We start from the raw sequence: 72,089 nt of genomic DNA, 5'->3' as shown, positions 1-72,089 counted from the left end.
AATAATTTATAAATATATACAAGAAAACAAAAATAGTAATAACATATAAAAAATTTTAGGGAAAAACAACGAAGTAGCGGTCGGCTGTGCGAATAGTCCCAACGCAGCACAACGTCCAGATTTCCGGCGTGGGGCGTCGCGGGGGGTGGGTCATCAGTAGCAAACTGTTGTGCGAATAGTTCCAAGGCAGCAGAACGATGGCACCAAGGTGATGTCCAGTAAGTTGCCGCACTGGTTTTGGTATCCTACAATGCTGCTCCGAATAACGGCGTTGGGCGACCCGGGGGAGGCGGCGTGAACGGGCCTCTCCAGGTGGAGTGTCATCTGTTGTAGTGGGGCGCCCCTCTACCGTTTCAGTTGCCATTCCGTCCGTTTTTGGTCCACTGTGTCAAAAGCCGCAATTCAGCTGAGTTGCGCCCACTCTTGCGGTGCAGTGATAGGCGGCTGTCACAGGACTCTCAAAATGGCGGCAGGCTCTTTCCTTTTTGGGCCTGGTCCACTGAAATGGCCCTGGGACACCTTGGAAATCGGACGCTTGTCTGCTAGGTCTTGGACCCCATTCTCGAAAGCGTCCCCTCTGCCTTGAGGATTTATCAAAAGTTTTGGGGGCCCCCGACTCCTGTAGGCTTCTGGTGGGGAGCGGCTGCCATGATTGCTCGCGGAATGACCACGACGGAGCTACGAGATGGTGGTGCTCTCATGCTGACGCCAGCTTCAGTCTGAAACATCCAGAAACAAGGTGGGGCTTTCATCGTTTGGGAAAAAAAAAAGAAGTTTTCATCCAATGAAAAGTGTTGTTTTTAGGTCATATGATCAAGCCTTCCATCATTAGGAAACCAAAAGTAAAATGAACCAATGAAAAGTTTTATAAACAAGTCACATGACCTGTTATGCGGCATAGGGTATAAAATGCGGAGAAAATACGTTGGCACGTGAGGCGGCGTCAGTAGCGGACCGATGTGCGAATAGGCCGAAGGCAACACAACGCGCCAAGATCCGGATGGCACCGAGGTGGTGTCCAGCAAGTTGCAGCACTGGTGTGGCCATCCTACAATGCTGAAAGTCGGCGTGGGGCGCCCCGTTGGCCTGTGAGATGGCGGCAGTAGCGGACCGATGTGCGAATAGGCCGAAGGCAGCACAACGCGCCAAGATCCGGATGGCACCGAGGTGGTGTCTAGTAAGTTGCCGCACTGGTGTGGCCATCCTACAATGTTGAAAGTCGGCGTGGGGCGCCCCGTTGGCCTGTGAGATGGCGTCAGTAGCGGACCGATGTGCGAATGGGGCCAAAGGCAGCGCAACAATATTTTCTGAATAGAAGACACCACAAGGCGCTGAGATGCCAAGATTCGGATGGCACAGAGGTGGTGTCTAGCAAGTTGTGGCACTGGTGTGGCCATCCTACAATGGTAAAAGTCGGCGTGGGGCGCCCTGTTGGCCTGTGAGATGGTGTCAGTTGCGGACTGATGTGCGAATGGGGCCAAAGGCAGCGCAACAATATTTTCTGACTAGAAGACACCACAAGGCGCTGAGATGCCAAGATCCGGATGGCACCGAGGTGGTGTCTAGCAAGTTGTGGCACTGGTGTGGCCATCCTACAATGGTAAAAGTCGGCGTGGGGTGCCCTGTTGGCCTGTGAGATGGTGTCAGTAGCGGACTGATGTGCGAATGGGGCCAAAGGCAGCGCAACAATATTTTCTGACTGACACCACAAGGCGCTGAGATGCCAAGATCCGGATGGCACCGAGGTGATGTCTAAGTTGCGGACCGATGTGCGAATGGGGTCAAAGGCAGCGCAACAATATTTTCTGTATGGAAGATACCACTAGGCGTTGAGATGCCAAGATCCGGATGGCACCGAGGTGATGTCTAGAAAGTTGCTGTACTGGTGTGGTCATCCTACAATGCTGAAACTCGGCGTGGGGCGCCCTATTAGCCTGTGAGATGGCGTCAGTAGCGGACCGATGTGTGAATGGGGCAAAGGTACCGCAAGAATATTTTCTGAATAGAAGACACCACAAGGCGCTGAGATGCCAAGATCCGGATGGCACCGAGGTGGTGTCTAGTAAGGTGCACTGGTGTGGTCATCCTACAATGCTGAAACTCGGCGTGGGGCGCCCGATTAGTCTGTGAGATGGCGTCAGTAGCGGACCGATGTGCGAATAGGCCGAAGGCAGCACAACGCGCCAAGATCCGGATGTCACCGTGGTGGTTTCATAGTTGAGAGGCACTTCATCTGCAGTGGGGCGCCGAGATCCGGATGGCACCGAGGGGATGTCTAGCAAGTTGCTGTACTGGTGTGGTCATCCTACAATGCTGAAACTCGGCGTGGGGCGCCCCATTAGCCTGTGAGATGGCGTCAGTAGCGGACCGATGTGTGAATGGGGCAAAGGTAGCGCAAGAATATTTTCTGAAGAGGAGACACTACAAGGCGCTGAGATTCGGTTACCACCGAGGTGATGTCTAGCAAGTTGCCGCACTGGTGTGGCCATCCTACAATACTGCTCCGAATAACGGCGTGGGGTGCCCGAAGGGGGGGGGGGAGGCGGCGTGAACGGGCCTTCCCAGGTGGAGGCTCGTCTGCTGTAGTGGGGCGCCCCTTTACCGTTTCAGTTGCCATTCAGCTGAGTTTCGGCTGCTCTTGATGCTACAGCGACAGGCGGCTGCAACAGGACTCTCAAAATGGCGGCCTGTTCTTTGGATTTGGGCCTGGTCCACTAAAATGGCCCTGGGACACCTTAGAACTCGGACGCTCGATTTTTTTTTCCTTTCCTGTACATGCAAAAAAAGGTAAATGTCCGGTACGTTACACGCTTCATCTGCCACGATGAACTCTCCAGAGGAACCGAAAAAAAATATAGTTATGGTAACTATACCATGCATCGTCATATGGAGAGGTGGCACCAATTAATTATAGTGCTGCATAAAAGAGAGATTTGGAGGAGAACCCCTGACCTGCTAGTACATTCATCAAAGAAGTGGCACTGACAGCATCAGAGGCAAGGGAAACGGTCCCAAATATTTAGAAGAACTTTGGAAAGATTAAAATGACATGTTTAGATTGTGGCAAATTAATTTCATGTGGACAGATGAGTGTTACTCTAATAAATACAGCATATGAACATCATCATAGTCGATGGTTGGTAGAGACATTTTGACTATATCCTGGACCTGCCCGTCCTCGCCCAAAATGGCGCCGGAATAAATGGGACTCGTAACTCCTTGTTGTGTACTGGTTGCAGAACCTTGAAATCACGAGATACGTATGCAGTTTTGAAGCACATGGCGGGCGGGGACGAGAATTGATTGAATATTTCGACATCCCTATTGATATTAAGTTCTGATGTGTTATTGATTACTGTACTATTGAAAGTTCGAATTAACGTCACCCATGGTACTTGCCCGCAAATGTATATCTAGATAATTTTATTGTAACTGGCCCTGTCGTATTTTAATTATAAAATGTACGTCCACCGATTCCGTAACTGTTAGACACCTTAGTTCTTGCAACCTAATGGCCCGCCCGTTACGTTCCTCTACAGTGTAAATGTCTACTCATCATATACGATTACAGTTTGCTCCGTGGCCGGCCCACGTGGTTATAGGCTCGTATTTGTATAATGAAATTTTCACAATAAAGGTTTTTAAAAGAAAACATGGTAGTAGTATATACATTGGTAAAGTTTTTAATAATAGTCACTGTTTTAGAATCATTAAAAGGCAAGTGAAATAAAGCAGACCAATTACATGAAGGGTAAAAGGTATAATACGAAGGAACGCAGTAAAGATAAATGGTCAAGGGCTGTTGTGTTTTCTACTCCTGCAACATAAAGTGATCGATAAGAATCTCATATTCAGGCGTATCGGCGACTAAGACAGCAGGTCGACCCTCTTTTGCTCAACGGCTCCGTCATGGGACGAAGAAACGCTCTTTTTCTCGAAAAAAGAATATATTTTACTTGCAGGACAGTTGTAAATTTTCCGGGAAAGTACATTAGCCTGGAACATTATAACATATATTTAAGAAAAAATAATGTTCGGAAGTAATAAAAAGCGTAATTTTTAGGTCATATGACCAAGCCTTTCATCATTAGAATAAGAAAAGTAAAATGAACCAATGAAAAGTTTTATTAACAAGTCACATGACTTGTTATGCTTATGTTACGCGCTGCGCGCCCCGGATGACTTCCGGATGCGCTAACGCGGCGCGTCATATGACGCATTACGCGACAACGCAGGTCCAGAATATAGTCAAAATGTCTCCACCAACCAGCGGTCGGAGCACAACCCCTTTCAGCAGGCTAAATAGTTCTGTTAAATGACAACAGAAGGGACAGGCAACAAGAACCATCAGTCAAAGAGGGGAGGGCTAGTTCTTCTCTACCGGGTTACATTGGGGCGCTACCGGAACTGATCGAATTGGTAGTCTACAGTGTTTCTGGATGTTTCAGACTGAAGCTGGGGTTAGCATGAGAGCAGCACCATTTCGTAGCTCCGTCGTGGCCATTCCGCAACCAATCATGGCAGCCGCTCTTTATCGTTATTTTGGGCGGGGTGGGTGGCGGAGCCGAGCTGTTTTGCAGCCATCATTGTGTGGAGTTCAGTTCATCTCACTAGTTTTGTATTTGTCATGAGGGGTTGTTCCTAATGTTTCTATTTTAGCGAGGTCAAAAAGAGATCCCATTAGTGGCCTACTGATTTTGCTCGATTCCTTTTCTTTTTTTTTTTTACACGATTTTTCGTTATCTGCAAAGACTAAACAGAGTATTGCGACTCTGTGTTTGTTTGTAAATAGAGAATGAACCAAAGAGAACCAATTCTAAAACAGTAAATACTTGGATAACAATCAATCAAATGGAGAGAGAAGCAGGCACGACGTATTACAACGGGGGCAAAGGCCTGCGTTAACTACTCTTCACTATGTGCAAAGAGAGAGTACTCCTAATAGAAATGAGGGGGGGGCACCATTCAAAGCAGATCAGTGTGCATAAACACGAAAATGTTTTCACTTACCACGTACTTGACATTCGACAGCTTATGATATTTGCTATTAAAAAACCATTGAAATTCACTGAAAAAACCATAGGTTATAGACCATATATAGTTAGGAATTAGCATTTACAAAACCTTGAAAATTCACTGAAAAAACCATAGGTTATAGACCATATATAGTTAGGAATTAGCATTTACAAAACTTTATTTTACTCACACAAAACCATTGAAATTCCATATATAGTTAGTTGCACTAACTATATATCGCGCACCCGCAATCCACTGCTGATGATGTCACATATTACATCATTCATGACATGGTCAGTGACATCACTGATGACATCACTGATGACATCTCAAATGACATCACTGATGACATCATCCAGTGACTGTGTGTTTCTGTAAAGTTTAAATATGTTTTACATATTGAAGAATGAGTAGATGTAGAAGTGTCTGGATGAAGGATTTAGTAGGTGCGTGACTGACTGTATGAGTGAGTGATTAAATGTGTCTTACTGAGTGCATGGGTTAGTGACTAAACTGTCTTAATTTGTGCATCATTATGTCTGTTGTTCTGTAAACGGCTGCATGTGTTGCTCAGTAGCAATATGAGTAACTATATGGGTTATTGATTGATTGTCCAAGTATTTGTATGGGAGACTGAGTGTGTGTGTGGCTGGCTGAGAGATGTGTGACTCTGTGCAGATCAATGTGTTCTTGTATCAATGATTGTATAAGAGAGTAAGAATGTGTTAGTATATGTTTGAAAATGTAAGGTACTCTATGTTTAACTGTATAGATTAGAAAATGGAAGTGTGATTGATTCTTTACAGGACTGACTAGGTGTGTGAGTAACTCCATGGATGAGTGGCAGAGTGTGAGTGTCTGTATAGGTGCATGAGTGCATATGATAGTGTTGTAAAGATGAGTGATTGTATGTATGAATGATTGTATGGGTGAATGAGAGAATGTGTGTGTAGACGTAGGAATCAGTGAGTGCGTATGTAGTAACTAGTATTGGTGTGTCAATGGTTTAAAAAATTATATTCTGTATTTAACACTGGGTGTAACAGAGGTTATATTAAAGTGTGAGGAGATGCATTGTATTGTCACATGAATGATATCATCAGTGATGTGACCATTGATGTCAAATGAGATGTCATCAGTGATGTCATTTGAGATGTCATCAGTGATGTCATCAGTGATGTCATTTGAGATGTTATCAGTGATGTCATTTGAGATGTCATCAGTGATGTCATCAGTGATGTCATTTGAGATGTCATCAGTGATGTCATCAGTGATGTCATTTGAGATGTCATCAGTGATGTCATCAGTGATGTCACTGACCATGTCATGAATGATGTAATATGTGACATCATCAGCAGTGGATTGCGGGTGCGCGATATATAGTTAGTGCAACTAACTATATATGGAATTTCAATGGTTTTGTGTGAGTAAAATAAGGTTTTGTAAATGCTAATTCCTAACTATATATGGTCTATAACCTATGGTTTTTTCAGTGAATATATATATATATATATATATCCAAACCACTCCAGTTTTGTTGCGAATAAATCACACTGGTGCCGCGGCCTCTGTTCATACATGCTTTTTATTTAATTAAGCAACGGGTGCCCAACGCGTTTCGCTGTTTCAGTCACAGCTTGTTCACGGGTAGACATTTACCGATACAATGTTGCATTTAAAGTGAAAGAGACTAGTTCCGCCTACAATCAATAGAAACAGTAAAAAGACTCCAAAGTTAGTTTAAAGCAATTTTCGACAGTAAAATTCCATGATTTTCAACTTAAATGCAAGTATGATAAAACATTTAAACATTATACTAAACCAGTGCAAACGATATGAGTGGAAAATGTAAAGCCCAAGTGGGCAGAGTTTCACTATGCAAAGTTAGGTCTGCTTAAAAATAAACAATGAAAAATAAATTGATTGAGGTCTTGCCCCAGTGGGCATAATACCAAACAGACGTGACTTGCATCATATTACAATTTATATTACCATTTGCCATCTGTTTTCTAAGTTAAATGTACTTGAAAAATAAATAAAGTCCCGCTCAAGTGAGCATAGATATATCATTTTCCGGATCTTCATATCTGTCATATAATTCTTTCTGCAATGGAAACAACATGTAATATCTAATTTAGTGCCGAGGAACACTTTCACGGTGAATTAAAAACAATCAGTTAAAAACATCATCAAAAGTGTAAATAGACGCAAAGGTACAGACACAAAAAGATAATAATTAAATTCCTATCTCAAATGAATTGCCATTTCTTCGTCAAAGTTTAACCCTGTGGGGATCATGGTGTTAAACCTTATAATCATCTTGGACTCTAATTTCCTCAGCTCAATAGTGCGATTACCCCCTCTCTCCCTTTGGGGCACTGAATCTAATACACAGAATTTGAGGAGATTTGGATTTTGGTTATGTGCTTCATGGAAATGGCGAGCGAAAGGGTATTGCCTGTCGTTGTTGGAAATTGCTCTAAGATGTTCAAGAACTCGTAATTTTACTTTCTTTGTAGTGCTCCCTATATAATAGAGGTCACAGGGGCATCTCAACGCATACACAGCGAACTCAGTGTCACAGGAAAAATGTCTAACAATTTTAAAAGCTGGCTTGTCTTTCCTCAGTTTTACAGTTTTACAATTTTGACTGTATTTGCATGCCTTGCATCTCATGCATGTAAAGAAGCCTTCAACAGGGTTCTTCTTTTTCTTTTCCTTTATTGAGCTGTTAGTAAGACTGTCTTTCAATGACTTACAATGTTTGAAAGTGACAGATGGGTATAATCCTACATGTTACTTGAGGTCCTCATCTGCTCTCAGTACTTCCCAAAATTTATTTAAGCTTTTTCGGATCTCCCAAGCCTGGTTGTGGTAAGTTGTTATAAACCTAAGTTTTTTATCTGTTTCTTTACTTTCTTTAGGTTTATTCAAAAGCTCATCTCTGTTGAGTTTCTTAACCTTTTCAACTGACGCCAAAATGGTGCCTTCTCTGTACCCTCTATCTCTAAATCTGTTGCACATTATTTCCTCTTCTTTGTTGTAGTCCTCATCGGAGCTACAGTTGCGTTTTGCACGCAATAGTTCTCCAAACGGGATACTGGCAACCAGATTTCTGCGGTGACAACTTTGTGAGAGTAACAGACTATTGCCGGCCGTCTTTTTTCTCTGTAGTCTGCTGTGTAAAGTATTTTTCTCAATAAAGATTTCGAGATCCAAGAATTTTTTTTTCTTTACTGCTCTCGCTAGTGAACTGACGATTGTAGCTATTCACATTAAGTATTTGGAGGAATTCATCTGCTTTCATTTGATCTCCTTTCCAAATACAGAATATGTCATCTATGTACCTAGCCCAGAGGACGACATGGTCTTGGTACAGTATGATGTTCCGGACCACCTGCTCCTCCCACCAGCCGAGGTAAAGACCTGCAAAGCTGGGGGCAAAGCAGGTCCCCTTTGCCGTCCCCTGGGTTTGCCTGTACAGAATTTTATCAAAGATGATGAAGTTATTTTTCAAACAAATTGAAATCATATCCAGTACCATCTCTGTGTGGACCAAATATGACAATGATCTTTGCTTTAAGAAATGTCTGCAAGCATCCACTCCAGCATTCTGCACACATCCATACTGAGGAGCAGATAATCTTCTTGCCACTTTATCCCCTTGATTATGTTTAAAAAATCTCCTGTGTCTTTTATGTAGCCCGGTAGGCTCTGCACATATGGCTGTAGAAAATAATGTACATATTTTGATACATTTCCAATGTGCTACCCCTGGATGACACTATCGGTCTACCGGCATTTTTGTGAATTTTGGGTAGGAGGTATAGCGCAGGAATGTATGGGTCCTTACAATATAAATACATGTATTCACTATGCTCCAATAATTCCTGCTCCCTCCATTGTTTGAGTTTGTCAAAAATCATTCTATTTGACTCATCATACTCTGCTTTACTTGTCACACTATACTTAGTAACATCATTCAATTGTTTTAGGCCTTCTTCTTTATACATAGGTAGTGGCCAAACCACCACATTGCCCCCCTTGTCTGCTTTTTTAATTACAAGGTCTCTGTGTTCCTCCAATGTTGTAATGGCATCCCTTTGTGCTTTATTCAAATTCTGTCTACTTCTGTACTTCATAGAATCCAACTTTTTAAGTTCTTGTATCATTCCTCTTTCAAATCAGTTTATGACATCACAATTTACTGGTGGTAAAAATATTGATTTGGGCTTAAAGCCACTGCCACTCGTCATTCCAATGTCAATGTCAGTATTTATCAGATTGAGGAAGGGATCATCAATAACTTCACCTTGATTACCAAGTTCTTGTACAGTTTGAAGCATTTCGATATCATGCGCGTCAAGATTGGTTGGAACATGAGAGACCTTGTTAGATCTATTCTTGTGTGTTGCGAACCATTTCTTAAGTTTTAATTTTCTAGTGAAATGAAAAAGGTCAATTCTAGATTCAGTGTAATTAAAATTGGCTGATGGACAGAAGGACAATCCTCTAGAAAGAACATCAAGCTCAGTATCAGATAGTAAATAATTCGAGAGATTTACCACTGTTAACGTGTCGTTCTTCATTTCTTTGCCGTTTTTCCCCTTGTTTGCATTCCCATTGGGGTTTCTCCTGTACTGGGGGTGGATTGACCTCGTCCTCTGCCTCCTCTGCCTCCTCACCCACGACTTGGTCTTGGGCTTTCGCTTCCGGCCTGGATATTTTGAGCTCTCCCCTTTGCCATTAGCGTGATCTCCTTTAAAAATCTTTCTTTTACCCCTCCTGTGTCCTTGGGGTCAAAAGATCCACTTGTGTTGGCTGGCACATTGCTGACACCTTCTTGCCCCTCTGTCGTTTCTTCAGTTAGAACAGTGACTGCTGCCACCGGTGAACCGCTCGAGTTCCCCTTTCTCAGGTGGTCAAATTTCTTACTGAATGTCAATATCTGACCATTCCTATAGTCTGCTTCATCCCGTTCAAATTTTGTCAACTTTTTTTGCTTGATTTATTCATTTTGTGGAGCTCCAGCTCCAGCTCTTCAGCACTGCAGAGGTCTTTCAACTTCCCCATTATTGCTTCAATTTCTTCATTGAGCTTATCGCACTCTTTCTCCGCGTATTTTATTAAGATTCTTAACATATATATATATGGAAAAAGCCACTAAGGAAGTTCAATAAAACACTCAATTTATTTGCAGCATGCTGGTGGCTAACAAAACCAGCAAACCACTTCAAAATCGTTCAAATCGCCAGACGCATTTCGGGAGTCACCAGATCCCTTCTTCCGTGGCGTGTTGTGTGAAAGAATGGACTCGCTGCAGTCTCAGTTAAATGCAAAACACCTGCCCCTGAAGGGGCGTGGCCACAGGCACGGCTTACTGGGTATTGTAGTGCAAAGGTAACTCATCCGAAGTGGGTGTGTGATCCATCAAATAAAACACAGTTCCAATCCCATGTGGGAAGAGGTGGGAACCGGCAGTCTGCCACTATGCTTTAGTGCTGGAAACAGTGTTGGAGTAAGCGCAACCCTGGAAAAGCGCTCATTCACCTTCCATCCTTGCCGTCATGACACCTGTTGGTGCCGGCTGGGACCCGTGATTCAACGGTGAGCCTTTTCTGCGACCGGGAGCGGCCTCCTTAAATCCAACACGACCAGGAACCCATTTGGAATAAGCCACTAAGGAAGTTCAATAAAACACTTGATTTATTTGCAGCATGCTGGTGGCTGACAAAACCAGGAAACCACTTCAAAATTTTTCAAATTGCGAGACGCGTTTCGGGAGTCACCAAATCCTTTCTTCTGTGGCGTGTTGTGTGAAGGAATGGACTCGCTGCAGTCTCAGTTAAATGCAAAACACCTTTTTACACCTCTCTGCAATGGTGCTTACTGGAGGTACCTAGTGGGTAAATTGCCCGTAGGGACCCTCAGGATTCAAGGGGACTTATTCTCCCAACTTAAAACGGCCACAGTGCATGTTTACACTGTGGGTAAGGGAGGAGACGAGGCCTGCGGAGACGTGTGCAAATACGCCCTGTGGCACGTTTTACGTTGGGGAAATAATTCCCAGGTGCTGCAAGTAAGCGCCACTGTGCTGCGTGGCAGAGATTTGGTCTAGGCTGTGCAACTTTTTACACCTCTATGCAACGCAGCTATGTGGCGTTTACTGGAGGTACCTAGTGGGCTAGTTGGACCCTAGGTGCCTTCACGAGTCAAGGGGACCTATTCTCCCAAATTAAAACGCCCACAGGGCGTGTTTACACAGTGGGGAAGGGAGGTGACGGGGCCTGAGGTGACATGTGAAAACACGCCCTGTGGCACGTTTTAAGTTGGGGATATAATTCCCCTTAAATCCTGAGGGACCCTGGGGGCTAACTAGCCCACCAGGTGGTTCAGTAAGCGCCACTGTGCTGCATTGCAGAGAGGTGGTCCAGGCCGTGCCACTTTTTACACCTCTCTGCAACGCAGCTATGTGGTGCTTACTGGAGGTAACCAGTGGGCTAGATTGATCCTAGGGACCTTCAGGATTCAAGGGGTCCTAATATCCCAAATTAAAACGGCCACAGGGAGTGTTTACACAGTGGGGAAGGGAGGGGACGGGGCCTGAGGTGACGTGTGCAAGCACGTTCTGCGGCACGTTTTAAGTTGGGGAAATAATTCCCCTTGAATCCTGAGGAAACCTTGGGGCCAACTAGCCCACCAGGTGCTTCCAGTAAGTGCCACTGCTCTGCGTTGCAGAGAGGTGGAGTAGGCCCTGCCCCTTTTTACACCTCTATGCAACGCAGCTCTGTGGCACCTACTGGAGGTACCTAGTGGGCTAGTTGGACCCTCAAGATTCAAGGTGACTTAATCGCCCACCTTAAAATGGCCACAAAGCGTGTTTGCACAGTGGTGAAGGGAGGGGACGAGGCCTGAGGTGATGTGTGCAAACACGCCCTGTGGCACATTTTAAGAGGTCGTTTTAATCCCCCTGCCCTATTATATACTAGGGGCTTACAGAGGAGGTTATGCTAATCACAGGGGGACCCCCAACGCATAGTGTTCCCTAGTGTGTGTAGGTATTTTCACTGTATTCTAAGTGTCTTTTAACATAGCACTGTCTCTTGGACTGGTTGCTCAGACTCCGTTACCACCAGTATCAGTCTGAAAAAAGTTGAGGGTACAGGATGATTTTGCAACAAGGCTTCTTTCTGCTCTTCTGTTTGTTCTTTCTGCACGTATTCTTTCTTCCTATACTTTTCTTCTTTTATTTGTCATTGAGGACTTCTGTTGCTTCTTTCTGCATTTCTTTTTTTTCTTATGGTGCGTTTTCTCTTCTTTCTTCACATGTCCTATCTCTGTAGGCATATTTAGAAATTATCATTTAAGAAACCTTTGAAATTCACTGAAAAATCCATAGGTTTCAGGCATGCTATAGTTAGGAATTAGCATTTATAGTTAGCTGGACATTTCACTCGTACAAAACCATTGGAATTCTCCTGTCATAGTTTTTGTGTCAGGGATGCAGCTGGGTGGTGATGGAAAGAGCAGGGTTTGACATAGTCTGGACCGGGACTCCCACCTGTGGAGCAACCTGTAGAGCCTGTTGGACAGTTTTGGTTCCCTGCGGCGAAGTCAGAACAGGGGCACTAACGGTAAACTCATACTGCTCCCAGGACTTACTGCTGTAGTGCCTGACATCCCAAACGCCTCCATTACTGATGGCTGGCGCATAGTGCACTAACCAGCATTAGCTGTCCGCAATCTTGTGCTACCAGCCACACCAACATCCAGCATTTTGCTGTCCTCACCTTTCTTTTTGTTTCAGTGTCCGAGACCAGTCCGCCCGTGTGCTCTTTCAGGTGTTCATTCTTTTCTTTGGCCTTTTTCAGGTCTCTCAGGTCTTTCGGATCTTTAACGTCCTTGGTGTTCTTGTCTTCTTTCGTGCCCCCCTGCTCCTTCAAGATTTTTGCTGCTTTAGGGGCCATTTTTGTTACAATCCAGGATCGCAGAGGCAAAGTAATCTGTAGCTCGATCCATAAAGACAGCGGAAGACAAGCGTGTTGCGAAGACTCCCGTAAACGCTGCAGCGGTAGAACAGGTAATGCATATGATCTGTTAACACAGTTCAGCTCCTCGGGTTTTCATTAGAGCCAGAGTCAGCGGGGTGAAAACAATTTGAGAGCAAAACGGGTGAAGCATATCTTTTAAATTTGATCCTTCATCTCCAGCAGGGCACCCGCGAGGGAGAGGAAGGTCAGCACTGCCCTTCCGCGGCGTCAATCAGCGGCCATCTTCCCCCATTGCTGATGACATCTCAAATGACATCACTGATGACATCACTGATGACATCATCCATGTGACAATCTGATACACCTCATTATACACTAGTATAACCTTTCATCACTCACTGTAAAATACAGAGTAGCATATTTGAAACCATTGACACACCAATACCAATTACTACATACCCACTCACTGATTCCTAAGTCTACACACACAACTACCCATTCAACACCAGAATCATTTATACATGCAGTTACTAATTTATAGAACAATATCAAATGCACTTATACACATATATAGACATTGACACATCAGCAGTCATCTTAGTCGGTTATGCAGTCATCCTACTCACTCATGAAAAAAATTGATCACACTTACATTTACTCACACAATTATAGACCCAACACCTCATTTATTCAGACACATAGTAGCTCATAGTTAATATGTTAAAAAATCACCATTACAATTAAACACTCATTCATATAGTTACTCTCACAATCACTGACTCTTACATACACGTATTTATATACACCATCTCTCACATACAATGCCTTTTATTTTTTTACTTTGTTGAAGATGTACAACTAAAACATATATTCGCTCACCAACACACAAATAAATACACTCAATCACCCAAACAACTGTTTCCACATGCACTCTTAAACCTATACACCTAGTCAATCAACCATTCACACATCTATGCATAGAGTTACACACACCCCATCCAACCATACACAAACTCAGTGCCCCATACAAATACTCACCCAACTAACAGAGACGGTGATGCACACATTCACATAATTTAGTTACTAATCCATGTATTAAGTGAGACACTTTTAATTACTAACTTAAACAGACAGTCAGACAGCTGCTAAATCATCCATCCAGACAGTTATATATCCACCCAATCTTCAATACAGATTGGTATATATATATATATTCACTGAAAAAACCATAGGTTATAGACCATATATAGTTAGGAATTAGCATTTAAAAAACCTTATTTTACTCACACAAAACCATTGAAATTCCATATATAGTTAGTTGCACTAACTATATATCGCGCACCCGCAATCCACTGCTGATGATGTCACATATTACATCATTCATGACATGGTCAGTGACATCACTGATGACATCACTGATGACATCTCAAATGACATCACTGATGACATCACTGATGACATCATCCATTGACTGTGTGTTTCTGTAAAGTTTAAATATGTTTTACATATTGAAGAATGAGTAGATGTATAAGTGTTTGGATGAAGGATTTAGGTGCGTGACTGACTGTATGAGTGAGTGATTAAATGTGTCTCACTGAGTGCATGGGTTAGTGACTAAACTGTCTTAATTTGTGCATCATTATGTCTGTTGTTCTGTAAACTGCTGCATGTGTTGATCAGTAGCTATATGATTAACTATATGGGTTATTGATTGATTGTCCAAGTATTTGTATGGGAGACTGAGTGTGTGTGTGGCTGGCTGGGAGGTGTGTGACTCTGTGCAGATCAATGTGTACTTGTATCAATGATTGTATAAGAAAGTAAGTATGTGTTAGTATATGTTTGAAAATGTAAGGTGCTCTATGTTTAACTGTATAGACAAGAAAATGGAAGTGTGATTGATTCTTTACAGGACTGACTAGGTGTGTGAGTAACTCCATGGATGAGTGGCAGAGTGTGAGTGTCTGTATAGGTGTATGAGTGCATATGATAGATGATAGTGTTGTAAAGATGAGTGATTGTATGTATGAATGATTGTATGGGTGAATGAGTGAATGTGTGTGTAGACGTAGGAATCAGTGAGTACGTATGTAGTAACTAGTATTGGTGTGTCAATGGTTTCAAAAATTATACTCTGTATTTAACACTGGGTGAAACAGAGGTTATATTAAAATGTGAGGAGATGCATTGTATTGTCACATGAATGATATCATCAGTGATGTGGTCATTGATGTCAAATGAGATGTCATCAGTGATGTCATCAGTGATGTCATTTGAGATGTCATCAGTGATGTCATCAGTGATGTCACTGACCATGTCATGAATGATGTAATATGTGACATCATCAGCAGTGGATTGCGGGTGCGCGATATATAGTTAGTGCAACTAACTATATATGGAATTTCAATGGTTTTGTGTGAGTAAAATAAGGTTTTTTAAATGCTAATTCCTAACTATATATGGTCTATAACCTATGGTTTTTTCAGTGAATTTCAATGGTTTTTTAATAGCAAATATCATAAGCTGTCGAATGTCAAGTACGTGGTAAGTAAAAACATTTTCGTGTTTATGCACACTGATCTGCTTTGAATGCTGCCCCCCACCCCTCATTTCTATTAGGAGTACTCTCTCTTTGCAGATAGTGAAGGGTAGTTAACGCAGGCCTTTGCCCCCGTTGTAATCCGTCGTGCCTGCTTCTCTCTCCATTTGATTGATTGTTCTCTTTGGTTCATTCTCTAATTACAAACAAGCACAGAGTCGCAATACTCCGTTTAGTCTTTGCAGATAGCGAAAAATCGTGTAAAAAAACAAAAGGAATCGAGCAAAATCAGTAGGCCACTAATGGGATCTCTTTTTGACCTCCCTAAAATAGAAACATTAGGAACAACCTGTTGATAATACCAATGTGTATGTACATAAGCGGCGTTCATTTGTGTTCACAGTACCCCTTCTTGATTGTTTGAATCGAGCATTGAATTGTTCGAAGTTGGTTCTCTTAAGAATCTTCTCTGCCTGCAAACGAGGAAGAATAGGAATATTCTCTCTCCCTTTGCAGATAGTGAAGGGTAGGTAACGCAAACCTTTAACACGTCGTGCCTATTTCGTTCCTCATTGATTGATTGTTTCCCCAAACATTGACTGTTTGGGAATTGGTTCTTTTTGGAGGTATTCCCTGTTTGCAAATATACGTAGGAAAATCTTTGCAAATAGTGAAAGGGTACGTAATGCGGACCTTTCTCCCCCGTTGTAATCTGTCATGCCTATCTACTCCCCACTGATTGATGCACCTGTTTCACCCGGACCATTTACTAGAGATACGTCATCTGGCCCGACCAGAGAGCACCCCTAGTGAAAAGGACATATGCAATAATAACGAAGTGATCACTGTATCCTGTTAACAGAAACTTTAGCATGAAACAACCTGGAAAGAAAAGAATAGGAAAACGAAAATCAGTAGGCCACTGATGAACATGAACTTTTATTAAACAACGAACAAAGAAACAATAACATAACGTAATGATAAAACCTATTAATGTCCTAGAAACAAGAAAACGTTAGAAATATGCCAGTGGTGAGAGACCAGAAAAACAGTAAGAGAAACCAAATCACCCCTCGCTGTCCCACCGCCTGCCACGCCAAAAAAATCGATAGACTAGGGAAAATGCAAGTCAGTAGAACATCCGCCCCCACTCTGGAAACTTCCAAGGTGGGGCAGGGTTGCGGCTACGCCCAGCCAGGAGCAGCCCATATAAGGCGGGTCCTGCTGCCACGCCTCGGCCAGGAGATCCTAACGTAGGGTGTAGCCAGAGGAGAGGCCGAGGCCAGCGGGACCCGGCCAGGGGATTGCCTTTACAACGCTGAAGAGTTGCAGGGGGGGGAATGTCTCCTCGACCCTCCCCTCTCTCTCCCAGTCTGGCCGCGGTGGCCCTTGAGAGTTTCAGGTAATCCCGCCACATTCTCTTCCGGTCCGGCCACCAACGGTCGGGGGGCCGAGGCCGACGGGATCCGGCTGCAGCCGATAAACCAAGGAACCCGTTCATGGGGCCAGAGCCAGGGGCGTCCGGCCGACATCCACCGGAAGCCCGGCCCGAAGACGGATGGGACACTTCTTCTGTCTTGAATAATGGCTGCGACAACACTGGGGGGGGATGTCTTGCACATGCCTCCGACCCCCCCCCCCCCTCGTCCTCATCGCCTGGTCCGGCCATAACAAATCTCAAGCGAGACGCCGTGGGGTGCACTGGGAGGGAGAGACGATGCGAACAGGCCTCTCCCGCCTCCCCAGTGGAGGCTTCCCACCTGCACCCTCAGCGCTCCAAGCGCCCGGAAAAGGGTTCTTCCACTGTGGCGATGCTGCAACGTCTCGCCCGGCAGGGTGGAGCCCGTCCGCTCATTTGACCCCGCGATCGCCAGTAGCTACCGAACTCTCAAAATGGCGGTCGACCTGGCAAGAGCGGGCCCAGCATAAAGAAATGGCCCGGTCACTGGTTGACTCCACCACCGTAGTCCTCCACGACCTTGAAGATTCTACAGGAGCCGCGGGAGTCTCCGACCCCCGCAGACACCCCCGATGGGGAATGACTGCCATGATCGCCCGTGGAATGACGAAACTGTATCCGCGGGCCGTCGGCGCTCCCATGCTGGCGCCAGCCTCACTTTGAATTACTAGAATCCTGCAGACCTCAGTTCCGGTGAAAGCACAGTGTGACCCGGTAGGAAAAATTGTTGCACCCCCTCCCCTTTTTGACTGATAGTTCAAACCACCGATCCTTTCCTTTGCCCTTTTACCAGAACTTTGGACTGCCTCCCCCTCTTTTACATTTTCTAGAGAAAACAAAACATTAACCACTACATTAGCATAGCAGTTGACACCAGAACTGTTTTCAAATTGAAAACCAACAACATCTTCAACAGAATCCTTTTTGTTTCTGCTGTGACCCTGCTACAGCACACGCATTGTCCCCAGCAGTAATTCTGCAATGCCGGTAACAATAGCTTTGGTGCCTACTGGACTCACTCACCCCCGCGGCGCCCCACGCCGTTATTTGCTGGGCGGCAACTTACTAGACATCACTTTCGTGCCATCTAGATTTCAGCACGTTCTGCTGCCTTGGAACTATTCGCACAACAGACTGCTACTGACGACCCACCCCCAGGCAACATCTTCTGAATTTTCATAATTTGAAAGAACTAGTAACATGTCCTCATCAGGAATTCAAAAGAAATTGCCACGGTCTCTTCGTTGTTTAAATGTTTTTACTGTTTTTGTTTTGTTGTATATATTTATATGTTATTAAAGTTTTATATTCCTACTACTTTGTTGGAGTGCTATATATTTTTAATGTGACACATAATTGTAAAAACTTTGATGTACAAAGAGTCATTCCTGGAATCTTCCGCTTCAGGCTCGATCCCCTCCCCAATCACAATACAGGATGGTTTTCAGATAGTAGGAACACGTGTGGTGTGACGGATCTCATCGGGTGTGGGCCTTGATCTACTATAACTCCTTTGAAGAGGGGTGATTCTTTACAGCTGGAGCCATAAACTACATCTGCAGGGCTAGCTGATAGCCTGGACAATCGGACACAGAGGAAGAGGAGTGTCAGAGGGTGCGGTAGTGAATAGGGCGAAAGGGAGGTGTCGGGCGGGCACAGAGTGTGATTCTCAGGGAAGAGCAGCGCAGATGGGGGGAGGTTTATTGCCCATGCATAAGACAGAGAGCGGGGGTGACCAGTGCCTGGGGAAGATGCTTGCGAGGGTGGGGAGCCATGCTACGAATTGACAGCGTGCAGAGAGTGGGTCTGGTCAAGGCATCTAAAATGGCTGCCGTGCACGACAAAAGTGTGGCATTTCAAAAAAGGCAAGATGGCGCAAACAATGTTTTTCAACACTTCCTCATTTCCTTCGAATCGAACGTTAACAGACGTTGGTGCATATTACCAAAGTTAAGCGATATTTATCGCTAACGATGCTTACCAACGAATTTTTTACCGCTAAGCATCGTCAGAAATTATCGAAGATAAACCTTGCTATTATCAAGGTTTATCGCAAATGCGATAAAAAACGGCCGCAATGCATGAATATCGCTAAAAAGTCAGCGATATTCATGCATTACCGAGCTAATGCTCTTAGCCATGTTATCCACCTCCCATTGGATAACATGGCTAAGAACTGCTCAGGGCAGGTGTTACTTTTTGGAGATATTCGCGCTTAGCGCGAATATCTCCAAAAGTTGGTAATAGGAGATAGATATCTTGCATGTTGTAATGCAAATTATTGTGGTATATGGAACTCATACCATAATCTCTCAGGAAAGCAGAAACTGATCCTTTTGGGACCGCCTGAAAAGGCCTAGGGGGTGAGGGGTACTCTACTTTGCCCCCTTTTCACGTTCCGAACTATTTTATTTTACTCTCTTCTGTAATTACACCAAATAGCAGCGATAAGATGCATCGGAGACACACAGTGAGAGAAAGGAGGCCGGAGATGAAGAAGAGATGTCAAATACACATTGGAGATAATATAGTGGCAGAAGGGAAGTAAATATGAGTAAATGTAAATGTAGGTGTACTTATATAGCGCAAACCTGTCACCCAAAGGGCATCCTGGCGCTTGCTTAGGGAACCCGTCCTGGTATTCCCCTGTGAGATACCCCGGCAGGGTGTCCACAAGGTGAAAGCCAGGCATCCCGCCGCGAGGGGCCGTAGTGGAGATTAAGCAAGCTATTGCCCAGAGTTGCAGAGTGTGACCCCGTGATTCGAGTAGGCACCGGAGCGAGAATTGTCAGGTCCGTGGAATTTTTGAGCCCGAGACCCGCCGAGGCAGGGAATCGAACCCTGGTCCACGGTCGATCTCAGCTTCCGGGTCTGCCGCCTCTAACCACTGAGCCACGCTTCTCCACGACATGGTGACATGGTGGTAAACTTACCATGTAACATAAAAATGTTGCACTCTATACTATAAGTCTCATTTTATACTACAATCACTTCGCTACAACCTCATAAATTAAAAATAAAAATGAATAATGTCTCAAACAATTTTTGATTTCTAAATATAAATTTATTCTTCAGAATTTTCTAAATTTGAAAGAACTAGTAACATGTCCTCATCAGCAATTTCCTCATGAAAAGTCTGCAATGATGATTCTTGTAACTCTATGGTCTCCAAACATTCGATAAATTCGCCATCAACAGATTGATCAAAAAAATCATTCAAGTCATCTCCTCCTTGTGACAATATTTCATTATTGGTGCTGTCAATTTCAATCAATGTAGTGGAATCATTCAAGTCATCTCCTCCTTGTGACAATATTTCATTATTGGTGCTGTCAATTTCAATCAATGTAGTGGAATCATTCAAGTCATCTCCTCGTGACAATATTTCATTATTGGTGCTCTCAATTTCAATCAATGTAGTGGAATCATTCAAGTCATCTCCTCCTTGTGACAATATTTCATTATTGGTGCTGTCCATTTCAATCAATCTAATGGAATCATACAAGTCATCTCCTCCTTGTGACAATATTTCATTATTGGTGCTCTCAATTTCAATCAATGTAGTGGACAATTCAAAAGAAATTGCCACGGTCTCTTCTTTGTGAGCCATTTTATTTTGAAATTGCTTGCTGTAAATTGCAGAAAAAAATAATCACTTTCATTTATCGTTTTTAGTAATACATAATATAAAACTAACTTTATCAAGTATTTAGTATAACAGAAGGACTGCAAATAAATAACAGAAAACATTTTTCAAATTATCTTCAAGTGTACAACATAGTTCCCCTTACAAATTAACAACTCACCTTTTTAAAAGTAGGAGAAGTGTTAGTACTGTGTAAATCAAACACCAGAAATTCACCACCAAAAATTCCTCACAAATGTACCTCAGACAGTAGTATCACAAAATGGCTGTGGTTTCCTCTCATTTGACATATATACATAACCAATTAACTTTCATCACACACAAATACAAAACCAAAGTAACATTTTAATTGGTTCTAAATTTCAACACTTTCAAATGTGTTTTCCCCATGCAATTTTCCATAGGACATTTACATACGTCTACAACCTGAATGGCTGAACGGAATTACACCAAACTTGGCAAAATGATACATCAAACCTAAGAGGTCAGGAAGGATCTACTATGCCCCCTTATGGTCATTTCCCCCTTCGCTTTGGCCTCCTCTTGTCTCTCGATTCTACCGAGAGACAAGATGGCGGCCGCTACGGACTGTTTGGAATGTTGACAGACGCCGGAGAACCAATCAGCTTCGCAAAGCTCCGTAACGCGAAAAGTACGCGAAGCGGAGCGCTGTTACAGATATATATCTTTTTTTGAACGTTAATTTCTCAAAATCCACTGGAGCCAAATATTGAGACCTAGCAAAGCCACATCGGGCTACCAGTCCCTAATATTTTGCCAAGTTTCGTGCAAATCCATTCAGCCGTTCGAGTATTGACATTTAGATACGTCTACAGCCTGAATGGCTGAACGGAATTACACCAAACTTGGCAAAATGGTACATCAAACCTAAGAGGTCAGGGAGGATCTACTATGCCCCCTTATGGTCATTTGCCCCTTCGCTTTCGCCTCCTCTTGTCTCTCGATCCTACCGAGAGACAAGATGGCGGCCGCTACGGACTGTTTGGAATGTTGACAGACGCCGGAGAACCAATCAGCTTCGCTTCACAAAGCTCCGTTGCGCGAAAAGTACGCGAACTGGAGCGCTGCCCGGTCCGCTGTTACAGATATATATCTTTTTTTAAACGTTAATTTCTCAAAATCCACTGGAGCACATATATTGAGACCTACAAAAGGCACATCGGGCTACCAGTCCCTACAATTTTGCCAAGTTTCGTGCAAATCCATTCAGCCGTTCGGGCTAAAAGTGAGGCCAACCGCCCTATGGAAAACTCAATGATAAAAACACGTTTTGGGACCCCCCTTTTTTCTCGGCCCCCCCTTGACGAACCCCCCCCAAATTTTCAAGGGCTGCTCAGAAACAAAATGTGCCATTTTCCTGAAAATTTCAGCCAATTCCGTCCACAAACGCCAAAGTTATTAGACATAGAATTTTCAAAAATCCCATAGAGAAAAAATCCTAACTATATATACCTACTGGCGACCGCCAGTAGGTAATATATATATATATATAATACATATTTAAATTTCAAACTAAACCACATTCACTGGATGATGTCATCAGTGATGTCATCAGTGATGTCATTTGAGATGTCATCAGTGATGTCATCAGTGATGTCACTGACCATGTCATGAATGATGTAATATGTGACATCATCAGCAGTGCATTGCAGGCGCTCGAGTTATAGTTAGCAGAACTAACGATAACGGCAGAATTTCTATGGTTTTGTACGAGTGAAATGTTCAGCTAACTATAACACCCCTGAAACCTATGTTTTTTTCTGTGAATTTTATGGTTTTTTAAATGCTTATTTCTAACTATAACGTCTCTGAAACCTATGGTTTTTTCAGTGAATTTCAAAGGTTTTTCAAATGCTAATTTTTAAGTGTAATAGTAGTTATACCTATTTTTTGTACTGATTTTCGACAGTTTTTAACTGTTTATTTATAAATATTTTATTCATTAAATAACATTATATATTTTTCAGAAAATTGTAAAAAATAATTACAAAAAATTCAAACTGAAATATTGATAAATGTTTTTCTTTGCTATTTTTCATTTTAATATATTTATATTATTTATTCTTTTAAGTTTTTTTTCTTCCAATTTTTTTTCAGATTCGCCCACCCAAAGCGTACACATCATGGTGGGTGCGAGGATTCTAGCCGCCATTTTAGAAAAGTCATGACGGATCCGCGTACAGTGTGCGACGGCTGCGTGTTTTTCAGTTACATCATATACATTTAATATTACGTGATGAGTGTGAGTGGTATGCGACCAGTCCGCGACTCCTGCTCCCATGCATTTGCGACACATGCGCATTACGGTATACAACGCTTGCGCGGTGGCGGGTCCCGCGTGACGTCATATACGTGTTGGGGCGTGCTGGGTGCGCGACTCCCGCAAAAACATTTTATGTTCTAAAATGATATGTATGTGTCTTTAATATACATATTAGGGCAAGAGATTATCTAAGATATTCATAAAAATAATATATTTGTACTTATAAAAAACGTATATTATTTTTTTATATATTTTTGCAAAGTCGCGTCGGGTGCGTGCATCGTGAGCGCAGAGTGCGCGGGTCCCATGTGACCTAAAAAAAAAAGGATTTCTTTGGTTCATAACATTTCCCACTGTAACTATTGAAGCACCCCACCCATTTTAATCATTCTTGTTGGAGCATCTTTAGAGAGACATCTCTTTTTCTACAAGAACCATTTTGCTGGTTTCTTTTGTGTTTTTCAAAAAATATCAAACAAAATGGCATCTGGACAGCAGCAGGAGGAAGTATCTTCTGAAGAAGAATTCTTGCAGGAGGCACCACGTCCACAGAGGCCGGTATCTGTTGTGTTGAAATTCTTGACTTTTCCACCTGGAGAGAAGAAAGTAAATGCGAGAAAGGTGACGTGCAAAATTTGTGACCGAGTCCTGTCAAGAGGCAGTGAAAAAAATACTCTTGTGGTACTTCTATGTACAAGCATCTCCGGACCACACCTCCTCTAAATCTTGCTCTGGAGTAAATGAGGCGAGCTGCTTTGAACCCCTCACCTGCTGTGACAACTACGTCTGGAGCGTCCTCAGCAACACCTGCAATGAATGGACATTAGACCCGTATTCGCCTTTCTTGAGCAACACAGCATGAAGTGTAAGAAACTTATATGCTTCAGTGAGCAGTCGGTGGATGCCGTTTGTGCTGCACAAGGCAACCATTGTTGTTAATTTTTTTTGTTTTATTTGTTTTTGGAATAATAAGTAATTCCAAAGGTTTCCTGTTTTTTTTGTCCTTTTTTTTGTTCATTTTTTTAAATGGAGTAATTTCAGTGTTGCAAAGAAAGTGCGTGCTGAATTTATAAGTGCTTAGGTATTGGTGGAGTGATAGGATACGTAGATAGTGCTGGATGGGTGAATGGAGAAGTGCGTGAGACAGACAGAAGGATTCCTAGACTGCATAGGTACTAACTGGGTATTTAGAAGAGCGTGTCAATAGTATGTAGCTGGTTAGAGGTCTGCATGCATAGTGTGCAAAATATTGTACCTGCACTTGTGTTAGTGGCTAGGCCATTCCTTAAGTATATGACTAATAACTGGAGTAATGTCAGTGCTGCAAAGAGAGTGCATGCTAAATTTATTAGTACGTAGGTATTGCCAGAGTGATAGGATACGTAGATAGTGCTGGATGGTTGTATGGAGAAGTGCATGGGACAGACAGAAGGATTCCTAGACTGCATAGGTACTAACTGTACCCAAAACCCCCCAAAAAATACAAAATTCCTAGACTGCATAGGTACTAACTGTACCCAAACCCCCCCCCAAATACAAAATTGTTAAAAAAAAATACTAAAGAAAAGAGAAGAAAACAAAAGTTCTTATCAGAACTACCTTATCTGGTTAAAGAAAGAACTATAATTGCAAGGTAATGTGTGAAAGTTTGGTTGAATATATGTGTACAACATGATTGACTGAAAGAATGCATTAGTAGTGTGTGGTGAATTTATAGGTGGAGATTTATGAGGAAGTACTGCAGCGTGACACTTCAAGCTCTTTAGCTGCACTGCACTGTGGCACTTCTGAACCACAGGGATGTGACATATGTACATGAATATGTTGCAACTCTGTGCTTCCCTCTGCACTGCTGCACAAACTGCAGTTATGCAGTGACACACGCACCCTTGCACCATGGTGCAAGGATGTCTGTGTCGTACGGAGATTGTTTTTGTGCAGGAAGGGACACCTTCCTGCACAAAAACAATCAGTAAAGGCATTTTCCTCTTTCAATGTATGCTGTGGAATGCAGCATGCATTGAAAGAGGAAAAAATGAAGAGAAATTAAAACAATTCTCCTCGTTGCGCCTTGCTACACCAACTCTAGGATGGCGCAGCATTCATACACATCTCCAGATTTACGATTTCTCAGAAATCTGGAGATGTGTCTTGTTCTATGGGTGGGAACACTCACAGCAACACCTATGGAACGCCCCTTCAATGCAAAGTTCTGTGTATGAAGGGGTTGTCTTTACAAGGAGAGGAAAAACCACGCAGGGTGGCTTTTCCTCTCCTTGTAAATATGAATGAGTACCTGGCGCCATCAATACGTTACAAAAAGTGCCGTACTGGTGGCGTAGGGTGCTAGTAAATCTGTGCCATAAGTGCTTAGGTATTGGCAGACTGATACAATAAGAACATAGTGCTGGATGGGTGATTGAAGAATTGCATGAGACTGACAGGAGGTATCCTACGCTGCATGGGTACTACTTCAGTATTTAATGGAGTAGACCAATAGTATGTATCTGCTTAGAGATTTGTAGGGATTATGTACAGAATATTTTCTGTGTACTTGTGTTGGTGCCTAGGTCATTTTATAAGAATACCACTATTAACTGGAATGATGACAGTGCTGCAAACAGAGTGAACACTAAATTTATCAGTGCTTACGTATTGGTGGAGTGATAGGATAAGTAGATAGTGGTAGATAAGTGATTATAGAAGTGCATGGGACAGACTGGGCGATTCCTACACTGCTTGAATACTAACTGGGTATTCAGAAGAGTGTATCAATGGTGTGTAGCTAATTAGAGGTCTGCTTGGATAGTGCACAAAATAATTATAGCTGTACTTGTGTTAGTAGCTATGCCAATCTATAAGTTCATGACTAATAACTAGAATATTTACAGTATTACAAACAGAGTGTATAGTGAATTTATAAGTGCTTAGGTACTGGTGGAGTAATAGGATAAGTAGATAGTGCTGGATGGGTGATTAGAGAAATGCATGGGACAGACAGGAGAATTCCTACACTGCATAGGTACTAACTGGGTATTTAGAAGAGTGTATTACTAGTTTGTAGCTGGTTAGAGGTGTGCATGCATAGTGTACAAAATATTGTACCTGCACGTGTGTTAGTGACTATGCCATTCCTTAAGTATATGACGAATAACTGGAGTAATTTCAGTGTTGCAAAGAAAGTGCGTGCTGAATTTATAAGTGCTTAGGTATTGGTGGAGTGATAGGATACGTAGATAGTGCTGGATGGGTGAATGGAGAAGTGCGTGGGACAGACAGAAGGATTCCTAGAGTGCATAGGTACTAACTGGGTATTTAGAAGAGCGTATCAATAGTATGTAGCTGGTTAGAGGTCTGCATGCATAGTTTACAAAATATTGTACCTGCACTTGTGTTAGTGGCTAGGCCTTTCCTTAAGTATATGACTAATAACTGGAGTAATGTCAGTGCTCCAAAGAGAGTGCATGCTAAATTTATTAGTACTTAGGTATTGGCAGAGTGATAGGATACATAGATAGTGCTGGATGGTTGAATGGAGAAGTGCATGGGACAGACAGAAGGATTCCTAGACTGCATAGGTACTAACTGTGTATTTAAAAGACTGTATCAATGCTATTTAGCTGATTAGAGGTCTGCATGCATAGTGCACAGAATATTGTAGCTGTACTAGTGTTCCTTAGGTACATGACTGGTAACTAGAATAATTTCAGTGCTGCAAAGAGAGTACATGTTGAATTTATAAGTGCTTAGGTATTGCGGAGTGATAGGATACGTAGATAGTGCTAGATGGGTGAATGGAGAAGTGATTGGGACAGACAAATGGATTCCAACACTGCATAGTTATTAACTGGATATTTAGAAGAACATATTAATAGTATGTAGCTTGTTAGAGATATGCATGAATAGTGTACAAAACATTGTACCTGTACTTGGGTTAGTGGCTAGGCCATTCCTTAAGTATATGACTAATAACTGGAGTAATTTCAGTGCTGCAAAGAGAGTGCATGCTAAATTTATAAGTGCTTAGGTATTGGCAGAGTGATAGGATACGTACATTGTGCTGGATGGGTGAATAGACAAGTGCATGGAACAGACAGAATGATTCCTAGACTGCATAGGTACTAACTGAATATTTAACCCCTTCCATGCTCATGACGAGCTCAGCTCGTCATGAGGCACACTGGAGCTGTGCTAATGACGAGCTGACCTTGTCATGAACAATGGGATTATCAATCAATCAGCACAGGACGGGAAAAGCCATAGCATCCAAGGTGTTAAAAGACTATATCAATGCTATATAGCTGATTAGAGGTCTGCATGCATAGTGCACAGAATATTGTAGCTGTACTAGTATTGGTGTGTCTATGGTTTCGAGAATGGTAGTCGGTATTTTAGGGTGTGAGGAGGTGCATCAGATGATCATGTGGATGATGTCATCAGTGATGTCATTTGAGATGTTATCAGTGATGTCATCAGTGATGTCACTGACCATGTCATGAGTGATGTAGTATGTGACTTCATCAGCAGGTCATTGCGGGGGCACGAGTTATAGTTAGCACAACTAACTAGAACGGCCGAATTTCTCTTGTTTTGTATGAGTGAAATGTCCAACTACCATGAACGTCCATGGAACCTGTGGTTTTTTCAGTGAATTTCCCAGGTTATTTAAATGCTAATTTCTAACTATAATGTCCCTGAAACGTGTGTTTTTTTCAGTGAATTTTATATATATGTATTTAATCTCCTCTCACTCTTACAAGGAAGGAATCAGCACTCAGGTTGTAGTTTGGAAGTATTTAATCTGCAAAGGACGTGATCCAAGCGTTTCGGCTCATCCGAACCTTGATAACGATCCAAGACGTCATTGTAGCATCCTTATATAAATGCACAAATGCCTCCAGTTGCCAACATTAACAAAGGACTACATATTACTTTAATCCAAAATGCTGGTGGTCATATTGGCCTGTTCACGATGTGAAAATTCAGGAATTGATACAATAAAGAAAATAAATTATTGCGTATTATAATTGTTCTTACACGAAAGAAAAGAAAAAAAGGGGGTGTTAATATACACACACTATCCCTAAATAAAGTTCTAGCGATTATAGTTCCATTCCATTCACAGCTCATTTGAGATGTCATGAGTGATGTCATGAGTCATGTAACTGACCATGTCATGAATAATGTAATGTCTGAGGTCATTTGCAGTACATTGCAGGGGTGCAAGTTATAGTTAGGTCAGGTAACTATAACTGCTGAATTTCACTTGTTGTGTATGAGTGAAATCTGAGTCTAACTATACCGTCCCTGTAATCTTTGTTTTTTTCAGCAAATTTCTAGTTCTAGTAAGATGCATATCACAATGGATGGTGGGGGGCTGAAAGCATTGCCTGGCATTGTGCTGCCCCCACCCAAGCTTGCTGCTCCTGCCTCACCTCCTCCTAGCCATCAATTCAGACCCTCCAGGATTTCGCGATTTCGCAGTTTGCCGCGAAATCGGCACTTTTGTAAAAATGCCGCGATTTTTACAAAAATGCCTGCAAAATCGGCACTTTTGTAAAAATGCCACGATTTTGCACGGAAGCTGTATCGGGGGGATACAAATCCTGATGCCCTTTACCAGAGACACTCTCCCCCATGGCCACATCATCGCCTGTACCAGACGAGACAACATTCAGACCTCCATTACAAGACTCAAAGAGCATCCTTCCACCACCGGGCACCCCACACTGATCGGCGTAGTAGCTAGTAACTCTAGCTCCTGTAGTCTGACACCACAGCTGTGCATCTCTGTGTATCTTCAGCCCAATTAAAGGAGTGCAAGAGAGAGACTCCTGCCGACACAGCTGTTCTGGGTATGCCACCACGAGAATCCATGCTCCCAGATGAAGGCTCCTTCCTGGTAATTGACACCAGCTCTTCCAGTGACCGAGTATCCTCTGTTGCTGGGACTAACAAATCTGCAATTGAGGGCTGTGGCTGGGCTGTTAACACCTGCTGCCCCCACTGGGGGTCTCCCTGATTAAGTACCTTCTTTGATGCTGCAGCTTGAGAACAAATTTCTGAGTCCTTGTGGGCATTTGCCTCTGTTTTCCTCACTCATGTGCTGCTGCAATCCATTTTTGGACAGCCTTGTCCGGCTGCACGCTGTGGAGGTGCCACAACTTCTGTCCGTTCTTGGGCGACATGCTCGACCCTGAGAGATGCCGTGCCAAAATGCAGCCGAGAGCGCTGACTGCCCAACGTGCTTTCCATGAGACAATTGTGGCTGAGATGAGAGGACATAGACCTCCATCTCCTGTGTGCTCTGTTGGGTAATTTGTGGTTTTAGACAGGTGCAAGGTCTTCACCCCGAGTAGCATCGCATTCCTAGCTGCCTTTCTGACTACCTCTCATCTGTCGTGGCTGGAGAAAAGCTAGAGCTAGGAGGGAGCGACATACAAAGCGTGTTATTCGATCTCCATCTTGCTTCCAAGCATAGTGATGTAGATTCTCAAAGAAATGTAATTTTATAAACCGCTTGTTTTCTTACATTCCCATTGTGACTTCATAGAGGTAGACAGTATGGTGTGCTGTGCCGTCCAGGTATGGCACCCTGGTTACTGGATGGTAGGGCAGGTTGTACAGTTCCATTATACTGTATTATTGTGTCATAATGCTGTTATGTTTTAAACATTTACATAAGAATACAAAAGTGAAACATGAAAAGAATGGGCATGCAGGGAATGCTGCTACAATATTGTGTACTTGCACTTGATGGTTACATATGTATGTGTGTTACGTGTATGCACGTCACAATGTGTGTGCAAAGTGCTTACTGTATTGGCCTTTGTGCATACTTTGGAATATATGTACACCGATGCTGCTCACAATATTGGTGTATGTGCATTCTTCGTAATGTGTGACACAGGTGGTGATCAATGTATTAGAGTGTCCGTGCACACTTTGAAATGTGTGTGCACTGCGGGTAATCACTGTTCTGGCCTAAAAGCATACTTAAGAATGTGTGCACTTGGGGTGTTGAATTTACTTGGATATATGCATACTTCGGAATGTGTGTGCATAGATGATGCTTACCATACTGGCATGTACGCATACTTCAGTATGCGTGCGCATGGTGGGGGGGGCATTGTACAGGTGTATTACTATAAGCATATTGCAGAATGTGTCCGCGCAGGTGACGTTCACAGTACTATGAGTGCACAGCTGGCGCTCACTGTTCGGTGTACACACATTTCCTAATGTATCTGGAAACATGAGTTATGGTAGTGTGTATATGCGCAGATGCCATTTTAAAATGTGTGTATACTGAAGATGAAGGCTTAATGTCTATATCAGAACAATCGATAACCTATTGGTACCCTCATAGAGATGCTGCATGCAAAGCAAATCTTTTTTAACCTAAGTTGCCACTCTCCTCCAAGGAGACGATATTGGTGGTAAAGGAGATTGTTACTTAAGAAATGACAGTGGATAGTTGTATGCATATGTGAATAGAGTTTTGCAAAACAAAAAATCTGTAAATGGCTTAAATACTCTTATAAATAGGTGGCATGCATAAATTAGCAAAACAACTCAATTTAGACTCAGGAAATTTGATCACCCAGGATGCATCCATACAATTTCACCAAAAAGTTCACCAAAGTTAAGATGAGCCCTAAAACTCAGTTATAGCACCATCCAAACAATTCACTGCTCAGATTTCTTCCGTGATCAATAAACTAGCACTCACTTTTCCCAATATATCAATATCCACTGCCCAGTGTGCGGCAGGCCCTGGGGGGCATTGCTTTTGAGACATTTATTCAATAACATGTTTATGTCCTACATGTAGCCTTGAAGCCAAACAAAGTGTCTACATTATAAATAAACCAACTATACATAACTTCATGTTGTTAATTAACTCCAAAAACTAAGATATCTCTGTTTGTTGTAGAAAAAATGGCCAAATAAAATGCCGCAAAATTGCCGCTAAATTTCCATATTTGTGCCGCTAAATTTCCATTTTTGTGCCGCTAAATTTGCTAATCCATGTCGCTATATCCTGGGGGGTCTGATTGTCAAAGTCCATGTCCCTGCTCCCTTATTACAGCCCCGTGTGGCCGTTTTTCTGCCACTGGCCATTGGCCTTCACGCCTTCTCTGAACAGTTAGCTTTCTGCTCCATCCACTTCCTCCCTATCCTCTGTTATCTGAATCCATGGACTAGCCTTCTCCCTCCTGCCATGCATGGTGGGAGATGTGCTGCCACTGCCCTCCATTTATCAGGATGAACCAGTTCACTCCTCCTGCCCTCTATTTCCCAATTCTATGCCCTATCATCGACCTACTGCTTAGCCACCTTCCCTGTGTTGTCAGCTAGCTGCCCCTGACCCCCTCCCACCTTCCCTCCATGGTCTTTGTGTATGCCATTATAGTCTCACTGTTGCTCTCCATGGAGTATCTAGCTTCTAGTGCCCATCCTGCCTGACCTCCATGGACCCCTATTCCCACCCTCCTGGCTTGTCTGTTCCATTGTAATGCCCCTGATCCATCCCTCCTGCCCTTTATGGTCAGTTGTGCTGCAGCTTTCTCTCCTGTCTGTCCGTTATGGTCAGGTAGCTACCATTGCCTCTTTCCACTCTGTTCTCTGTTGTCCATGTGCATGGTCCTGTCCTCTCCCTAATGCTTTCTATGGATTGTTGTGCTGCACTCCCATCCCGCATGCCCTTTGTGGTGTATTGTGCTGCTGCAAACCCTGAAGCCTGCCCTGTAGGGTCAGTTTGGTGCACCTCTTCATGTCCTCCTGTCCTCTGTTATCCGAGTCCATGTCCCTACCCAATTCCTCCTGCCTTCCATGATCCAATGTACTTGCTAACGTTTTGAACTTGGTAAGAGAGAGATTTCGAAAAAAAACGGAGGTATTGATTTTCCCATTTGACTAACATTGAAAAAGAGGAGATTGTAGACAGGAGACAGATCAAATAAAGTCCATTTGGGCTTAAAAACATTGGACGTTTCCTGGCTGAATCGGGTCTGTTGGCATGTACGGTTGTACTACCCCTGCCTCTTCCTTCTGCCCACAATGGTCTATTATATTACAACAGGTTCTCATGCCAGTCCTGTATCGTTTGTTTGTTGCCCTTGCCCCCTTTTTCCACTGCCCTCCATAGTCTGTTGTGCTGCCACTGCCCTTCCTGCCTGCCCAGTGTGGTGAAATTGTTGCCTCTGCACCCTCCTACCTGCCTTCAAATTTTCAAAGTTCATGCCCCTGGCCTCTGCCTCTCAACAGTATCCTAATGAACAACTAGATTGCTAACATTCTTTATTTATTATAAAAGTGTGGAAAGCCTGACATCATCTTAATATAATCAAAACTGTAATACCTTGAGCATTTACTTTAGAAATTACATATATGAGAGGGTCTTATTTGCATCAGAATTATGGTTAGTGTTCTAAAAAACTAAAAGGAGGACATATTTTCTGAGTTTTCAAATAGCGACAAACCACTTTTAAATTATTTTTTTATCTTTATTTGTTTAACCAGTTGATCACTTGATTAAATGTTGCACTTAGGGGAGAGGATGTGGTGTTACTACCAGAGCTGCAGACTTTGCAACTGGAGAACCAGGTTGGAGTTTCTGCTTCAGCTCGACATTCTGTGATTCTGGTCAAATCACTTAATCTCCCCATGTCTACAACCAAAATGAATTTGTTCTTGTGTGATGTAACCAATGCTCATGCAAAGCACTCCAATACCTGACAATTCTGTACTATATAAAACTGTAAAAACACAAAAAATAAAATGTGTTTTGCGCACTTCTGTCATTGGGCTACAGGTGGGCATCATCTGGGTGAAATTTGTGCTACATTTGGGCTCTTTTGTCTCTGTTGGCCATCTTGAGAGATTTATTTGTTATGAAGTTTCCTAATTTCCTCATTTACTGCAGTCTCCGCAGTAGGAAATGCTTTCAGTTTTTTACTTTGATTCCATCAAGAAGGTATTCAGATATGTCACACATTTGCCATAAATTCTGAATGTTAGCACTCTAGTTGCTCATTAGATCACTGTAGTAAAGCTACTGCTGACCAGGGAAGTCTGCTGCTGGTATTAAACGTGCATGTTTCAGTCTGCATGTCAGAATTTTTTAATGAAGTAGACGAGGATTTGAGAAGTCATTCAAAAAGTGCCCTAATTTTTCTTTCTTCAGCACTAATCATAATTTCTATGGCAAAACGAACCCCCTCATTGTGTATCCTTTTTAAATTAAATGTTTTAAGTGTTACCAGTTTATTCCAATCAAGATGGCTTCAGGTGTGCCATACTTTTGTCATAAGTAAGACAGTAAGCGCTCTAGTTGTTCTTAAGAACACTCGGGGACATTCTGTCATTGAGCTATGCGTGGGCTACATCTGGATGATATTTGTGCTACCTTTGGGCTCTTTTGTCTCTGGTGGCCATCTTGGGAGACTTATTTGTTATGAAGTTTCCTAATTTCCTCCTTTACTGCAGTCTCCTCAGTATGAAACACTTTCATTTTTTTACTTTGGTTCCTTTCAGGAATGCATTCAGATGTGTCACACATTTGCCATCAATTCTGAATGTTAGCACTCTAGTTGCTCATTAGATCACTGTAGTAAAGCTACTGCTCACCAGGGAAGTCTGCTGCTGGTATTCAAAGTGCATGTTTCAGTCTGCATGCCAGAATTTTTTAATAAAATAGAAGAGGATTGAGAAGTCAAAATGTGCCCTCATTTTTCTTTCTGCAGAACTCATCATAATTTCTATGGCAAAACGAACCCCCTCATTTTGTTCCTTTGCAAATTAAATGTTTCAAGTGTTACCACTTTATTCCAATCAAGATGGCTTCAGGTGTGCCATACTTTGCCATAAGTAAGACTGTTAGCGCTCTAGTTGTTCTTTAGAACACTCTGGGACATTCTGTCATTGGGCTATACTTAGGCTAGATCTGGGTGATATTTATGCTACATTTGGGCTCTTTTGTCTCTGGTGGCCATCTTGAAGACTTATTTGTTATGAAGTTTCCTAATTTCCTCATTTACTACAGTCTCCTCAGTAGGAAATACTTTCAGTTTTTTTACTTTGATTCCACCAAGAAGGCATTCAGATGTGTCACACATTTGCCATGAATTCAGAATGTTAGCACTCTAGTTGCTTATTAGATCACTGTAGTAAAGCTACTGCTCACCAGGGAAGTCTGCTGCTGGTATTGAAAGTGCATGTTTCAGTCTGCATGCCAGAATTTTTTAATGAAATAGAAGAGGATTTGAGAAGTCACTCAAAATTTGCCGTAATGTTTCTCTCTGCAGCACTCATCATAATTTCTATGGCAAAACAAACCCCCTCATTTTGTGCCCTTTTTTAATTAAATGTGTTAAGAGTTACTATTTTATTCCAATCAAGATGGCTTCAAGTGTGCAATACGTTTGTCATAAGTGGGACTGTTAGTGCTCTAGTTGTTCTTTAGAACACTTTGGGAAGCTGCGGTAGAACACATAGGAATCAACTGACAGTCTCTGCCCTTGTTGGATGTACATGTTTTACTGAGAATGTCAGACTTCATTCTCACATGACTGTGAAAGATAATGTGAATTTACAGAAAATATGCTGTCAGTTTAGCTTTTAGATCACTTTCTGAAGCTCTGTGGGAAAAGCATGAGAAAATAATTTTCTCTCAAACCTGATTCATGATATCCCAGCAGAAGGCTTTTTCACATGGTAAAATCACCTTAGAACACCCCACAATTCCTAAAATGAGTATGGTACCATCAACAAATGATTTATAATGTAACTAAAGTCTTAAATCCTTCTATTAACTGCAATGCTTTTTAATGAGGTGCTATCATGTATATTGGTCTCAAGATGGCAGCCAATACTTCTTGGATGAAGTGCTGACAGCCAATTAGATCTCATGATGAGATGTGTGGTTAGGCTCCGCCCATATATATGTATTTCTTTTTCCATTAATATTTAAAAAACTACTGAACGGATTTACACCATTTAACAAAAAAAGGCTCTTTCTGAACTAAGGGCTACCTTTTTGCCAAATTTGGTGTAATTACGTTCAGCAGTTCGGGCTGCAGCCGTGTCTAATATTTCCTATGGAAAATTGCATGGAGGAACATGTTTTGGGACCCCCCTTTTTTCTCGGCCCCCGCTTGCCGAATCACCCCGAAACTTTCAAGATAGGAGCGGACCGGAGCGGGCCATTAGGTTTGAAAATTTAGGGGCCAACATTTACGTCAGGAGGGGGGCCACGTCGTGGCCCCCCTCCAAAATTAATAACAAACGTTGCCGTTCCCCTGGGGGATGAGGTCCCTGGGGCAGAAATTGGCCTGGGAAGGGGCCAAACAGCCCTCCTCCCTTTTAAAGATATCCTTGGGAAGTCCTTGGGGTCCAACTACCCCTCCTGTTACCTCCAGCAAGTCCCACACAGTGGGATTGCTAAGAGGTCTACTCAGAGGCCATGCCTGCCTTTCTCCAGCACTCTGCAAACACACCTCCTTGCACACTACGGGTTGGGGATGAAGTCCACTTTTTTCCTGAAGAACTTTTGGGGCCAAAAAGCCCTCCTGGTACCTCCTGTAAGTCCTACGCAACTGAATTCCTGAGTGCTGATTGGATGCCCAGCTCCCTTTCGCTACCTCTCTGCAAACATGACTACTAGTTAAAGAAGCATTTGCAATGTAATAGGTTTCCCAATTGTGAGAGTAAGAGCTATTGCTGAACTTCGCACTCTGAGCGGAGTGATGAGTCACGAAAAAATCCCTAAACTCAGGCGTAGCGGAGTTGAACACCCACGGTTATTATGCACTCTTGTGCACTTCTCTTGACTCTTTCTGCACTCCTCTTGCCTCTTTGTGCACCTCTCCTGCCTCTTTTTGCAGCACCTCTCTAGCCTTTACTGCAGTTATCTTGCCTCTTTCTGCACCTCAGTTGCTTCTTTCTGCACTTCTCTTGACTCTTGCGGCGCCCCTCTTGTCTCTTTCTACACCCCTGTTGTCTCTTTCTGTACTCGTCTTCCCTCTTTCTGCACCTCTCTTTTCTCTCTCTGCACCCCTCATGCCTCTTTCTGTACCTCTCCTGCCTCTATCTGCACTTCTCTTGCTTCTTTCTGCACCCTTCTTCCCTTTTTTCATCCCTCTTGTCTCTTTCTGCAGTTCTCTTGCCATTTTCTGTACCTCTCTTGCTTCTTTCAGCACCTCACTTGCCTCTTTCTGCACTTCTCTTGCTTCTTTATACACCTCTGTCGCTTCTTTCAGCAATTCTTGTGCCTCTTTCTGCACTTCTCTTGCCTGTTTTTGCACCTCTCTTGCCTCTGTCTGTACCTCTGTTGCCTCTTTCTGCACCTCACTAGCTACTTTCTGTACCCCTTTTTCTCTTTCTGCACCCCTGTTCTTTCTTTCTGAACCTCTCTTGCCTCTCTCTGAACCCCTGGGCCCTCTTTCTGCACCTATCCTGCCTGTTTTGGTACCTCTCTTGCCTCTTTCTTTACCTCTGTTTCTTCTTTCTGCACTTCTCTTACCTCTTTCAGCACCTTTTGTGCCTCTTTCAGCACCTCTGTTGTTTCCTTCTGCACTTCCATTCCTTTTTTCTGTACCCCTCCTACCTCTTTCCGTGCCCCTCTTGCCACATTTTGCATCTATCTCTGTTGTTCCTTTCTCAACTGCTCTTGCTTCTTTCTGTACTTTTTTTGCAAATGTGTGCATCCCTCTTGCCTCTTTCTGCACCTCTGTTGCTTTTTTCTGCACTTCTCTTGACCCTTTCTGTACCCATCTTGCCACTTTCAGCGCCTCTGCTGCTTCTTTCTGCACTTCTCTTGTTTTTTTCTGTGCTCCTCTTGACTCTTCCTATATCCCTCTTGCCTCTTAGTGCACCTCTCCTGCCTCGTTCCGTACCACTCTCGCCTTTTCTGCAGTTCTCTTGCCTCTTTCTGCACCTCTTTTGCTTCTTTCTGCACTTCTCTTGCCTACCCCTCTTGCCTCTTTCTGCACCTCTGTTGGTTCTTTATGCACTGCTCTTGCTTCTTTCTGCGCATCTGTTATATATTTATGCACCCCTCTTGCCTTTTTCTGCACCCCTCTTCTTTCTTTCTGCACCTCTCTTGCCTCTTTCTCTACCCCGTTTGCCTGTTTCTGCAGCTCTCTTTCCTCTTTCTACAGTTCTCTTGCCTCCTTCTATCCCTCACTTGACTCTGTACTTCTCTTGCTTCTTTCTGCACCTCTCTTGCTTCTTTCTGCACCCTTCTTTCCCTTTTCTGCACATCTCTTGCCTCTTTCTACACCTCTCATGCCGCTTTCTGCACATCTCTTGGATCTTTCAGCAGTTCTCTTGCCTCTTTCTGCACCCCTCTTGCCTCTTTCTGCACCTCTTTTGCTTCTTTTTGCACTTCTCTCTCCTCTTTCTGCACCCCTTTTGCCTCTTTTGGCACCTCTGTTGTTTCTTTCTGCACTGCTCTTGCTTCTTTCTGCACGTCTCTTGCACATTTTTGCACCCCTCTTCCCTCTTTCTGCACTTCTCTTGCGTCTGTCTCCACCCCTGTTCGTTTCTTTCTGTACCTCTTTTGCCTATTTCTGGAACTCTCTTGCCACTTTCTGCAGTTCTCTTGCCTTCCTCTGCTCCGCTGTTGCCTCTTTCTTTACCCCTTGCCTCTTCCTGCAACCATCTTGCCTCTGTCTGCATTCCTGTTGCTTCATTCTGCACTTCTCTTGCTTCTTTCTGCACCTCACTTGCTCCATTCTATACCCGTCTTGTCTCTTGCTGCACCCTTATTCCCTCTTTGTGCATCTCTCTTGCCTCTTTCTGAACCTCTCTTGCCTATTTCTGCATCCTTCTTTCTTCTTTTTGCAGCTCTCTTTCTTCTTTCCGCACCCATCTTCCCTTTTCCTGCACCTGTCTTGCCTCTTTCTGCACCCTCTTCCTGTACTTCTTTTGTTTCTTTCTCCACTTCTCTTGCCTCTTTCAGCACCCCTCTTGCTTCTCTCTGCACCTCTGTTGGTTACTTCTGCACCCCTTTTCCCTCTTTCTGCACCTCTCTTGCCTCTGTCTACACCCTAGTTCTCTCTTCCTGCACCACTTTTGCCTGTTTCTGCAACTCTCTTTCTTCTTTCTGCAGTTCTCTTGCCTCTTTCTGCACCTCTGTTGCTACTTTCTGCACTTCTCTTGCCTCTTTCTGCACTCCTCTTGCCTCTTTCTGCACATCCGTTGGTTCTTTGTGGACTCCTCTTGCTATTTTCTGCATCTCTCTTGCCTTTTTCTGCACCACTCTTGCCTCTTTCTGCACCTCTCTTGCTTCTTTCTGCACTTCTCTTGCTTCTACATTGTTGTACACAAATGTACAGAGTATGCTGTTTGAAACACAGGTATTTGTATGTTTATTTTTTATTGTAACATGTCACTAGGTAAAAGCAGAGACACATGTATGCATACCTTCACAAACCTAGTCAGACTAACAACAATGATATGCTTAGGATTGCTGTTTTACATTTGGTACGCCTAACATTCTGAGCAGTCGATGAACAGTGAACTTCAAGAGAAAAGTGAGGTTTAAGACATCTTGGGAGATGGATTAGTGATTAGGCTACTGTGTATGAGTCTGTTGTACGGTACAGTCGGTGGGCAGTCATAATATCGAGTTTTTTATTTCGACTGGACAGAATATCGAGTAAAAAATATAGAATGGACATAATATCGACTAGACATAATATAGACAACAAAAATATCGACATTTTTTTTACATCGAATAGAATGGACATAATATTGAATCAAAAATATAGAATGGACATAATATCGACTAGACATAATATAGACAACAAAAATATCGAATTTAAGGTAAGTTAATAATATTTTTAATTTTTTGTGTAATATTATTCTGTAGCGGGTTGTGGGTTTATAGGGGAATAGGGTGGGAAGTAATTTAATTATAATTAATTAAATATGTTAATTTATGTATTGATATTTATTTAGAATTAATTGTTAAATAATTATTAATTGGTAATTAATTAAAATATAATTGGTAATTAATTATAATTGATTAATTGATAAATATTTTAATTTTGGTAATTTATTTTCTGAAGCGGGCTGTGGGTTTATAGGGGAATAGGGTGGGAATTAAGTTTATTTATTTACTGATATTTATTTAGAAATAATTTGGAAATAATTCATAATTGGTAATTAATTAAAATATAATTGGTAATTAATAATAATTGATTAATTTATAAATATGTTAATTTTATTAACATTCTCGAAACCATAGTCCTCAGTGATGTCACTGACCATATCATGAGTGATGTAATATGTGATGTCATCAGCAGTGCATTGCGGGGGCACGAGTTTTAGTTAGCTAAACCTAACTATAACGTCCCTGAAACCTGTGTTTTTTTCAGTGAATTTTTAAGGTATTTAAATGCTGATTCCTAACTATAACGTGCCTGAAACCTCTGTTTTTTTCAGTGAATGTACATATATTTTTATATTACCTACTGGAGAATGCCAGTTGGTAGTTATAGTTAGGACCTAGTTACCATAGGAAAATTGCAACAGCCTATTCCCAGTAACTTTGGCGCTAATTGACGAATCATTTTCAAAAACTCGTGGGGCGCTCCGGTCCACTCCTATCTTGAAAGTCGGGGTGATTCATCAAGCGGGGGCCGAAAAAAAGGGGGGTCCCAAAACGTTTTTTCTCCATGTTATTTTCCATAGGAAACTTTAGACAGGGCTACAGCCCGAACTGCTGAACGGAATTACACCAAATTTGGCAAAAAGGTAGCCCTTCAGAAAGAACTCTTTTAGTTAAATGGTGTAAATCCCTTCAGTAGTTGCTGAGAAAATCAAAATAAAAAATATCGATATATAGAGGCACGCAGGATCTGCGCAACCTGCAGATCAGGATCCGCGCACACTTCTGATCACGAGCTGCATTCTAATTGGCTGTCAACACTCCAAAGCAGGAACTGTTGGCAGCCATCTTGTGCCTCGGTAGAAGCGAGGCACAAGAAAACAGAAAAACTAAGGCGCAAAACAAGAAAAGGGGCAGGGTAGAAACAGCCTGACCTCCTACGTCTGCTTAGGGGTCCCACAAGGGTAAAAAAAGCATATATATATTTTTTTAAATGCCGAGATGCGAGCTGGGTGCGCAGATCCAGCGCAAAAATGAAAAAACACTTTGTTATTAATTAGCCCCCAGCTGGACTAAATCCCGGGGGCATCACAAAAATATATGTGTGGGGCTTTCTAAAAATATTTGGGGGGCGCACACAGCCCCCCAGCCCCTGAGACCGCCACCCCCGGGGCTTGTTTTTTAAATGGGTGGGATGCCTTCAAGGTCCCCTATTCCCAGGGACCGCCACCCCCTGGGCTTTTCCAAAATATTTGCGGGTGCTCACGGCCCCCCCGCAGCCCCAGGGACCGCCACTCCCAGGGTTTGTTTTAAAAAAAAAATAACCTGTTTTGGGGGCTCGAGCCCCCCACACACCCCGGGGACCGCCACCTCTTTGGGGCACTAAGTATGCTAATTGGGAGGTCCGTTACAGACCCCCTAGCCCCGGGGATCACCACCTCTTGGGGGTTTTCAAATGTTGTGAGGGGGGACACGGGCCCTCCTCCTGGAGCCATGGTTGGCCCTGGGGACCAACACCCCCCGGGGCCGGCTCCTGCAGTGTCCTGGGGTGCTCACCATCTATCCTGTAAATGCCATCCATATTAAAACACAGATTGTTGTTGTATATGGACCCCATACTATAATCTCTGAGATAAGCAGAAACATCTTTATTGACATGTTTCCTAGCTTTCTCAGTCTGTGAAAAAAATTGATTGGACCAGTTCCATTTCTGTCTTTGGCATATGTTAGAGTAGACAAAGGCAGTTTTGAGGAAAAGTAACATCAATTCTGCAAAGGTGTCCTTCATTAGCATTTCCAGCCCTATCCCAGTCAAAGTGCCCAGGTCATTGCCGCCACAGTGCACAATTATGAGGTCCTACAATCATGCAGACCTCTAACCAGCTATCTACTATTGATACGTCTTCTAAATACCCATTACCTACCCAGGCTAGGAATTCTTCTGTCTGTCCCATGCACTTTTCCATTCACCCATCCAGCACTATCTACGTATCCTATCACTCCAGCAATACCTAAGCACTTATAAATTCAGCATGCAGTTTCTTTGCAACACTGAAATTACTCAAGTTATTAGTCGTATACTTAAGGAATGACGTAGTCACTGACACAAGTGTAAGTACAATATTTTGTACACTATGCATGCACACCTCTAACCAGCTACAAACTATTGATACGCTCTTCTAAATATCCGGTTAGTGACTATGCAGTGTAGGAAACCTCCTGTCTGTCCCAGGAATTTCTCCAATCACCCATCCAGCACTATCTACTTATCCTATTACTACATCAATACCTAAGCACTTACAAATTCACTATACACACTGTTAGTAATACTGTAATTATTGCAGTTACTAGTAATGTACTCATGGAATGGCCTAGCCACTAACACAACTACAGCTACAATATTGTGTGCATTATCCACGCAGACCTCTCAGCAGCTACATATTAGTGATATACTCTTATAAATACCCAGTTAGTACTTATACAGTGTAGGAATCGTTTAGTCTGTCCCATGCACTTTTTAATCACTTATCTACCAGTATCTACTTATCCTATCACTCCAACAATACGTAAGTACTTATAAATTAAGTGTTCACTCTGTTTGCAACACTGCCATCATTCCAGTTAATAGTGGTATTCTTATAAAATGACTTAGGCACCAACAAGCACTTATACAATATAATGTGCATAATCCCTACAAATCTCTAAGCAGACACATACTATTGGTCCACTCCATTAAATACTGAAGTAGTCCTCATGCAGCGTAGGACACCTCCTGTCACTCTTATGCAATTCTTCAATCACCCATCCAGCACTATGTTGATATTGTATTAGTCTGCCACAATCTAAGCACTTATGGGGCAGATTTACAAGCACCCTGCACCACCAGTACGTCACTTTTTGTAACGTAGTGATGGCGCCACGCACTCCTTCATATTTACAAGGAGAGGAAAAGCCACCCAGCATGCCTTTTCTTCTCCTTGTAAATACAACCCCTTCATACACAGCACTTTGGGTTGAAGGGACGTTCCATAAGTGTTGTTGTGGGTGTTCCCACGCAATACTCATAGAATAATACACATCTTCAGAATTATGAGAAATCGTAAATCTGGAGATGTGTGTGAATGCTGCGGCATCCTAGAGTTGGTGAAGTAAGGCACAACAAGGAGAATTGTTTTCATTTTTCCTCAATTTTTCCTCTTTCAATGCATGCTGCATTCCACAGCATACATTGAAAGAGGAAAATTCAGGCAAACAAGCTTTGCAAAGTTGATTACATTCCGGCGCGGGCGGCAAGATGGCGGCTGCGTGAGCGGTGCGTAGGTCACTCCCCGACTACTACGGACATTGAGCGGCATTACGAGCAGCTAATGCCCTGCTGAGTCTCTGGGATTTGTATGGATTAAAGTGTGAAACCCCCCCTCTGTTTTGGATGATTTCCCTGTCAGGTATCAGCAACCTCTTGCTACGCGTGGCGGAATTCTGCTTCCACGCTACACATAGCCGAGCGTACCTGGGTGCTTAGCGGGCGTGGCTTGCCGGGAAGCTGTTGAGGGAGAACGCGACACCAAGGCGTCGATTCCGATCCGGTAAAAAGCGCTCCGAATTGCAGTTCGGAGCACTTTTCCCCGTACGAATCGCACCTGTAGGCGTCCCCGTACGAATCAGCAAGTACGATCACAAATTAAAGCGTCACTCCATACGACTCGTAAAAAACAACCATACAAATCGAAAATCCATATGATTTGCAGTCGGCTGACGCACCACGCAGCGTCCGTACGTAAATAGACCGCGCCATCCGAACCAGGAAGTACGATCCGTGTTGAACACACTCCGTACGGCTCTTTTGCTACGAGAGCTCTAAACTACCGTAAACCCACACTCCGGCAAGACCCGCACCTGGTACACGACAAGCAGGACATGAACGCCATCGTCCGTCTCATCCCTATCCTGTACGGCCACCACCTCGTACTTAGAAACCGACGACGGCGCAGAAGGTGAGCACAACGAAGTCCAACATACCTGTACGTGTAGCCAGACGGCCACATCGCCATTGCACGATTGTAATGTCTGGGTATGTTGCGCCACACACTCCCGCACATCACTAGTGTAATACAGAGGGAGGCCGCATGTTCGTCATCGATCACGGGGTACGGTACTTCACCGCACAACAGTAGAGTAATACGTGGGCGGGGCCACCAACGTCATCGACCACGGGGTACGGAAGGTCACCGCACATCAGTAGAGCAATACGGTGACAGGGCAAACCTACGTCATCGACCACGGGGTACGGTAAGTCACCGCACATCACTAGTGTAATACGGTGACAGAGCGCACCTACGTCATCGACCACGGGGTACGGAACGTCACCGCACATCACTAGTGTAATACGGTGACAAGCCGCACCTACGTCATCGACCACGGGGTAAGGAACGTCACCGCACATCACTAGTGTAATATGAGGTTCCGTAAAAATTATTACGACGTTCTGGGCATTACCGAATATGGACGAGTTTGGTATCTACGAACCGTAAATGGCGAGTTCGGTAAGTGTACGCATTTTCGCTACACTACCTGATAGGGTTCGCCTAATATTACGTGTTCTTCATCTGAACCCTCGGGTTCCATTTTAGATACGGCATCCATTTTGTTTCTTGCCCTCACGTAGTCAGCGAGCAGGTAACTGTTCGCTCCCTGACCTTCTAGTTCCCAAGCCTTGCGGAAGACGCATATTCCTTTCATGCGTCTTTATGGCCGGAGGAATGACACAGCGAAGGCAGATGGCTCAGCTTGAGGGTAATCTGGTCGTGCCGGTCTATTGTGACAGCCGTGCAGGCGATGGGATCCAACTCTTTGATCCTACGATCATGCTTCCGATATTGCCCCCACACTCTTTTCTCTACACGTGTCTGACTTCCTTGCAGCTGCTCTTGTCTCCTCTTCTTGGTCATTTACAACTCTAATGGGTGTGCCTAATGGTGGGAAGATGTGCTTTTACAGTTGGGAACCGGCATTGCTACTGTAATCATGGTCCGGGATTCTGAACACATGAAAGCGACCCTTTTGAAGTTTACTGTGGGAACTGGATTGTAACCTTTTGTTCGCATGTTGTGCAATGGCAACATTTTGTATAAAAGAGAGCGACCTACATATGCAATTTGAAGCAGACTCGCAGAACCTACATGCCGATGTACTTCTAATGACTCTTGTTTCCCTGCAGTAAATAAACGCTGATCTTTGACGCCGAAGGAAGTGTCCCGTGTCTCTGTCATTGTGCGCCGAAACAGGTATCCCATGAAGGTTATAGGTGTTGTTCCCTGGCACCGCTGGTACTATTAAAAGTCCAGTCCTTCAGTTGGCGCCCAACATGGGGCGACGTCAGCGGTACCGGTCCAAAGCCTGACGATCGTGAGGAACTTCGTGTGAAATCTCCGAGGGAAGGTGCACCCCGCTTCATCGATCCTGTTGTCGAAATAAGTGGCCCGAAGATTTTCCCTGCGAAGATTCCCGCCTCCTGACGGCTGCGACGGACCGATGCCCTGACTGTCGACCTGTCTTCGACGCCCGGCGTAGACCTTACGTACAAGCGAGACGATAGACGGGCCTTCCTGGTGACGCCATTGAAGTTCTGAGTTAAGTATTTGTGGGTCGCTCCCAGTCCTTAGTGGTTGTTCTAGCTTCTCGAAGCTTTGTTGTAGCTTTTTAAAGCTTTGTTGTTGTAGCTCATTGAAGCTTTGTTGTAGCCTTTTAAGGCTTTGTTTTATTGCATGGTTCCATTGCATTTGTGGTTCTTAGTTGTGGTTCTTAGTATTTTATTTGACAGTTGCAATTGCCAAAAAACCGAGGGTTTTGTCTTACACGAAGATTTAGCACTTCGGTGACCCTTGAAGTTTGATACTAGGTTAGTGTGCACGATGCCTAGCCATAGTGGTTTGTTTGGTATCTTCAAATGTTGCGCAATGGATTCCCGGTTGGAGGACTCATGTCCGATACCTCCAGTTGGAACTCCGATATATGAGCTCTACAGTCGACATGGTGTGGGCCCTATTATATATAATGAATACTGGGTCCGTTACACGAAGAAAGACGGTGTCCTTAGTTGGCCACCACATGGAAGTTTTGAACTTACGATTTTAGATAATCTTGAAGCTAAATTATTTCAAAAGAAAGCTAGGCCAGCTATGTTTGATTCTTTTCGGCTGTGGCGTAAAGAGGCCAAGCAGAAAGAAATCAAAAAGCTTAAAAAGGATCAAAGAGAAGGGTTTGTTCCGATAATGCAAGTTGTACAACAAAGTAAACGAGAAAAAGAAGAAAAAGAAATAGAAGTTTCCACTAGACTACATCACATGAGTGTAGATAAATGTTATCCGGTTTTACCGACTGGTCTAGATAAGAAAGAAGAAGATTCGAAGGAGGATTCCTTGTTAGCGTATTTAATGAAATCGCCACCTCCTTATGCGCAGGGTGCTACGGCTCCTGTAGCTCCTCCTGTAGTTCCTCCTGTTGTTCCGGCGGCTGCGGGTCAGCCCGTTGTTAATCCTACGTTTGTCCCACCATCTGCCCCTGTACCTGTACCTCCTCAATCTGTTATTCCTGTTACCCCGACTACCTTGTCTGTTTCTACTACGCCTAGCTTCACTTCTAATGTTGTTGCTCCTGTTCTTCTTTCTCCTTCTGTTCGTAATCGTATCCCTAACACTGTTGCTACCCTTTATTCACCGCTTATTGGTCAGTTATTTCCGTCTGGTCTTTCCGAAACTCCCCAGAGACGGAGTCAGATCCCTAGTGGAAGGGAAAAAGAGACATTAGTGACTATGGCACATAGATGGATAAGACACCCTGCTAACTACACTCCACGTGTGGTCTTCGACACGTTTTCTCAGTTTAATGAGCCTACGCAGAGATTCGTGTTCGAAGAAATGTGTAACTTTTTGAGGGAAGAATGGTATAACGATGATGTAGACATTGTACCGCCCGATATAACTGAACTCCATAGTCACTTTTCAAACGGTATGATTGTAGGGGGTGATGTACGACGTGCCTTGGAGTGTTTGTTAGCATTTAGATCCACCGTGCATTCTCGAGTGTCATCCGATGACGCCACTGAGAATTGGAAAGCGGCTCCTGGTCAGTACCCTATGCGAGAGGTTCCGCCACTTTGGGTGCCTGGTAATCCTGGTGCTAACCCTCCGGTTTTACCGCACTTCCGAAGAGTGTGGATACACCTCCCATGGAAACGATCGGAAGTTTTGCAGGTGAAGCAATCCTTGCCTGATCCGCGTAAGAATCCGGCTGGTTATTATAAGGAACTATCCCAATTGGTGGAAGCTTCTGTTATGAACCTTGCCGACATCGACATGTTGTTTGGTAATGTTGTACCACAACCAGTTTGGGCGGAAATTCGCCAAGCAAACCACGCAAATGAGTTGGGTGGTGATTGGGCTGCACTGATAGCGGCTGATGCATTACAAGTTGGTGGGGCTAAGCCTGAGCAGTTGATCTTGGATTTACCGCAGAAAATCATTACGCTCATGAAAACTCTCATGCAAGCGATGAGGGTGAACTGGGATAAGTTATCAGCTTGTAAACAAAAGAAAGACGAGAGTGTCTCGGATTTCTTTACAAGGTTTGAGGAAGCGTTTGTCGACCACAGCGGTCCGGACATGGGCTCCGAAGGAGGCCAGCGGTTATTTGTCGACAAGTTCGTGTCGAATTTGTTGCCTGAGCTAAGCAACAAATTGAAGAATTCAGAAAGTGCATGGGCGGTTTCAACCACTGCACAGATATTAGCAACGGCTCAATACTATGAGAATAGGGAAAAGGAAGAAAGTGATCGTGTAGATAAGAAAACGAAGGAGCTCAAAACGAAGGTTTTGTTGCAGCAAGCATATCCTCCACGATCAAATCAAAATGATTCGCAACAGCAGTATCGACCACGAGCACAGCCCGATAGGATGCAGCCGCACTCTCACAACTCTGACTATAGATCTTCACTTGGGTATAATCAGTGCGCATATTGTAGAAGAGAGGGACACATAAAATATGATTGTCCTGCTTTACGGGACCGTCTAAATGGTGTGTCGATACGAGGAAACCGTGGTGGTGGTCCTCAACAGGCATCACGAGGTAGAGGTCGCGGTGCACCCCAAAACCAGATTGATCGCCATCAAAATCAATCAGATACGAATAATTGTTTTGACCAGCGAAAGGCGGGGTCAGTTCGATCTGCACAATATAATGTGGACGATTATTACGTGGAACATGAGACTGTTGCAAACGACCATTACTAGGACAGCCACCGACAAAGAGAGGGAGTAGTATCAGTGCCGGTTGATCAGAGTGGACCTTACGTTGCAGTGGCTACATCGGGCGTAGTTGAGCCTTTTCTGTTAGACACTGGTGCGACGAAAAGTTCCATCATGCATTCGAAACTCCCTGGCGCACCTTTGTCTGGCTTAACGTCCGTTTCCGTTGGATTCTCTGGCGCCCCTGTTAGCAATCCCGTCTCTAGCCCTTTGCCCCTTACGATTGGCCCTCGTGAGCTGGAGGCTCCACTGATTCTGTCTACCGGCTGTGGTGAGAATCATTTGGGTCTGGATTTGTTGAAACGACTATATGCGACTTTGTATTGCTCTCCCGAAGGAGTAGAGCTTACATTAGGTCGGAGAGTGATCTCTCCTATGTACTTGTCGATCGATAAATTCCCACCGGAATTGAGTTCCCTTCCTGCGTCTCTATGGGCCACAGGTCCCAATGATGTGGGTCTGTTAGACATTCCGCCTTATGTGATTCAATTGAAACCAAATGTGCGATTACCACGTTTACCTCAATATCGTATCTCTCTTGATGGTGAGCGAGCGCTGTTAGCAATCGTTCATGATCTAATTAAGAAAGGTGTTGTTGAAGAAACTCGTGGAAACGTGTGTAATAGCCCTGTATTGCCTGTTTTGAAACAAACTGACCCATCCAAACCTCCTGTGTATCGTTTCGTAACAGATTTGAGAGAAGTAAATAAAATAGTGATTCCACAATTTCCCGTGGTCCCTGATATCACGGCCTTGCTAACAATGATTCCGGCCTCTGCCTCCTGGTTCACGGTCATCGATCTAAAGAATGCTTTCTTTAGTATCCCGATTGCTGAGGAAAGCCGAGACCTATTCGGATTCGCATTAGGTGGTCGCAGTTTCAGGCTAAAACGCGCTCCACAGGGCTACTGTGAGAGTCCGTCAATCTACAGTCAAGCACTTAAAAGTCAGCTTGATGCCTTTGTGTTACCGACGGGTGCAGCCTTGATTCAATACGTTGACGACCTGCTAGTGGCAGCTGATACAGAAGCTATTTGCAAAACGGCTACAGTATCATTATTGCATTATCTACATGACTTACATCACAAGGTATCACCTTCTAAGCTACAATATTGTTGTCAAGAAGTTACCTATTTAGGTCACTTATTGTCAAAAGAAGGGAGAAGGTTGACCCCAGAGAGAATCGCAGCGATTTCCCAAATGACTGTGCCAAAAACCCAGAGAGATGTACGTGCCTTTTTAGGTATTACGTCCTACTGCAGACAATGGATTCCAAATTTTTCATTGTTGGCGAAACCATTGATAGCCCTTACGTGCAAGGATGTTTCATCTCCTTTGCCTTGGACTGAAGAGTGTCAGAAAGGTTTTTCTGAATTGCGTGATGCGTTGTGTTCGGCTCCTGTGTTGGGTACTCCTGATTACAGTAAGCCGTTTACACTATACGTTCACGAGAGGGATGGTTGTGCATTGAGTGTTCTGACACAACCTTTTGGCGGCAAACAACGACCATGCGCCTATTTTTCTTCGACTTTAGACCCAGTAGCTAGAGCCTTGCCGAGTTGTTTAAGAGCAACAGCGGCAGCTGCGGCGTCCATTCGACAGTCCGCAGGTCTGGTCATGGATAATATGCTCACGGTGATGGTTCCGCATGCAGTCGACACTCTTTTGAATCGAACGAAAACTCAACACTTGACGAGCGCAAGATTGTCTGGATATGAGTTGACGTTACTGGCCAGTCATATACGGATAAAACGATGTAATGTGTTGAATCCAGCAACATTGCTGCCGATCGACACGGAGTCAAGTGGTGAAGCACTACATGACTGTTATCTAAAAACTGAAGAGGAAACAAAGGGTCGTATTGACCTAAAAGATACTCCATTGGCAGATCCCGATGGTACTTTGTATGTGGATGGTTCCTGTTTTAAGTTGCCGAATGGTGATGTGACGACTGCGTATGCTGTAGTAACATTGAGTATGGTTGTGGAAAGCGCAAGATTGAGTCAGAATTCGGCTCAGGCTGCTGAGCTGATCGCATTGACAAGAGCGTGTGTGTTGTCTAAAGATAAACGGGTGAATGTGTTTACAGATAGCCAGTATGCGTTTGGTGTGGCGCATAGTTTTGGCCGATTGTGGAGAGAAAGAGGGTTCCTTACGTCGCACGGCACGAAGATTCAGCATGGACAGCTTGTGAATGACCTTTTAGATGCACTCACATTGCCTAAACAGGTGGCCGTAATCAAATGTAGTGCACATCAGAAAGTGACGGATGACGTGGGTCGTGGTAATGCGTTTGCGGATGAGACGGCTAAAGAGACAGCTAAAGATTTGACGAATCGAATGTATGTTACGAGTTCAGTGAGATGGCCAACAGAGACTAGTATGTGTGAAGACACGATTGAGAGTGTGAAGGGAATACAGAATGAAGCCACTGAGACGGAAAGGACTAAATGGAAAGAGAGCATGGGAAGGCTGGATGAGAACGGATGTTGGGTTGATTTGTCAGAGAAACAGAGATGGATGTTACCAGATGCATATGTGCTCGCTGTCGTTACAATGGCTCATGGTACGGCACACATAAGCACGAAAGGCATATGCAAGTTGTTGTCTCATGTATGGAAGAATGATGGGATTACTAAGTGTGCAGAGAGAGTGGTTAAGAATTGTATGGTGTGTTTGATGCACAATCCTGGTAAGGGCACTCCCACTCCACCTGGCCATTTTGCCCCTCCTACTTACCCTTTCGAAGTTATCCAGTTGGACTTCATCCACATGGAGAGATGTAACAACTTGAAGTATGTGTTGGTTGTGGTATGTGCATTCTCCAGATGGATTGAGGCTTACCCCCTTAAGGACAATACTGCCTTATCCACGGCAAAAATTTTGCTCAAGGAGTATTTTCCCCGATATGGAATGCCTCGGGTTGTATGGTCAGACAACGGAAGTGAGTTCGTGGGAAGTGTGATGAAGAGTGTATGTCGTGGCCTCGGTATAAATCAGAAATTCCATAGTGCAAATCATCCACAATCAGCGGGCTTGGTGGAAGGATACAATGGCACCCTAAAACTAAAATTGGCTAAAATTCAGGCAACAACTGGTTTATCATGGCCCGACGCTTTGCCTCTAGCTCTCCTATCGACCAGGGCAACTGTACACTCACGAGTAGGGCTTAGCCCATACGAGATTGTGTTTGGCCGTCCTGCTAATATATGGGGAGTCCCAAGGCCTAAAGAGTTTGATAGAATCGAATATCCAATGTTGATTGATTATCTTCATGATCTGACTGCTAAATTGAGTTTGATTCATCAACAGGTCTTTGAGGCTCTGCCGTCATGAACAGAGGGTCCTGGTCATCGGCTCCAACCAGGGGACTGGCTCCTTGTCCGCAACTTCGGACGAAAACGGAACCTCGAGCCGAGATTTGTGGGACCATTCCAGGTGCAACTAGCGACGAGGACGGCAGTTCGGCTGGAGGGGCGGAAGCATTGGGTACACGCTACCCACACCAAAAGAGTCCCGCTTCCTTTGCCGTCGGACACCTGGATGAGAAGAGGTCTTTCTTCATCTGAAACCGATACTCCACAACGTTTTGTCCCATTCAGCGAAGCTCAGCTTGTATCTGACACCCTTGTTGATTCCCCTCAAACAATTTCCTCTCCGTCAACTCTGGAAAATTCGAGTGCTGAACAATCATCTGAACAATCGAACACTCGTTTGCCATCCAATCCACTATTTGAAGATCAAACTCGCCCTGGGAGCAGCCGATACTTTCTTCGTCCACGTACAAGAGACTAAATAAAAAGATTTTTTAGTTTTTAGGTTTCACACTTGCCCTGAACATATTGGACATTGTATATTGTGTATTTATGTTCCCTATTCGTACAGCCAAGAATATTGTAATAAATTGAATGTTCAATTTAGCTAGAACCTATCATCAAGGTTGGCCGTAAGGCCGTGAGGGTCATTCTTTCTGTTTAGCAGCTATCGACACTAGGTCGGTTTCTTTTGTCGATTTCTGGGAACTCCTGGGAATTGATAATCGCTACTCAGAACGAAGTGCGTCAAGAACGTCGCGGACGGTCGTTAGGGGATGGAATCGTCATTGTCTGAGCTGTCGAAAAGAGAGAAAATGTCGGAGCAAAGATCTGCATTAGATAAAATGTTTCGTACAAAATGGTTTATGTTACAGGTTTTCATATTGTTCCTGACTGTATCTATGTTACTGGTGGGGGGAGTATATTTTGGGTCCCAATTCTTACTGCCTTCTACTATACCTACTCTTCCATCTCATGATCTAAATATCGTTTCAACTGTTTCTCCACATTCCTTTCATCTTCTGCCTCAACACGAACAAGCCAGACGTGCAGAATTTAGAAACAACTCCTTTATTCAACTCTTGCATCAGCATCAGTTAGTGGTAAACACTACCAATTGTTGGGTGTGTGGGTTAATGCCACATACCATGGATAAGGGTATTCCGTACTTAGTGCTGCCTTATAGTTCCCAAGGGTCAGCTCGAGCATTGCAAACTATGTTCCATAGCGCACTAGATTCCTACCCCCATCGAGAACCACGCTCAGCAAACTTTGGTCCTGGCCCGTACCACAAGACTCTGGCGAGAGCTATTGCTGATTTACATAGAGATATTTTTGACGCATCGCTTATCCCAGAGGAGGAGGTGCGAGTATATAAGGAACTAAGTGAGGCTGAGTATAGTGTATCAGTAGGTGATAGGCAGCTTAAAAGCTCATCACCGATATGGATTGTACCTCACCTTGGTAACTTCTGCCTGAAAGGTCTCGGTCGAAATCCAAGAGCTCAGTTTGGGGAGAGTGCGTGTACTGAGACATATGTCTTACCAACGCTCTCATCCCCTGTCTTCCTAACTGCCAAGGGTACCTATTTTGTATGTTATGATCGAGCCTATACGTGGTTACCTCATGACTTCTCGGGTACCTGCTACATTGCAAATCTTTTGCCTCCGACTTTCACTGTGGCCTCAGATTATCACAGGACTAGAGTTGTGAGAGGTGTTGTCGACAAAGAAGATACTGCCGGTCAAGAAGCAGGAGATTTCTTTAAGGGTTTCCTACCGTTCTGGGGCCCTATGGTCAATAGCAGGAACCTGAGGCAGTTAACTCGTGTAGTAGAATCAACTGCCAACATAACTGCAAGTGCCCTTGGTAATTTGACAGCCGAGCTTCAGGCGGATAGACTGATGACGTTACAGAACCGTATGGTTCTAGACGTTGTTCTAGCAGATAGAGGTGGTGTTTGTAAGGTCATCCATTCGAGCTGCTGCATATTCATACCTGATAACGCTCCAACGGTTTATCAAGCCATCTCTAAATTGCACAAAATTTCGGAGTCCATACACGTGGACGAAGGAAATTGGACGCTTCTGGGATGGTTTTGGGGCCTGATGTCGACTTGGGGTTGGAAGATTCTGATGATCATAGGGGTTGTTGTGACGTTTCTATTCACATGTTGTCTTTGTGTGCAGTGTGGTCCTGCCTTATGTGGTCTCTGTGCCACAACGTGTATAAGACAGCCAGTTGTCACCAAAGAGGCATTGATGGATAGAATAATGTATCAGCAACATCTAAATGATCTGATGAATATCGAAATCGATTATGATTCCGACTAGTGCTTGCCTACATGAGGGCAAAAGGACCGTCTGAGGTTCCGTAAAAATTATTACGACGTTCTGGGCATTACCGAATATGGACGAGTTTGGTATCTACGAACCGTAAATGGCGAGTTCGGTAAGTGTACGCATTTTCGCTACACTACCTGATAGGGTTCGCCTAATATTACGTGTTCTTCATCTGAACCCTCGGGTTCCATTTTAGATACGGCATCCAATTTGTTTCTTGCCCTCACGTAGTCAGCGAGCAGGTAACTGTTCGCTCCCTGACCTTCTAGTTCCCAAGCCTTGCGGAAGACGCATATTCCTTTCATGCGTCTTTATGGCCGGAGGAATGACACAGCGAAGGCAGATGGCTCAGCTTGAGGGTAATCTGGTCGTGCCGGTCTATTGTGACAGCCGTGCAGGCGATGGGATCCAACTCTTTGATCCTACGATCATGCTTCCGATATTGCCCCCACACTCTTTTCTCTACACGTGTCTGACTTCCTTGCAGCTGCTCTTGTCTCCTCTTCTTGGTCATTTACAACTCTAATGGGTGTGCCTAATGGTGGGAAGATGTGCTTTTACAGTTGGGAACCGGCATTGCTACTGTAATCATGTTCCGGGATTCTGAACACATGAAAGCAACCCTTTTGAAGTTTACTGTGGGAACTGGATTGTAACCTTTTGTTCGCATGTTGTGCAATGGCAACATTTTGTATAAAAGAGAGCGACCTACATATGCAATTTGAAGCAGACTCGCAGAACCTACATGCCGATGTACTTCTAATGACTCTTGTTTCCCTGCAGTAAATAAACGCTGATCTTTGACGCCGAAGGAAGTGTCCCGTGTCTCTGTCATTGTGCGCCGAAACAGGTATCCCATGAAGGTTATAGGTGTTGTTCCCTGGCACCGCTGGTACTGTTAAAAGTCCAGTCCTTCAAATACGGTGACATGGCGAACCTACGCCATCGACCACGGGGTACGGAACGTCATCGCACATCAGTAGAGCAATACGGTGACATGGCGAACCTACGTCATCGACCACGGGGTACGGAACGTCACCGCACATCACTAGTGTAATACGGTGACAGGCCGCACCTACGCCATCGACCACGGGGTACGGAACGTCATCGCACATCAGTAGAGCAATACGGTGACAGGGCGAACTTACGTCATCGACCACGGGGTACGGAACGTCACCGCACATCACTAGTGTAATACGGTGACAGGGCGCACCTACGTCATCGACCACGGGGTACGGAACGTCACCGCACATCACTAGTGTAATACGGTGACAGGCCGCACCTACGTCATCGACCACGGGGTACGGAACGTCACCGCACATCACTAGTGTAATACGGTGACATGACGAACCTACGCCATCGACCACGGGGTACGGAACGTCATCGCATATCAGTAGAGCAATACGGTGACATGGCGAACCTACGTCATCGACCACGGGGTACGGAACGTCACCGCACATCACTAGTGTAATACGGTGACAGGCCGCACCTACGCCATCGACCACGGGGTACGGAACGTCATCGCACATCAGTAGAGCAATACGGTGACAGGGCGAACCTACGTCATCGACCACGGGGTACGGTAAGTCACCGCGCATCACTAGTGTAATACGGTGACAGGGCGCACCTACGTCATCGACCACGGGGTACGGAACGTCACCGCACGTCACTAGTGTAATACGGTGACAGGCCGCACCTACGTCATAGACCACGGGGTACGGAACGTCACCGCACATCACTAGTGTAATACGGTGACATGGCGAACCTACGCCATCGACCACGGGGTACGGAACGTCATCGCACATCAGTAGAGCAATACGGTGACATGGCGAACCTACGTCATCGACCACGGGGTACGGAACGTCACCGCACATCACTAGTGTAATACGGTGACAGGCCGCACCTGCGCCATCGACCACGGGGTATGGAACGTCATCGCACATCAGTAGAGCAATACGGTGACATGGCGAACCTACGTCATCGACCACGGGGTACGGAACGTCACCGCACATCACTAGTGTAATACGGTGACAGGCCGCACCTACACCATCGACCATGGGGTACGGAACGTCATCGCACATCAGTAGAGCAATACGGTGACAGGGCGAACCTACGTCATCGACCACGGGGTACGGAACGTCACCGCACATCACTAGTGTAATACGGTGACAGGCCGCACCTACGCCATCGACCACGGGGTACGGAACTTCACCGCACATCACTAGAGTCATACGGTGACAGGGCGAACCTACGTCATCGACCACGGGGTATGGTAAGTCACCGCACATCACCAGTGCAATAGACGTATGGGACATACGACTGCTATATCAACGTTAGTCTAACTGGTGTATAGTAAACACATCCACCACTGCCCACCACTGCCCAGCATCAGAGTGCCCACCACTGCCCAGCATCAGAGTGCCCACCACTTCCCAGCATCAGAGTGCCCACCACTTCCCAGCATCAGAGTGCCCACCACTTCCCAGCATCAGAGTGGCCACCACTTCTCAGCATCAGAGTGCCCACCACTGCCCAGCATCAGAGTGCCCACCACTGCCCAGCATCAGAGTGCCCACCACTTCCCACCACTGCCCAGCATCAGAGTGCCCACCACTGCCCAGCATCAGAGTGCCCACCACTGCCCAGCATCAGAGTGCCCACCACTGCCCAGCATCAGAGTGCCCACCACTGCCCAGCATCAGAGTGCCCACCACTGCCCAGCATCAGAGTGCCCACCACTTCCCACCACTGCCAGGCATCAGAGTGCCCACCACTGCCCAGCATCAGAGTGCCCACCACTGCCCAGCATCAGAGTGCCCACCACTGCCCAGCATCAGAGTGCCCACCACTGCCCAGCATCAGAGTGCCCACCACTTCCCAGCATCAGAGTGCCCACCACTTCCCAGCATCAGAGTGCCCACCACTGCCCAGCATCAGAGTGCCCACCACTTCCCAGCATCAGAGTGCCCACCACTTCCCAGCATCAGAGTGCCCACCACCGCCCAGCATCAGAGTGCCCACCACTGCCCAGCATCAGAGTGCCCACCACTGCCCAGCATCAGAGTGCCCACCACTTCCCAGCATCAGAGTGCCCACCACTGCCCAACATCAGAGTGCCCACCACTTCCCAGCATCAGAGTGCCCACCACTTCCCAGCATCAGAGTGCCCACCACTGCCCAGCATCAGAGTGCCCACCACTTCCCAGCATCAGAGTGCCCACCACTTCCCAGCATCAGAGTGCCCACCACTGCCCAGCATCAGAGTGCCCACCACTGCCCAGCATCAGAGTGCCCACCACTGCCCAGCATCAGAGTGCCCACCACTTCCCAGCATCAGAGTGCCCACCACTGCCTAGCTCATACATCAAAAACATACCATTGTCAACCTCATTACCCTCAGGAGATAGACACCTTTTAGCAGACCTAAATGTGAACATCACACCAGCTCCCAGGCACCCAGCAGTCACAGACATCATCACACAAACTACAAATCTGAAAAGCAAAAAATTAGCTTTATTCAGCGGAATCACAAAAGAAAAGCAAATTAGAGTCCTCGCTCATTAAAGGCCAATGGCCAGTCCAATAGAGTCTCTGCAACAGTTTGTGCCTCCATGGGTGTCATCTCACCCAAACCTGCCTGCACATGGCGTTTAACCAGCTGTGCTGACTATGGGGGCACCATCTGTGTAATCCTCCGACACCGCATGGACAGGAGAGGGAAGGACAGGTGGAGTGGGTGCAGGTGAAGTGGATTCATCCACACTGGTTGGGGCATCGCCGAAAGTAGATTAAAAAACCTGGCTGCACACCTCAGCCAGGGCGGAAAAACTACCACCTGAACCCGGGGACACATTGGGGGTGGAGGTACAGGGCTGTGAGTCTGTCCTACTGGGTGTGTGGATGCGTGTGTGAGGTGTCTCCCCTCTCCCTGTGGGTGTGCCTACTTGCCCTTGAGACTGTGTGCGTGGGGCTTTGAGCTTCTCATGCTGTGTGTGTGCGTTGGGTGTGTCTGACCTGTGGTGTGTGCGTGTATGCTGTGTAGGTATGTGAGAGGCAGAGGTGGATGGCTCTGAAGGAGGGGGGGGGGACAGATGCTGCTGGGTGTAGAGAGGTGCCGTCAGTGTTGATTCAATGGCAGCCACACTCAGACGCAGATCAGACATGGCTGATGACATGCCCTCCATGAACGACACCACCAGTGTCATCAGTTGTGTATGTCCATGGAGGACAGACAGCATGGATGTCTGACCTACTGCAATCTGCCGGAGTAGGTCCACAGTCTCAGCACTGAGGGCAGCAGGGGACACAGGGGCAGGGGCTGCGGTGCCGGGAACAAAGGAGACACGGGGGCTAGCACGGACCCTAGGCACACCAAGGACTGGGAGGTTGGAGATGGGACTGGAGGAGGGGAGGGCAGCCAAAGATGAATGAGTGACCATTGCTGCATATTCCCCCCCCCCTCCTGAGAGTCTGACTCAGAGTCGTCGGCATGGTAAGATGTGTCAGTCACATGTCGTCCGGCCTGCAGACTCTCCTCACACTCTGTGCCACTGCCTCCCTTTGACACCTCAAAGCAGGTGGCACTGTCGGTGTGTCCCTCTGCCTGATCCGCGCCTGTGTCTCCTCCAGATTCAGATGATGATGCTGTGAGCAAGGAGAAGAATGAAAACATATCAGTCACCTGTACACATCAGACATATCAGCTGCTAATCATTTGGCCTCATTTCTCAACATGGCATGCATCATGAGTCACATGACACAGAACTCTGCATAATGACAAGTCTACTTGTGGACAAATGTCAGAGACACAACGCTCAATGTAAGGTAGGAGACAAGGTATAGGCAAGGAAAATACTTGTATGAGAGACACAATCATGATCCACTGCCTGACAACAGGATAGCTGATGATGCATCACAGTTCATTAGCCAACCCTGCCACCCAAATCAAGACCTGGTCATGTTTGATTCGCTTTGACTCTGTGCCACATTAGAAAAGTCCTGGGCGAACTGCCATGTGATGCCATCCTGGGACCTGAAACAAGTGTTCCATCACCTCACACTGCCATCACAGCTTTCTACATCCAAAGTCACATTGTGTGGCAGACCATCAATACTATGTACAAAGAACATGCAACAGATGTTGAGAATATGCACACACGCACTGCCCAGTGTGAGTATGCAGAAGTCCAAAATATAGCACATGTACATTGTGCACCTGTAGCTAACACAAGATAATTATAAAGTGTACCATGGACAAAGGCCACTGAGGCTGACTTGTGCATAAAACACTTGTTGAGACTCAAGAACAGTGCCAAAATATGAAGAAGGGCAGACACAGTGCACATGTGGTGCTACATTTAAGGTACCAACAGGTGTCACATACCCCCCTACAGCATGATGATGTGCAAAGGAAGATGCATACTGAGACATTGCACCATAGGAGTACATGTCAAAAACAAGCATTAGCCAAAGCAAACCTCTAATGTGGAGTAGGGCAAGGCATGTAAAGAAGCAGCTGCTGACAGAGGGCAATCAAATGCCAATGCATGAAGTGCCTGTCTGACCACACCACTCAAACTATGGGAGTGTGACCATGCCTTGGAGCTCTTCAGGTACCATTTCACACACACATGACTACAAACAGACATGTACCTACCCCCTTCGTGCTGCTGTCCCTCCTGCAACTGCCTATGGAGGTCTGGGAACACCACTTCCAGGACCCGGAGCATGTTGGGGGTGAGGTGGCGGCTGCCGCCATGCCGGCGTGGAGCTTTCAGCTTCAGCTGGACTCGGGCGATGCGGCGGCTCCAGCACCGGATGTCCTGCCACCTCTTCTTTATGTTTTGAAGCCTCCTGCGAGGCCCCCCCCTCTCTCCTGACAGCCCTGGCGATGTCCACCCAGATTTCACCCTTCTCATAGGCAGATACCTGTCACAAATGTAAAGTTACAGAACATCAGTATACCTGGTCCATGTTCCCAAGACACCCATATGTGCACAAAATACATGAGGACAACAGGGCATCGTATGCCACACACATTTGCGTCATTGTCCAGGAGTATGTGGCCTGTGTGCAAACACAACTGCTTTGCATGACATTGAAATTCTACAAATGACATGAGGCCTGCAAAACACTCTTTGAGCATGGCACTCACTGAACAATATATGCTATATCTGGGTGCAATGCAGCCATGTGACATGCTGTCACACACCACACTACAACAAATAACTCTCTTGTAACAACACTGTGCACCCTGGCACTCACTCACAACAACATTGCATCTATCCACTATACATACACAGTGGCTATGATGTCACACACACAACAGGTGCACACTCCAAGGTATTGCACACATCACTCACCTGATCCTCTGGTCTCCCATACAGCTTGCTGAAGTTTGGCAGGAGGGCATCCAGCAGGGCCTTGTTCTCACCATCAGTGAATGCAGGTGCCCTCTCCATGTTCAGCTAATCAGGGTCCACAGGATTCAGAGACAGCAGCTGTGGTTACCACACCAATGTTGTGCAGGCAAGTGCCCTCCCACAGCCACATGCTGCCTTATATCTGTGCTGCAGAGGGTCTGTGAGTGCAAGGAGTAGTGTGTGATAGGCCACCATAATTTGCATCCTATGTTCCATCCAATCACATCACACCTAAGCCCATGACACACATATGCATGGTTTGAAAATAGAGCCAGAGCTGAACAACAACTTTCGCAATATTGTATACTTTTTCCAAACTGATTCTTCCAGGACACCTGTAGGAGTTTAAAAAAACTCCGTATCCATGACAACCTGGTTGCATTTTGAACAGTACACTGTTCCCCTAGTTGTTCCCTATGCATTTTTTAAAATTCACACCCGAGGACGGTGACATTGCCATTGCCAATGCTACACATTGAATGGTGTAACGATGCGTACACACGCACGTACCATTGGGGAACGCTTAGCTCGCGTATAGCCGAAATGCGATCGGGAAACGAGGCAGACACACGTACCATTGGGGTACGCTTAGCTCACGTAGAGCCGAAATGCGACAGGGAAACGAGGCCGACACACGTACCATTGAGGTACGCTTAGCTCGCGTATAGCCGAAATGCGATCGGGAAACGAGGCCGACACACGCACGTACCATTGGGGTACGCTTAGCTCGCGTAGAGCTGAAATGCGACAGGGAATGAGGCCGACACACGTATCATTGGGGTACGCGTAGCTCGCGTAGAGCCGAAATGCGATAGGGAAACGAGGCCGACACACGTACCATTGGGGTACGCTTAGCTCGCGTAGAGCCGAAATGCGACAGGGAAACGAGGCCGACACACGCACGTACCATTGGGGTACGCTTAGCTCGCGTACAGCCGAAATGCGATAGGGAAACGATGCGTACACACGCACGTACCATTGGGGTACAGTGCGTCAGACATGGTCAAGTGAACGATTGTGTAGGCTGCGTCCCTGTCCACCTTCATGTCACCATTGGGAGAGTTACACCAGGAAATCACACAGCAGGGATGTAGTCTACACTCATGTCAACGATTTGGATGCATACATCAGCATGGCACACATACATCAGGATGTGCCAGGTGTGGCAGACATTGAAGAAGCACAGGGATTGTGACCCTGTGCCTCAGTTGATGTGTGAATAGCTTGCACAACATGTCATCAATCATGATGCACATGTGCATCACATGCATTCAACAATTTCCACCCGATTAACGTCACCAACATGTTGCGAGGCACATGAACACTCGAATGGCCCACAATTCAGTACAGGGAACTGGCACATGATGACAGGAACATGCCCACTGTCACAGAGGTGTCATAGCCGCACAGCATGACCCTGTGTGACCACGTCATGTGTGTGCCATGTGCGACATTGTGCATGCTGTTAGCATATGCGATGAACAGGTCAGTAACGTATTACTCACCTCAGAATATCCCCACATGTCATCCTGGACATGGCAATATCCGTAATACCGTACACTTGTGTGTTGGTGTGTAAATCCTCTGGCTCTGCAAGTGTCCTTGGCGTTGTGTGTGCCCTGATGACGTTATCTGAGTAGTCATATGTCACCTCTGCGTGCACACGTCAGGTCCTCTGTTTGTTTCTCAACACCAGCGCAGGTCCGGTCTAAGTTAAAGCTTACACATTTTGTACCCTAAATCATTGTACAAACACTTCTGACCATTTAGCTTTTATTGTCATACTCAAGACCGTGCCAATAGGGATGTCACTTACAAAGCCTGTGAGGAATGAAAACGCCTCATGTTGGTGAGTGACCCTCACCGTCTGTGTCTCAACGGTTTTCACGTCAGGCACAACAACAAGAGCTGCTCCAATTGCGGAAACCAGACATATGAATCCAGGTGTGATTTGTCCCACAAGCCACTCAGACTCCAGCAGTTGGCACAGCACCACAATAGCTCATGGTTGGGATGTAGGACGAGTGCATGTGTGTGGGTGTGGAGACATGTGAGCCCCTTATTAGTACATCATTCCCCAGGCCAAACTCGTCAGGTAAACAAAAGAAGTCAGAGATGTGTAATTGCATTAACAAATAACCACAATGCAAGTGCAATGCTGCATGGGATTAGGGTGACAGCGACCACACGGCTCCATCAGAATTGCAGCCGTCGTAGCCAGCACCACGACCTACAGTCCCAGCCCTGCATGTGACACAGGAGGAGTAAGTGCACTTCCTCATGTCCATGATGTCCCTCACCCCGCCCACTGACTCAGCGTCAGCTTCTGGCCCACCGTACCCGTCTGGGGGCAGTAGCGCCTCTGTTGATATGCCCCTGACGCCATCATTCGCTGAGTGACGGACGCAGGCGGTGCATACGTCCCAGAACCGCTGTGACAGACATGATCGGAATGTTCATCCTGGTCCCCGCTGGTTCAACTCACAACCTCACTGCCAGATCTCCCCCAGGTGTCAGCCGTGGAACCATTCTGGGGTGGTGCTGGCCCCGATACCACACACTGTACGGCTCCGCTGTGGTAACTGTGTGGCAGAACACCGCTCTTAATGCTGCATGGGAATGTAAACATCAATGAGCCAGCCACACCTCATTACAATTGGCGCAAATGAGTATTGGGAGGGTCATGAAGACCCACTGGCACGTGAGTGTCAGTCCCAAGACCACAGGACAGGTGGACTGGGGGATGCGAGTGTTGTGGACACCTAGTCAGACACTGGTGATGTCTCAACTCAAAAGATGTATTTGGATGAGTGGGCAACGTACAGTGTTGTGTTTATGTGGGCGGTCGGAACCATGGCCCTTCATCTCCCCGTTGCTGCGGCGAGGACCAACTTGTCACTGAGGTCCTTCAACTACACTAACGCTACGCTGAGCCTCTTCAGGCCTATCATGATGAAAGTACTGTATGTATATTGGCAAGCATGTACAGCCACGCAGCATGTTTGTCTGTAGATAGGCACGTTGTCAGACCCCCACTGCCCTACCCGGACTGACCATGTTCCCTGTCCTACCACCCCATCCCAGGAAGCATCTGCATCCAGGCCTCAAAACCACAGAACACATTCCCGTTAGCTACACTGTAGAGGGTATCCAAGAGGTACAGGCACTACGCAAAGATGTCATCATCCTACCTGACTCTGGGAGTGATGTTTAGCTACTTGACATCCATCTTTGCCTGCTACCCACACTCTCTGTGGGATATGTTTGTGTAACAGCTGCCAGTGTATGCGTTGTAGGTACGGGCAAAACGTGGCCACGCCCTTGTCGGATGCCAATCTACAACACTGGTTTAGTTCCGGTGTGGCCTGGATAGCCACCACTCACTGGTCAGATCGATGGCACCCAGGGAGGCTAATTAGTCCTAAGCTATGTATGTATTGAAATGTGACACTTTGCTACTGCCTACTGTTCCTTACAGATATTGGCTTACAAAAGGTAAGTAACTAGTCCTTGAAAGTTCTGTGCATCTGCTGTAGGAGCATCTATGTTGTGTCCTTGCTGTGATGGCAGGGTTACTAATGTGCACACACCATGCCACGTGTGTTAATGACCCGTTCACATGTGTGATGGCTTCACAGACCATCAGTGACAAATGTAATTATCATGCTGTATGATGATGGTCATGTAATTGTAACTGAAAGTACACACCGCAACATGACTAAGGCTGAACAGTGCAAATGATGGCACATGTGGTGTGTGTGTGTATTGCAGACAGCCGTCTGGATGTGCAGACAACCTCCTACTGACATTGACATGACGTGTCTTACTGACATGATACATTGTCATGCTCACTAAGACCTTTCCATCTGATCATTTGTATGCATGTCACATCCATTCCACACACTACAGGTATTGCCCTTCTCCACGGAGGAGTGTGTGGGAGCTGGCATCAGTGTGTATCCCACGCCACACTCCAAATTGTCTACATTATTTGAAGCAGTGTTGCTTGTGCCATGTACATTGTTATAGTCTTAGTCAGACAGTTGAAGACATTTCCTTAAAATTGTGTCTTGCAGGGCACCCCCTCTGGAAAGGCCGTTGCCTGACTTGGAAGCCATGAGGGAGCGCAACTGCATCCGTTGATATCGGTTCGGCAGACAGTTGATCAAGGACCTGACGGGCAGGCTTGAGGCTCACCTACAACCACGCCACAGGTATCCAACTGCACTGACACCCAAGGTAAAGGTGATGGCAGCCCTCCATTTCTTTGCCACAGGTACGTTCCAATTTACCATAGCTGATGTGGGAGGGATGTCTCAGACCATGTTTAGCCGGGTATTGGGTGATGTTTTGGGAGCAATGTTGCTACACCTTGATGAATTCATTACATTCCCTACTCCAGAAGAGTTGACAGATGTCAAGGGGGAATTCTATGCCCTGGGCCGCATGCCACATGTAATTGGTGCAATTGATGGTACACATGTTACTCTTGTCCCACCACAGGCTCAGGAGCAAGCGTATCGCAACAGGTACACTACCACTCGATAAATGCCCTGGTGGTGTGTCTTGCCAACATGATTATCTCACATGTTTGTGCACGTTATCCAGGATCGTGCCACGATGCTTTCATCATGAGGCGTAGCAGGGTACCACAGATGATGCTGCAGCTGCACAACTACCGGGCATGTATAGTTGGTGAGTATACACTGTGAGCTCTGTATGTCAGTATGTCACAACTTCATGATCTGCATCATATGATTCACTCTTAACATTATGTCAATTTGCAGGAGACGCTGGATATCCAAACATGCCGTGGCTAATGACTCCGCTACGCAACCCCAGGACAGCTGCAGACCAGCGTTACAACAATGCTCATGTGAAGACCAGGCAGGTGATGGAACGGACCTTTGGACTCCTGAAGAGCCGGTTCAGGTGCCTGGACAAGACAGGCGGAGCCCTCCAATGCAGCCCACGCAAGGTGTGTGACATCTTCACCGTGTGCTGCATGCTACACAACATGGCAGTGGAGAGCCTACCTGGATCCTGATGAGCTGGAACATCCGCCCGTTGAGGATGAAGGCCTTGGCCAGGATGCCAGTGACTTCTTTTCATGATGGTGGGTCATTTCATCTTTTATGTAAAAGATGGACTATAGAGTTGCATGGGTAGCATGCTGTGTATGCAACAGACTGTAAGCAAGATCACTTGTGTAGCATGCAGCACACGGTGAAGATCACTTGGATGTTGTGCTGTGTCACACGTTCATTTGTAATGCTACACACATACGTGCTATGTGTGCACTTGGAATGTACAGGTGTCATACTACATCTGGATATTCAACAGACATTGACAAAATGACATTATACAGAACTTGACCCCTTGTGTGCCACTCTCATCCACAGCTCGCCCTGCCTGTTGTCCGTTGGGGTACATCGTGGTCATCCTGCTACTGCTCATTATGATTGCAACGTCAGCCACATCAACAGAGCATGCTTGGACATGTGGAGAAGTCAATTTGGGTAAGGACTCATATGAGGCTGTTTAGCGTTGGTATGTGTAGAAACGTGTGGTACATGTTCATGTGCATGTAGTGTCACCTTGCATGCATGCTACTCCATTATGTACCTTATGACATGTATGGCCACTCCCATGACAGGATAGTCACCCCATCTGTCATCTGTTGTACTTTGATACTCTGGTGAATGCATCAATGTGTGTAGACATTGCCACAGCAACATTGCACATACCATGGCATGACATTGTGTCAGAGGTCACAACCACGGACTCTGTGGGGGATTGCAGCCTCACTGTGTGCATTAGAATGTGACTGGATCCTCACCTCCAGCTTGTGGGCCAGTCCAGTGTGATTTCCATGAAACCATGTGGTGTCGGTGTTGCCCAGTGTATGTTCCACATCTTAAGACAACTGTCCTGTGAATCAGTTAACATGGATGCGTTGCCCCTTGCAGCAGTATATCATGTCACTGTCATGTCGTTACATCAGTGCAGGTTGAGAATACTGCTACGCCAGCCTTCACAGTGAGTAGCAGTGATGTTTTGATGCACATGATGCCATGTATGTTTAGCATGACTAAGTAAAAAGTGTGTGTCACGGAGCCGGGCTTCCTGACCTGGACGAGCTCCCTGACGCTGTCGGACGGGGTGTGTCTGCTAACGTCTCTTCCTTTCCACCCCGTCCGCAGGATCCCTCTGACGTCTCATGGGCTTCCCCGGCCCTGCCTCCAGCTCGTCAGCTTCAGTATCCAGCCTCCATGACGCTGGGGGCGTTCCCGCCGACTACATCTGCACCCGACCGATCCGGCGCCTGGACGTCATCCTCCGATGGCCAATCAGGGGAGCTGGGGCCGTTTAAGGAAACCCCGTTTCTCTACTGCAGCGCGGATCCTTCGGAAACGGAGCGAGTAGACGAGGAAGACGCCGCCAAGGAAGAAGAAGGAGGAACCGTCGTCGAACCGCTGTTGAGCCCCCTGGAGCCGAGAGTCGACAAGCCAGGAGGCCAACGTTTCCATGAGCCGCCCCGCCACACTTCCAAGGGAGAAGTGTGGCTACACAAGGTACGAGGGCGTTTTCAAGGGTTGTTTTCCTCACGGGGTGGGACCGGGTAGCCTGAGGGTGGACACTCTTGCCGTACCCTGTCATCCTGCGCAAATAGACAGCTACAGATGGTGGTAGACCCTGGTGTTCCCTCACTACCCTACCCCCCTCTCATTCTTTGTATATATCGGATCTCGGCCCTAACGTGGCTCTTTTCTGTTTTGTTTTCTCTTTCGAGTAACCATCCCTGGAGCAAGCCGGCCTTCTCTCTCCTCGAGGCACAGACTGGAAGTGATGACCTCGACAGTTCGCCGCTAAAGGGACTCACGACCTATGTTCATTGTACTTTACCCTTGTTTTGCTTTAAACCCAACCGGTGGTAGAGAAACTCTGAATAAAAACCCGGTTAAAGACACCTCTATATTTGTGACGGCTCTCCTTCCCCCGACCCCCATTCCCACAAGTGGTGCCGTGACTCGGATCCCTCAGTGAACCCCCCCATTCGAAACAGAATGGAGACTCTGTTGACCCAAATGGAGGCTGACAGAGCCGCGTTTACTCAAGCTATTCAGACCCAGTCCGACAACCTTATGAAACTAGCGGAAGGACAAACACAATTGATGACTGTGATAGGACAGGGAAGGACTTCAGCTCCCCCTCCAGGCACTGTTGTACCACTACAAAAATTCAGTCCAGGCGAGGACCCACTGGCTTTCTTTTTGAACTTTGAAAGAGCGGCAAGAGCCAGTTCCTGGCCTGGGGATAGGTGGCCCTTCTACTTGGCGCCCTTGTTGATTGGCGAGGCCCAGGCAGCTTATCAATCTGTAAACCGTGATGGAACAACGGCTTATGCTGTCGTGAAACAGTATATCCTCGACAGGTTGGGGGTGGACGAAGAAACCCATAGACTCAGGTTCCGTCACGAAAAGGGTACACCCGGGGATTTACCCAAAACTCTGTTTTTCAAACTAAAAGAATCAGCAGACTTGTGGCTCAAACCCCAGGAAGGAAACGTCGATGCCATAATGAACAAGATCTATCTTGAACAGTTCATTGAGTCCCTTCCCTATAGCACCCAGAGGTGGCTTAAACAACATGCCGGTTTAACCCTAGATCACGCTATAGAAATGGCGACTTGTTATGCAAGAGCCCAGGGTAGGCCTTATACGAGGGAACCAGAGAAGAACACCAAGCTGTTGCCTCCCATCAAACCTGAAAAAAAGACATTCCAAAAACCCATTCCTGAACCTGTGAAAACACGGTTCCAACGACCTGAACTGCCTAACACCGGCCCTCAATGTTATGATTGCGGTGAATGGGGCCATATCGCTCGCTTTTGTAGAAAAAAAAAAGAAAGAGAAGAAGAACCTATGGACGTGAGCTATGCCCCCAGGTCCATCCTGTACGCACAAGAAACCGGAACCACTTTCTACGTACGTGTCTTATTGAACGGTACCAAAGTAAGAGCGTTGTTGGACTCCGGCTGCAAACAATCTGTTATACGAAAGGAGTTGGTAGAACAGGCCTCTCTCCTTCCTGGGAGAAGGGTCAGTATCCGTTGTGTCCATGGGGACGTCAAGGAGTATCCTGTGGCAAAGGTCACGTTGACAACGCCCTCAGGGACACCAATGGACGTAGTGGTGGGGGTTATGTCTAGTTTACCAGAACCTGTAATCATAGGGACAGATAACCCCACCTTTAGTACTCTGTTGTTAGAGGCTCTTCACCACCTCTCCCTTCCTAGCGAAGCCTTGTTAGCCGTAGAGCCATGGGCCATGGACACTCATTTCAGAACAGCCCAGTTAAATGACGCCAGCCTTAGCAATGCATGGCAGGTTGCCCAAAACAGACAAGATCCGACCACCCGGAGTTATCCCACCTTTGTTGAGAAAAATGGTCTACTGTATAGACTCGCTAAGGCGGACGCCGAACCCCAATTGTTGGTCCCGCATAGCTTTCGTGATCAAATCCTGTTCTTTGGTCATGCGCATCTGTTAGCTGGCCACTCAGGGGCAGAAAAAACTGGTCAGTCCATCTTACGCCATTTTTTTTGGCCAGGCATTCATGCCCAAGTCCAGAAATATTGCCAGGAGTGCAGGATTTGTCAGAAACGTAATCCGTACACTCCTCCACCTGTCCCTCTGATGCCCATGCCTATTATAGGTGTTCCCTTCGACCGAATAGGGATGGATCTGATCGGCCCTTTGCCGAAATCCTCCCGAGGACATCAGTACGCCTTAGTCCTAGTGGATTACGCCACGAGATATCCCGAGGCTTTTCCGCTTAAGGCTGCTACGACCACCACAATAGCCCAGAGGTTGGTTGAGGTCTTCTCTCGTATGGGTTTTCCGAAGGAGATCATTACCGATCAGGGCACTCCTTTTGTTTCACGGTTAATGCAACAGGTGTGCAAACAGTTAAATATCAAACACATCAAAACGTCTGTGTATCACCCACAAACAGACGGGTTGGTTGAGCGCTACAACGGCTCCCTTAAGTTGACATTAAAAAAACTGTTGTCAGGTGACGGGAAGAACTGGGACCAATTGTTGCCTCTGGCTCTCTTTGTCCTTCGCAGCCAGAAACAATCCAGTTTAGGGACTTCACCGTTTGAACTGCTGTTCGGGAGACCCCCCAGAACTCTTCTGGAAATCACTAAAGACAGCTGGGAGTCTGTGGGAGCACAGGAAGCCGAGACCCTGTTAGATTACACTAGGCAGTTACAGAGCAGGCTCCATAAACTACGGACCCTGGCTCACGACCACTTAGCAGTGGCACAAACCAAACAGAAAACCATCTATGATCGGGGTACAAAGTGGAGAGTATTGGACGTAGGCGATTGGGTGTTAATCCTCTTGCCTTCCTCTACCCACAAAATGAGGAAGGAGTGGCAGGGGCCCTTTAAGGTTTTGAGAAAAATAGGACGCACGACATACTTAGTGCAAACGGGAAGAGGTAAAACCCAGATGTATCACATCAATTTATTAAAAAAATGGTTAGGTACACCTCCTCAGGATGTCCATGTGGCGTCTCCCGTTTCCATTACAAGTCACACCGTTGGTGATGCTCCTATCAATCCTGAGTTATCCACTACCCAACAAGAAGAAGTGACCGCCTTACTCATGTCTCATGCAGCGGTCTTCTCTGATCAGCCGGGCCATACACACTTGGCAGAACACTGTATACCTACTCTTCCCAATGTGGTGGTAAAACAAAAGCCCTACCGCATCCCCGAGGCGAGACGCAAAGCGTTCCAGGACGAGGTTGACAGCATGCTGAAATCCGGGATCATAGTGCCTTCCCACAGCAATTGGTGCTCTCCGGTGGTCCTGGTGCCAAAACCTGACGGCAGTATCAGATTTTGCATCGACTTTAGGGCGGTTAATCGGGTGTCTAAACAAGATGCCTACCCTTTGCCTAGAGTCGATGAGCTGCTGGAACGCCTTGGTGAGGCTAGGTATATAACCACCATCGATCTCACCAAGGGGTATTGGCAAATACCTCTCGCTCCTCAGGATAGGGAGAAAACGGCGTTCTCCACCCCTTCTGGACACTTTCATTTCACGGTACTCCCCTTTGGGCTGCATGGAGCGCCGGCAACATTTCAGAGGGCCATGGATACACTGCTGGCCCCTCACTTACAATATGCGTCAGCCTACCTGGACGATATTGTGGTGTTCAGTAAGACATGGGAGGACCACTTACAACATCTTGGGAACATATTAACCGGTCTGAAGGAGGCCAATCTCCATATTAACGCAAAGAAGTCCCGATTTGCTTTCCAGCAGGTCAAGTATCTCGGGTATCTCTTGGGGGATGGAAAGATTAAACCTCAGACTGAGAAACTGGAAGCGATCAGAGCAATACCCTATCCCTCTACGAAGAAAGAACTCAGGGCCTTTTTGGGGTTGGTGGGTTACTACCGTCGCTTCATTGCCCAGTTCGCAGGACTGGCAGGACCCCTCACTGACCTGCTTGGGAAAACCACTAAATCTGCTACGCTCCCCTCTCCTTCTATTGCGCAGTCTTCAGCCTTCCAGGCTTTGAAGGACGCCTTGACTTCCTCCTCTGTTCTGGTGTCTCCTGATTTCCTCAAACCGTTCATACTCCAGACGGATGCCTCTGGAGTGGGTATTGGTGCAGTACTGTCCCAGGAGGATGTGAACGGAGACGAGCGGCCTGTGCTCTTTATCAGTCGCAAACTGTTTTCTAGAGAGCAAGCTTATTCCACTATCGAGAAGGAATGCCTGGCTGTCCGCTGGGGAGTGGAAAAGTTGAGGTACTATCTCGAGGGGAGGCCCTTTGTGTTATATACTGATCATGCTCCCTTGACTTGGCTCCAACGCAACCGTGGGAACAATGACCGCATCCTGCGTTGGTTCCTGGCCCTACAGCCTTACCAGATTGAGGTCCGTCACAGGAAAGGTTCCCTGCAGGGCAATGTGGACTTTCTCTCCCGGTATCCGATTCCCCCCGATCGGGTCAATCCAGGGGGTGGGATGTGTCACGGAGCCGGGCTTCCTGACCTGGACGAGCTCCCTGACGCTGTCGGACGGGGTGTGTCTGCTAACGTCTCTTCCTTTCCACCCCGTCCGCAGGATCCCTCTGACGTCTCATGGGCTTCCCCGGCCCTGCCTCCAGCTCGTCAGCTTCAGTATCCAGCCTCCATGACGCTGGGGGCGTTCCCGCCGACTACATCTGCACCCGACCAATCCGGCGCCTGGACGTCATCCTCCGATGGCCAATCAGGGGAGCTGGGGCCGTTTAAGGAAACCCCGTTTCTCTACTGCAGCGCGGATCCTTCGGAAACGGAGCGAGTAGACGAGGAAGACGCCGCCAAGGAAGAAGAAGGAGGAACCGTCGTCGAACCGCTGTTGAGCCCCCTGGAGCCGAGAGTCGACAAGCCAGGAGGCCAACGTTTCCATGAGCCGCCCCGCCACACTTCCAAGGGAGAAGTGTGGCTACACAAGGTACGAGGGCGTTTTCAAGGGTTGTTTTCCTCACGGGGTGGGACCGGGTAGCCTGAGGGTGGACACTCTTGCCGTACCCTGTCATCCTGCGCAAATAGACAGCTACAGATGGTGGTAGACCCTGGTGTTCCCTCACTACCCTACCCCCCTCTCATTCTTTGTATATATCGGATCTCGGCCCTAACGTGGCTCTTTTCTGTTTTGTTTTCTCTTTCGAGTAACCATCCCTGGAGCAAGCCGGCCTTCTCTCTCCTCGAGGCACAGACTGGAAGTGATGACCTCGACAGTTCGCCGCTAAAGGGACTCACGACCTATGTTCATTGTACTTTACCCTTGTTTTGCTTTAAACCCAACCGGTGGTAGAGAAACTCTGAATAAAAACCCGGTTAAAGACACCTCTATATTTGTGACGGCTCTCCTTCCCCCGACCCCCATTCCCACAGTGTGAAAGATGCATATGTGAAATTTTGTGTTGCACCAGTGGAGTGCGGTCATTCACATGAATCTCTGGTCGCCGGCACCATTACTGTGCTATGGTAGGGTCTGATTATGTAGCTTGAATGGACATCACTTGCACTTAATATTTATTGTACCTGCATATCATGTTTAGCATTGTGATGCATACTTGACACACCAAAAGACTGGCTACAGAGTGCCTTCATTGCATGTCGATCATTAGCTTCCTCATCATATGTGATACTAACAGCTGTTGTGGATTTGCACAAGTTAGCCTACATTGGCCCTTATGGCTAACCAATATCAGATACAGACTTTAGAGTTAGCGGTAGTTGGATTTCCATATGTTTCCATTTGTTACTGAGGTCCACCTCATCTGTGCCTGAGAATGTGTTTATACTACATAGATCTTTTTGCATGGGTGCTCACTTGTGAGCGTTACACATGACTCCAATGGATGACAGACTGTCCCAGCTTTTATGTGTCTGTGTCACAGCATCGTATCTCATGTGATGGCATGATTAATCATCATTATTTTTCACCAGTCAGTACACTTCACAGGTGTGACTGGTACAGTGTAGCTAATGAGGTTTTTGAAGTGTCTGTGACATGAGAATGTTGTCCTAATGCTTATTTGCCTCTGTTTCAGGTCTCCCTCCCAGCAGTTCCCATCCT

This window comes from Lissotriton helveticus, chromosome 8 (assembly GCF_964261635.1).
Source record: "Lissotriton helveticus chromosome 8, aLisHel1.1, whole genome shotgun sequence".
In the NCBI taxonomy this organism is placed as follows: Eukaryota; Metazoa; Chordata; class Amphibia; order Caudata; family Salamandridae; genus Lissotriton; species Lissotriton helveticus.
The sequence above is the reverse complement of the archived record's forward strand: the minus strand, read 5'-3'. Positions refer to the sequence as shown.